The following is a 72,089-nucleotide window of genomic DNA, read 5'->3' as shown; positions in this document are numbered from 1 at the left end:
GCTGAAGGTATCTCTACTAAGAGGGGCTATGTGGTTCAGGAAGAAAGGAAATCTTAGCCCAAGGTTCGTTGGACCTTTCGAAATCATAGAGAGGATCAGGGAAGTAGCTTATCGTTTAGCCCTTCCGCTAGCCCTGTCTAAGGTGCATGACATGTTTCATGTATCTTTGTTGAGAAAATACATGCATAATCCCTCGCATGTAGTCAGCTATGAGCAACTGAGCGTTGATCCTCAACTTGCCTATGAGGAGAAGCTTGTGATGATTCTAGACCGGAAGGAAAAAGTGTTGAGGAACAAGACCGCGCCGTTGGTAAAAGTGCAATGGAGTAACCATGGCATATAATAGGCAACCTGGGAAACAAAAGAAAAGATGAGGGAGCTGTATCCTCATTTGTTATATGTTTCGAGGACAAAACCTTTATAAATTGTAGGTATTGTAACGCCCTACGTTTTTAAACGACTCGGATCGGGATTGTTTTCCCCGAGTTAAGAATATTATTTTAAATAATATTTTATTTTGTTTGGAATTTATTTCCATTAGTTATCGCTAGCCAAATTATGAAGTCTGTGATTAAATGTCAAGATAATACTTTCGGTCTTGGACCGACACAAAAACCCTAATCGGGAAAAAATCTTGAAAAATAAAATGAAAAACTATGGCAAACATATTTTGGGCATAAAATACATTCATAAAAATTAAAGTTTTGTCAAAAAATAATAAACCTATGAGGAAATGGAAATTTTAGGGCATTTTGTGTCAAATGCTTAATTTTACCGAATTGGGGAATTTTATTTTATAAATGGATCTTAGGTTAAATTGTATTGTGTGATTAATTAAATTAAATGTGAGAGACATTTAATTTAATCATTATATGTTAATTTTTGTTTTTAAAACTTTATATGAGTGATAAAGGTTATAGAAAGTCATTTTGGATTTCTTTTCTTAGTAAATATTTATTAACCTTTATAAAAAAATAATAATTACATAAATAGAAAAAACAATGGCCGGCCTTGTGAAGATATTTAATTGTGTGGATCAAATTGTTTTAGTTTTAATCCCAATTAAATTAGGGTTGATGACACCAAGTGATAAAGGTAAAACACTCGAGTGTATAGATATATTTTTTGATTGATACGCTCATCCAAACCCTCACCCAACCGACCATATACTCTTCTCTCACTCTCATGTGTTCAAAAAAATTCTCTCTCAAGTTTTCTCACCACTTTCAACTACCAAGAACACTAAGAAATCTTGGAAGCTTAAGCTTTGGTCTAGGAAGAGTTTTCCCTAAGGTAAAAGTTTCAAAAACTTGACTTTTGTAAAGTTTTTAACCATAGATCTTTCAATAACTAACTATATATGTTGTTGGGGGAGTTGGTTAAGGTTTTAAAAGAGTTTTGAAGGATCTAAAGCTAGTAGAAACATCAAAACATAAAGCAAGAACAACAAGAGGTAAAAAGTTCACTTTTTATGGTTGTTGCTGTATGGTTTTTATTTTTTAAGCATTATTTTATGTATTTAATTCTTAAAGTTCCTTATTGATTATGTAATAAGGCTATAGTAGTTGCTTGATAATTTTTATGATGCTTGTATGTTGATTTTTTAAAATAGGGACCAAAATCCCTAAGGGTTTTGTTGAAAACCCTAAAACAAAAAAATATAAGTTTTGAGCCGTGACTTCCAAGGGGTCAAGCATCCATTTTATAGTGATTTTTAAAAAATAAATTATACTATGATATTGTTGAGAAGGAGTACATAAATTTGAGCTTTTGAAACACTCAAAAACGTTTAGAAATGAGTGAGTTATGCTATTTCAAAGTTTAGGTAAAAAACTGTTTTTTTTCTTCGTATTCTTAATTTCGGGACCAAGTTTGGACAGCCACTGTATAGGGCAAATGAGCCCAGTTTTTTCTAAACATTTGTGGACATGTTCTTGGTGTAATCTAGTATTCCACTGTAAAATTTGGTAACAAAATACTAAACTGTTTGAGAGTTATTAAGTGCCAACGTTTTGAAAAAATAAGGACTTGAAAATAAAGTCATTTTTACCTCAATGTTTGGAAAATATTTTCACCAATAAAAAATGCTCGTTTTGACCTAAGATTTTATAAAGACCTAAATGGCATACAAAATATAGAATTGAGAAATTTTTGTAGCAATTAGGTAAGTAAATTTCAGGTTATGACCTAACAAAGTATATAGTTAAAAATGTGAAAAATGAGGTTTTCACACTTAATGTAAAAATAGGATTTTGAGAACGTAAGATAAAAGTACATTTGTGCATATTGCAAGATAAAAACTTGGTAAGTCTTGAAAACAACTTTGACCTAAAATACCACTTTGAGTTTAGTGAGAATCATTTTTATTAAAGAATTTTTATTCTCTCTAAAAATAGAAGATTTAATTTATTAAGAAGTTGATAAATTAAAAGAAGGTTTACAAACCCTATATTTTGAGGAAAATAATTAAGTAAATTATTTTTCTAGTAACTAAACTTGATTAATTAACTTCAAAGAATTAACTAGTCAAGATAAGAATATATTAAAGGTTTTCCTAATTAAGTTAAAATTAGGCTATTTTTTTAAAACAGTTTTTAGATATTAAAACCTTAAGAAAAATAAAAGGGAAATTAAGAGATTATCTTCTTGAAAAATAATTAAGGAATTTAATTAGTATTTTCTAGATATAATACTGGCTAAAATCTTTTATATATTTAGCCGACTGTTGAAAGTACGGGTTAATAGTGGTACTCTTAAAGAAAAATATTTTTAGCAGATTGTGGGAAAATACTATTGCGATACCCGAGCCTAGGCATCGAGATCATAGGATAGGTCTCCTCGAGACTTAGGGTTTAGTCTTTAAATATTTTTGTATGAATTCTTGAATGGGTTTAAAACCAAATAAGGATCTTTAATCCTTAAAAATGATTTTCAAAATGACCATAGTGCCTAAAATAATAATAATAATGAATTATGAGTGTCATAATTAATCCGAGTATACTGTATGGATAACTATAGTATTGGCGAAGCGTAACTAGACTGTACGTTGGAGGGTGAAATCCTCCTAAAAGCTAAGGACTCTAGGTAAGTCAACTTCTATTATGTGGCTACAACATGAAACGACTATTGTATTATATGTTAGTATAGAGACACATGCACATATATATACACTGTCGTAGAAATTTTGTATAGAGACATTAGTCTAGTAGGTGCTGATTAAGAAAATATGAATGATAGATATCTGTCATATTCGAGACGGCTGATCCCCGTCACATTGCTTGTTTGATTTTATTATGTCCGGTTCACTACTGCGACGATTGGCCAAGAGGTGAGGATAGTTGGTTTAAACCTAGGGGCACCAAAATGAATGGGACCTAGGGGCCCTCATGCTTACTTAATCATTGAACAGTTAGAACCCGACCAAGTGCTCTGATAAGTTGTTCATGGATAGTAGCCGTGAATATTGGCCATTCAGTGAGAGTGCCTAGAGTTACTAGGGAATGCCAAGTTTGAGTGAGGCTGAACACCCTAGGGGCAACTTTTCACCAGCAACACTAATTAACATAGAAGTCTCTGTAAACCCATGTAATGTCAATTGCACTCTTGAATTATAGCAATGCCCTAGGTAACTTGATGGTTACCCTTGTGAGGGATTTACTCTTGGATAAGTACCGATGCCCTAGGTAACTCGATAGTTACCCTAGATGGGGATATTTATTGCCTAGATCTTAGTATTGAGACTCAGTTCTCCCCTACTGATTAGCAAAATTGTTGGAGGGCGTGATACGCTCGAAATGTTGGAATTGTCAAGCGTTGGTCTCAAATTATATTGTGATATATTATATGTGCTTGCTCTGGGATTTTACTGAGTGCAGGGATTTATCTGTTTATATGAAATAGTTTGTCATTGGTTATTAGGCATAACCATAAATTTGCCAGGATGCTTTTGCGTTCTTGAAATTTATTGCTTAGGGTCCGGATGGATCTGGAACCATAATTTTCTGAGCTATTGTTATCAATGGACAGTAACTTCGTCAGTGACCACCTGTCTTCTCTGCATGCTTTTGTTTTAAAGTTGAACTTTCTAAGCTTTTTTGCTTACCTAGTTTTTTCTTGTTGTAGGAAAGAAAAAGGACAAAGCAGAGCAGTGAGTGCTGGAGTCTACTTTGAGGATGTACATGTGGACCGACCTTTTGGGAAGCTGTTTTGTTTTTGGAAATGTTTTATTTTCATAAACTAGGCTCAGTTTTCTCTTCATAAACTATGTTTGTATTAAATATTAAGTATGGCCATAAGACTTTTAAAAAGTTTTTTATATGGGTTTTTGAGACATTTTGTTACATGAAAACATTCGCATTATCAAGTCTTGAAAATATGGGACGTTGCAAATTGTTGGTCGGTAAAAACTACTATGGGGTGAGCTTGAAAGTAGGGTCGTAGTTTTCTTGATGCCAGCATCAAACAGTAAGCCAATTTATCAACAGTTGGATAGCGTAACTCTGCTCCCACTAGCCTTTTACTTGTGTAGTATATCGCCTTTTGAAAGTTTTCTCCCTCCCTGATTAAAACGACACTAGCAGCATACTCTGTTATTGCTAGGTAGATGTACAAAGTTTCTCCTTTGACCGTCATGGACAGAATGGGCGGTCGCGACATATGGTCCTTGAGTGCCTAAAAAGTTTGTATATTCTTCTGTCCATTCGAACATTTTGTTTCCTCTAATTAGATTAAAAAACAGGACGCATTTGTCCGTAGACTTAGATATAAATCTACTCAGAGTCGCTATCCTTCCTGTTAGGCTTTGTACATCTTTAATTTTGGTTAGTGATTGCATCTCGATCACTGCTCAAATCTTTTTGTGATTGGCTTCGATTCCTCGCGACTTTACTATGAATCCCAAAAATTTTCCTGATCTAACTCCAAAGGAACACTTAAGGGGGTTAAGCTTCATCTGATATTTATTCAAGACGTTGAAGCATTCCTATAGGTCCTTGATGTGCTCACCAACTTTTTTCGACTTAACTAGCATATCATCAATGTAAACCTCCATGTTATTGCTGATATGGGTTTTGAACATGTGGTTTACTAGTCGTCCATAAGTCGCACTAGCATTTTTCAAACCAAAGGGCATTACTTTGTAACAGCAAAGCCCTGCATCTATTCGAAAGATGGTGTATTCTATATCAGGTGGATGCATATTGATTTGATTGTAGCTAGAATATGCATCCATGAATGATAAAATTTCATGCCCTGATGTGGCATTGACCAGCCAGTCGATCCTTGGAAGTGGGAAACAATCTTTTGGGTAGGCTTTATTAAGGTCTATGAAATCTACGCATGTCTTCCATTTACCATTCAGTTTATGGACTAATACAGGATTAGAGACCCAAGATGGATAAAACGCTACCATGATGAATCCATTTTCCTTTAGATTCTCGACTTCTTCTTTTAAGGCTTTAGACCTATCTTTGTCGAGCAACCTTCTTTTTTGTTGTATGGTGGGTGGTTTTTGTCTATGTTCAGGACATGGCTGATATCTTCCGAGTCGATTCAAACCATGTCTTTATGCGACTAGGAAAAGACCTCCTAGTGCTTCCTAAAAAACTCCACCAACTTTTCTTTGATTGTTGTCTCTAAGTTTTTACCAACTTTAACAACTCTGGTCAGATCTTTTTTTTCTAGCTGACCTCCTCGAGGTCCTCCACGGGTCCAATACATTCCTCAAAATCCCCAAAGCGAGGATCTAAGTCCCTGTCCTCACTTTGGGCAACGCCCTATTTGGTGACTTATTCACCTCATTGGGCTTGTGACTCGTTTACCAATAGCAACCTTTTTTCTTCTTTGCTCCTCGAACATCACTTTATTGATTATGTGATTGAGGAGTTGTATCGTTCTCTGGCCTCTCGCTGGTTTCCCAACACGCACCCAACTCCTGCATCGGTTGGAAACTTCATGACTAGATGCCTGATTGAAGTCATTGCTCGTAGATCTACCAGGATGGGTCTTCCAATCATGGCGTTATCGCTGATGGACAATCGGCTACTATAAAAGAAATGAGTAATGTTTAGTACGCGGGTGTCGTTCCTACCGTGATCGAAAGTCTAATTGAACCTGTTGGTGCTAATCCCTCACCAGAGAAATTATAGATGGTCTGGTTGCATGGTTCTAAATCTTGATCGATAAGTTCATTCTCTCCAGTGAAGATTTATACAGGATGTTTACCAAGCTTTCGTATCTACAAACACTCGTTTCCCCATCATGTTGGCAATTTGAATGTCCATGACAAAGGATATGAGTTGGGGAATTAGACATGTTGTGCGTCCAGCTCAGAGAAATTTATGCTATCTTCCTCTGTTTGAGCTTTCTTGGGAGTTTGCTCCTCTACTTTTAGCATTTCTATGTAATGCTCATGGCGAAGGGTTCTGGCGTTTCTTTCCCTTGCCTTTCCATTATCACTAGACATATGTGGACCCCCACAGATAGTCAGCAAAGTACCAGCGAATGGGGCTGGTTGCAGCGAATGTGAACGTTGGCGTGCCGACTCGTTGCCTCAGTTAGCCCCTTGCTGGGAGTTTTCCCATACTCGTACATTTCTTCTCAGATTCTTTTGTCGTATATGGAACTAGATCTCATCTTTCAGCTGGTTACACTCATTGGTGTCATGGCCATAGTGGTTGTGGAATCGACAAAACTTGGTTGTGTCCCGCTTGGATATGCTTTTCTGATCGGGATCGGTCGCCTAAAAGAGACTGTGGTGTGGCTGGCAAAATACATTTATGCTCTACTATTGAACAAGGCCGTGCAGTTAGTGAACCTTGAGTCGTATCTTTTCTATTTAGGGCGCTTGTTATTAGAAATCATCTTCTCAATATTTTCCCTTTCCCCTCCATTCTTATTATTACCTTTGTCGTTATTACCGTTGGGTTTGCCAGACCCACTAGCAGCTTTGGTCAACTCTTCCTTCTTGCCTTGGTCAGCCTTAGGAGGCTTTCCTTCATTGGTGATAGCCTCCTTCAGCTTGATATATTTTTCTGTTCGATCCAAATTTTTTTGAGTACTTTTGACCCAATTTTTCCATAGGATGCTCGAAAGGGGAGATTGGCATTGTACTCCAGCTGTGATGGCCATCACCTTTCCATCATCCCCAACAGTCTTTACCCGAGCAGCTGCTCGCATAAACCTCTGTATGTATTCCTTGAGAGGCTCTCCATCCTTTTGTCTGATATCGACCAACTGATTGGCCTTTGTCGGATGTATCCGACCAGCATAGAACTGTCTGTAGAATTATTTTACAAAAATCTCCCATGAAATTATGCTGGCTGGTGGAAATTTGAAGTACCACTCCTGGCAGCATCAGATAAAGTACCAGGAAAGATCCCGCATCGAGCATCTTCAGACACTTTCTGTATGTCCATTTGTATCTCAAACTTGTTCACATGAGATATTGGTTATTCTCTTCCAGTGATGTTGAGTAATACTAGTAATGACCCAACTAATTCTAAGACTTTGGACCATTAAAACTACTACACATTGACACTATTTTCGAGAAAACATACATAAGAAACATTTACAACTTTATTAAAAACTCTAAAGTAAATGTTGAAATACATAAATGAATGGTATGGGATCCCATTGTTGGAAAATAAAAAATAACTTTAAACTTTTAAATGAAATTGCTTACAAACGAAGTGCGGAAAATACATAGAAACATAATAAAAAAACAGAAAATAACATCGTCCTCGAATTGTTCACGTAGTCCACCGAATCCATTCTTCCTCAATACACAGGCCAAACTACCATGAATCCTTCCACCACCATATCTATTTTCCTGCATACACAAAAATAAAGGAATGAGCCTAATGCCCAACAAGGAAAATCAACTAATAAAATAAAGCATATACATAAAATATATCATAAACATATACTACAACTATATCATATACTACAATGGCCATTATATTGCTTGGGGCCTGTTAACTAAACAAGTCATATGCCCAATAGATTGATGGGGCTTGCTAGCCAAGCAAGTCATATGCCCATAATTTACTGGGGCTTGTTAGCTATACAAGTCATATGCCTAAGGTCTATAAACATACTATACATAATGTAAACATAAGATCATAAGATATTATAACATATCATATAAACATATAAAATTCTATCCTATTTTTCCTTACCAAAATCGGGATATGAGAACAAGGACAGGATTTGGAGCACTCCTAAAACAAATAATAAAAATGTGAGTATTTCGAAAGAAAGAGATGATCAAGAAATGAACTAAACCACCAAGATGAAACTTACCGAAAAGAAACCTTAAGTTCAAAGAACTTAAATACCTAACCAAGAGTTGAAAATAATGAGTTAGGATCTGAATGAAAACTAAAGAAAACTAGAAAAAAAAACTAAAGAATTAAACTGAAATGAACTTAAGATTAGGAATACCTTTGAATGTACTAGAACCGAACTACACCTTGATATAGAAAAACACACTATTTATCCAACTTCCCAAGTGTTTATAAAGCTTATAACCCAACCCAAGTGTTTATCCCTCTATAGTAAACCTAGCAGCTTGAAGGCTCTGAACATAGCTTGAAGAATGAGAGAAATGGCTGGGTACTTGGTCCTATTTATAGAGTTCAAGGAGTGAACTACCTCCTTTTAGCTTGAATAAAAATTATGAATATAAATTGAAAAATATTTGAATATTCGTTCAACAGAGGCTTAAGACTTGGTCAAAACGTTCAGAGGATGGTCAAGAGGTTAAGTGTTGAATTGAGCTCGGTTTCAAAAACATTTGAAAACAAGCCCTAGGGCCAATATATCGCCCATTGTAGGCAATATATTGCCTAGGCTTATGCCTTGATTGTTTGTCGATGCGTTTGTGCGAAGTTCACGTGTTTTTCGTATTCCCCGTGTGGCGATATATCGCCCCTATAGGTGCGATATATCGGCATATGCTGAAATATTATACATGTAATTGCACTTTTTTAGCTTAATTTGAATTGGGTAAACAACTTTGACTGAGTCGTAATACGTTCTTAAAGCTGCTAGGTCCTAAAGTTTTTAAATATTTCTCTTATAAAACTATTCATCAAAAATACTTAATTCCTTAATAAACATGCACACGACAAGTATCGTGATCGTATTAGTTCTATCTAAACCTTATAGTATAATTAAATAACATCTTTATAATCAACTATATTAATCAAACCTTATGTTATAATTAATATTCTTAAACTATAGGTTAAACTTATAAAATCTATAAGTGTTGCTACAAGGGTTCAACTAAGTCCCAGCTTGAACAAAAATCCAGAGAAATAAACATACATAACTACTACTAGCTATTGCTACTGCTACTACTATCTAACTAGCTAAGTAAAATTCTGGGACTCTACAATTCTCCCTTACTAAAAAGAATTTCGTCCCCGAAATTTACTTACAAAAAAATTCCGGATACCGGGCTTGCATGTCCTCCTCCAACTCCCACGTTGCCTCTCGTTCAGAACTATTACTCCATAGGACTTTGACTATGGGAATACTCTTGGACCGTCACTGCGTCATCCCTCTATCTAGGATGCTAACCGGTTGTTCCTCGTAACTCAAGTCTTTCTGGAGTGCTATCGTATCGTACTTGAGGATGTGAGATGAGCCTGACACATACTTACGCAACATCGAGATGTGGAACACATTGTGGCTATCTGCTAGAGCTGGCGGTAGGGCTAATCTATATGCAACTGCTCCCACTTTGTCCAATATCTCAAAAGGACCTATAAAATGAGGACTAAGCTTGCCTTTCTTCCCAAACCACTTCACACATTTTATAGGAGATATCTTTAGGAAGACATGATCTCCAGCTTTGAATTCCACATCCCGCCGCTTGGCATCCGCATAAATTTTCCGACGGCTTTGAGCAGCGAGCATATGCTTTCTAATCAGTGCTACTGCTTCCTGAGCTTTTCTAACAGCTTCGGTATGAAGATGCTGCCTTTCTCCTACCTCGTCCCAATGTAACGGTGATCGACACCTTCTTCCATAAAGTAACTCATAAGGTGCCATCCCGATCTTTGACTAGTAGCTATTGTTGTAGGAGAATTCGATCAACCGTAAGTACTTATTCCACGATCCTCCGAAATCAAGTACACAAGCACGCAACATATCTTCTAAAATATGTATGGTACCCTCAGACTGACCGTCAGTCTGAGGATGAAATGTTGTACTAAGATTTAACTTAGTACCCATGGCTTGCTATAAACTTCCCCAAAATCTCGATGTAAACACTGATCATCTATTGGACACTATTGTCTTAGGAATTCCATGCAACCACACTATTTCTTGGACATAGATGTCTGTGTATTGATCTGTTGTGTATCAAGTCTTAACAGGTAGGAAATGAGCTGACTTGGTTAGTCTATCTATTACTACCCAAGCTGAATCATGCTGCTTATTTGTTCGTGGCAAACCCGTCACGAAATCCATGGCTATATCGTCACATTTCCATTCTAGTATGCTAAGTGGTTGCAATAAGCCTGCAGGCCGCTGATGTTCTGCTTTCACTTGCTGGCATACTAAACATTTAGACACATATTCCACTATATCCTTCTTCATTCCTGGCCACCAATATATTGCCTTGATGTCGTGAGTCATTTCGGTTGACCTTGGGTGAACTGAGTATGGGGTACTGTGTGCTTCTTCTAAGAGCTTTATCTTAACCCCTTAATCATTCGGCACGCATACCCGATCCTTATATCTCAATAACCCTTGGCCTGATATTGAGAAATCTGTGGCCTTACCTTCTCTAACTGCATCCATATGTGCTACTAATGTGTCATCATGCTTTTGCCCAATCCGTATTTGTTCTAACAGACTTGACTGGATAGACAAGTTAGCTAGCTTACCGATGACTACTTCTATTTCGGCATTGATTAGCTCCTGCTGTAGCGGTTTTTCTATTCCTACTTGTGTTGCTAAACTTCCATAACTATTCATACTTAGCGCATCGGCAACTATGTTTGCCTTTCTTGGGTGGTATAGGATTTCACAGTCATAATCCTTCACTAGTTCTAACCACCTGCACTGCCTCATGTTGAGCTCCTTCTGACTGAAGAAATACTTTAAGCTTTTGTGGTCTGTATAAATCTCACACCATTCTCCATAAAGATAATGGCGCCAGATTTTTAACGCAAATACCACCGTTGCCAACTCCATATCATGAGTTGGATAGTGTTGCTCATACTCCTTCAGCTGCCTAGAGGCGTAGGCTATCACCTTGTCCATTTGCATCAGCACACAACCCAATCCTTGCTTCGATGCCTCACAGTAGACTATAAACTTGTTGTTGGGTGTCGGTACACAGGGTACTGGTGCTAAGCACATCTTATCCTTAAGCAACTGGAAGCTCTCTTCACACTTATAAGTTCAGTTGAACCTCTGCTACTTCCGGGTTAGGTTGGTGAGCGAAGTGGCTATCTTAGAAAAGCCTTCTACAAACCTCTGATAATAACCTGCTAATCCCAGAAAGCTTCTTACCTCTGATGCATTCTTTGGTCTTGGCCAATCCTTTACAGCCTTTACCTTAGATGGTTCTACTTCAACTCCGTCCTTGGATACAATGTGCCCGAGGAATGCTACTTGCGAAAGCCAAAACTCGCACTTCTTGAACTTGGCGTAAAGTTGATGCTCCTTTAGTCGTAATAATATCAACCTCAAATGTTCCTCGTGCTCGACTTCGTCCTTTGACTATACTAAGATGTCGTCGATGAACACTACGAAAAATTTATCCAAGTAGTCCTTAAAGACCCTATTCATTAAATCCATAAACGTGGCGGGAGCATTGGTAAGACCAAAAGACATAACTAAGAACTCGTAATGCCCATAAAGAGTTCTAAAAGCTGTCTTAGGAATATCCTCTCCCAGCACCTTGAGCTGATGGTACCCGGACTGTAAATCAATCTCTGAAAACACAGTCGCACCTCGGAGTTGATCAAACAAGTCATCAATTCAGCGTAGTGGGTACTTATTCTTAATCATCATCTTATTCAACTCGCGGTAATCTATGCACATTCGCATGCTTCCATCCTTTTTCTTCACAAATAGAATCGGTGCTCCCCATGGGGAATGGCTCGGTCTAATGAATCCCAAGTCTAGGAGTTCTTGTAGCTGCGTCTTTAACTCCTTGAGTTCGGTAGGTGCCATTCAGTATGGTGCCTTGGAGATAGGATCAGTGCTCGGTACTAATTCGATTGTGAAGTCAATTTCCCGAGTTGGCAGCAACCCTGGCAAGTCATCGGGAAATACTTCTGGGAATTCTTTTACAATGCGGACGTCTCCAACCTTGAGTGGTGTTTCCTTTACCACATCTGTGATGCTGGCTAAGAATGCTTGACATCCTTTTTCTATCATTCTTTGAGCTTTGAGAGATGATATTAGCAGTGTGTGTAGTCCTGAAACTTGTCCCATAAAGCATAGTCTCTGGCCATCAGGAGTCTCGAACGTCACTTTCTTGCGTTTGCAGTCGATGGTTGCACCATGTCCTGCTAGCTAGTCCATGCCTAGTATCATGTCGAAGTCTTCGATCACCAGTTTTATCACGTCTCCTTCTAATTCTACGTCCTCAATCTTGATCGGTACGCCTCGTACTATCCGTGATGATAGAACTACTTTGCCTGAAGGCAACTCTGTTACAAACCTAGTTCTAAATATTTCACAAGGTTTGTCTAATTTTTCTATCATTCCTAACGAGATATACGAATGAGTGGCTCCTGACTCAAATAATACATAACATACATTATTGAGGATAGAAACCTGACCTGTGACCACTTTATTTCTAGCATCAGCTTCTCCTTGGGTTAAGGCAAATACCCTGGCAAGAACCATCTTATCTTCCATTTTTCCCTTCTGGCATGAGCTGGGGACATTCTCTCTTTCGGTGTCCTTCCTGACCACAATTAAAGCATGCCTTGGTGTTCGCACGACATTCACCAGGATGTTTCTTTTGGCACTTAGCACATTGCGAGTATTCTACATAACCTGGCCTATTACTCCCATTGTTTGTCTGTGCCCTTTTATCACTATCGGACTGCTTATTGTCAGGATGCCTTCTTTTCTAACCGTTATTGTTTTTGGATTAACTGCTATTGTTGTTGTGGTTGTTCCGACCATTCTGAGGTAGACTTGGCTATTTTGGCTCAAGCTTACTGGCCTCCTCTTTACTAACATTTGCCTGAAGCCTTTCTACTTCTATTGCTGTTTCTAGAACATTGACATAGGTAGTATTTCCCGGGTTTGCTAGCTTAACCCCTAGCTCAATCTTTGGCCGAAGTCCTCTAAGGAACTTGGTCACCCTCAGAAAGTCAGTTGGAACCATTTCCGGTGCAAACTTGGCTAATCGGTCGAACTGCCGAGCATATTCTGCCACTGATAAATTCCCTTGCTTCAGACCAGCGAACTCCTCGACTCTTGAAGCGATGAATGCCGAATTATAGTACTTTTTGTGGAACAGCTTCACATATCGGGTCCAAGTCATGGTGGTGACATCGTGAGTTTGCTAAACTAAGTCCCACCATACTCTAGCATCTTTCTTGAGCAAAGACGAAATGCAGGATATGCGGTCCGCGTTGCTGAGATTCATGTTCGTCAGGATTGGCTCCACATTTCTGAGCCATTCTTCTGCCTCGAAGGGGTTTTGTGGTCTCTTCAAAGTTCGGAGCGTGTAGCTTATGAAACCTCTCATAAACTGGCTCCATGTGCTGAGTTGGGTATGGCGCATAGTTCACCACTGGCCATCCCCCATATGAACCAACTTGATGGGGTGCTTGAGCCATTTGCTGAGGTTGTGGTTGCAGCGGAGGCGGAGGCTTAGTCTGAGGCTGAGCCTGTTGTCGCTGTCGCTACAGTAATTCCTCAACTTGCTATCACAGTCTGGAAATTTCCGGAGTGTTGTCAACCGGCGACGGCGGCGGCGCATTCCGGTTAGCAGTAGCACGCACTCCCCTTCTGCGAACTGGAGGGGCTTCATGGCTCTTAGGAGCAGCATTGGAGACATTAGCATTGTTGCGAGCGGACCTTCTGAGTGACATCTTCAACAGAGTTCTAACAGTTAAGAAAAACATGTTAGAACTTTACCCTAATAGGCTCTAAGGGAAAAACTTAAACCTAAACAAACATAACTCGGACCTATTAATTATGATTTCTTATGGAAATTATATAAGCCTTCTTTATTATTAGAGTGGGTTGCTATACTTAGAAAAATAAGTCATCTTTATTATTTTCTAAGTCTGTTTCTAATCATCCTATATGACTTAATTCTCAGGCTCGAAACTCGTCGTTGTTCCAAAGTTAACCATAACGAGGGAGGGCTGGGATCAGTAAAATCGTTCCCACTACTATAGCCCCCTAACTCTCAATATGGAACCGGGTCCATTGATTTATATCCACCCTCACCGAACTTAGTCATTATTTATTAAATTTGTTATTTTTATGATTGCAAAAGAAAAATCAAACTCATACATGTCATCAAAATAACAATGATATTTATTTGGAAAAAAAAAAGTTTTCACTATTTACAATCACAAATGCAAATAAAAAAAATAAGAAACTAATCTATTCTAAAAATTGGGATCTTCTACATCTGATCCTTCATCTAACATATCATCATCTATTTCTTCATAGTCATCATTATCTTGAGCCTCAAAATGCCCTCAAGGAAGATTTGTAAAAATTCTATGTTTTTGCTCATTTGTGAATTGGAATTCCATTTTAGAAGTGAACCTAAGTATGAGAAAATAATATCTCATAACTACCGGTAATTCATCTTCATCATCTATCGTCTCCCATATATCTTCTAAAGTTTCAATCACAGTAGGATAATCTTTAAAATGTCTAATTACTAAAACATATTGCTCCGCAGCTCTCATCGTGATTTGCTTAGATTCTTGGAGGTGACCTATCTCCCTATGGAATAAGAGTAGTCTCCGAGTGATTCTTTCTAGCACTCCTACGATGTTTCTTGGTTCTCTAATTCTTTTTAAGGCCTTAATGGCTCGGATATCCTCATAAGTTAATGCTTCATTCATTCTTAACTGAAAACATAAAGGCTAAAGTCGTTAGCTATACATATAAACATAATAACTATGACATAAACACTTACTTGGCGGTTAGATTCAGAGCTTGAGCGTGTGTGTCAAGGAGAACTTCATGCGAATGAACCGTTGCTCTGATACCAACTGTAATGACCCAACTAATTCTAAGACTTTGGACCATTAAAACTACTATACATAGACACTATTTTCGAGAAAACATACATAAGAAACATTTACAACTTTATTAAAAACTCTAAAGTAAATGTTGAAATACATAAATGAACGGTATGGGATCCCATTGTTTGAAAATAAAACATAACTTTAAACTTTTAAATGAAATTGTTTACAAACCAAGTGCAGAAAATATATAGAAACATAATAAAAAAAAAAGAAAATAACGTCATCCTCGAGTCATTCACGTAGTCCACCGAATCCATTCTTCCTCAATACAAAGGCCAAACTACCACGAATCCTTTTGCCGCCATATTTATTTTCTTGCATACACAAAAATAAAGGAATGAGCCTAATGCCCAGCAAGGAAAATCTACTAATAACATAAAGCATATACCTAAACTATATCATAAACATATACTACAAATATATCATATACTACAATGGCCATTATACTACTTGGGGCTTGTTAACTAAACAAGTCATATGCCCAATAGATTAATGGGGTCGGCTAGCCAAGCAAGTCATATGCCCATAATTTACTGGGTCTTGTTAGCTAGACAACTCATATGCCAAAGGTCTATCAACATACTATACATAATGTAAACATAAGATCATAAGATAACATAACATAAGATATTATAACATATCATATAAACATATAAAATTTTATCCTATTTTTCCTTACCAAAACTGGGATATGAGAACAAGGACGGGATTTGGAACACTCCTAACACAAACAATAAAAATGTGAGTATTTCTAAAGAAAGAGATGATCAAGAAATGAACTAAACCACCAAGATGAAACATACCAAAAAGAAACCTTAAGTTCAAAGAACTTAAATACCTAACCAAGAGTTGAAAACAATGAGTTAGGATCTCAATTAAAACTAAAAAAAACTTTAAAAAAAAAATGAAATTAACTTGAGATTAGGAATACCTTTGAATGCACTAGAACCGAACTACACCTTCATATAGAAAAACACACTATTTATCTTACTTCCCAAGTGTTTATAAAACTTAAAATGATAAAGCTTATAACCCAACCTTAGTGTTTATCACTCTATTGTAAACATAGCAGCTTGAAGGCTATGAACACAGCTTGAAGAATGAGAGAAATGGCTGGGTACTAGGTCCTATTTATAGAGTTCAAGGAGTGAACTACCTCCTTTTAGCTTGAATAAAAATAATGAATATAAATTGAAAAATATTTGAATATTCATTCAACAGAGGCTTAAGACTCGGTCAAAATGTTCAGAGGATGGTCAAGAGGTTAAGTGTTGAATTGAGCTCAGTTTCAAAAACATTTGAAAACATAGCCCTAGGGCCGATATATCGCCCATTGTAGGCGATATATCACCTGGGCTTATGACCCGATTGTTCATCGATGCGTTTGTGCGAATTTCACGTGTCTTTTGTATTCCCCGTGTGGCGATATATCGCCCCTATAGGTGCGATATATCGGCATATGCTAAAATATTATACATGTAATTGCACTTTTTCAACTTAATTTGAATTGGGTAAACAACTTTAACTGAGTCATAATACGTTTTTAAAGCTGTTGGCAGGTCCTAGAGTTTTTAAATATTTCTCTTATAAAACTATTCATCAAAAATACTTAATTCCTTAATAAGCATGCACACGACAAGTGTCATGATCTTATTTGTTCTATCTAAATCTTATAGTATAATTAAATAACATCTTTATAATCAGCTACATTAATCAAACCTTATGGTATAATTAATGCTGTTAAACTATAGGTTAAACTTATAAAATCTATAAGTGTTGCTACAAGTGTTCAACTAAGTCTCGGCTTGAGCCAAAATCCACAGAAATAAAGATACTATAACTACTACTAGCTATTGCTACTATTACTACTATCTAACTTACTAAGTAAAATTCTGGGACTCTACAGTATTGGCATTTTGAATTTGTTTGGGATTTCTGCCACATCAATTCTATTGATAAATGGGGTGCCCTTTCTCCATTCATACTCAATGTGGGAAATTTTTTTTCTGACCAGCTGTTGTACAAGCTGATTCAGGGCATCTATTTGAGCCTAAACAACGTATGGTATAGCAGGGGCAGGAGCGGCTGCTGTAGGTCAGACGTGCTCATCTTGCCTTTCCCTTTGGCCATTAAGTATGTTCCTTACGTCCTCATCCCTCCGCCTAGTCGGTCAAAGACATTGGGTTGTCTGGGCTGCCCCCCAGCATTCTGGCTTGCTGTCCGGTTGTCCATTGGAGGAGGGTTTTGCTGCACATTCCTTTCCTTCTATTTTTGACCACTGTTTCTCCTATTATAACCGGAGTCCCCCTTGTTGTAATTATGGCCGTCTCTGTATTGGGACATGTGAGTACGCGACCTGCTGTATGCATTGTCCCCCTCTCTTCTCCTTATTCTGTCTCGGTAAATAGGATGAGGTCTGCGCTGGTCGTTGGGTTCACAGAGCCCAAGTCTTTTTGCCTCCTGCTCTCCAAGGGACGTTGTCCCCTTCCAGGAAGGTTTTGTTCGTCTGTTGCTTGACGTCTAGGGCTTCTAGGATGCTGCTCGTCCCTATTCTGTCTGTGCTGCTGCGTATTTCCTCGACCAGCAAAAGAGGGATGACGTTGCTCGCTATGTCTAGTAGAGTTTTGAGGCTACCTTTCTTGCTTAGCAGCTGGATGTTGTTTCGACTGCTATGAAATCCTTCGGTCTTGTGGATTTGGAGGACATTGGGGGTGATCTGATCGCGGGTTTTGAGGAAGATGAGGATTCAGTGGTAGATCTGGCTGAGAGGTTGGTGCAGGTGGAGCAAGTTGCTGTCCTCGAGCCAACTTAATGGCCACCTCTAAAGTCGTGGTCGCGTCTCTTTGTCGCCGATCCATGTCCGCTTGTCTTTCATTCAATTCTTGACATTGTTGGTCAATCTCCATTTGTTGCATCACCAATGTTTCAGCCACATTCTCTTGGTTTGCCTTGACGGTAGCTAACTCGTCTTGCAACACTCCTAGAGTTGTTCGCAAGGTTCCAACGTCCATCTCCTCTTCTTCGAATTCCACCTATGGCTCATGCTCTTCTACACATGGTGAACGAGGTGGATTTGGCACATTTTCTGATGTCTATCCAACTTGACCCTCTATCCTGGAGTTCTTAGCCGTTGTTTTCTTGGAATTCTTGAGTTCAGCTCTCAATGAAAGCTCCAAAATGTTGTCAACGACACAGAGTCACAGAAAACAACAAGAAGTAAAAAAATGAATTCAGGAATGTAAACGTCACAAGGATTTTGTAGTGGTTCGACCCAAAGGATTGATAATAACCTACATACAATTAGTGTTTTATTGATGTAAAAGAATTCCAAAACATGTGATCAGCGAACAAGGGTTCAGTGAGTTTCACAAGCCCTGAAAGTTAGATACAAGTACTACGTATAAAAGCACTATTTCTCTCTGATTACAAAATATTGCACGTGACCTAAATAATCCTATACGAGTCCTATTTATAGACTCATGAATGTACATATGGGCCTATGGGCCATGTTCAATTGACGTTACAAGAATAAAAAAAATAATAACATAAATAATGATATTTACATTCAAAATAGTAAATATCTCTGAAATATCTCACTTATAACTGTTTCTGAGCGTTTGTCTTAGTCCCACGAGCAGATCTGATCATATGCTTCTGCACCAATTCTTTTCCTGCTGCTTAGCATATTCCCTGCACTTATCGAGCAACTTTAATTTCCTCTTAACACTCTGGTGTTCATGTGTCTTTTTTACATGCCACATCATCATGCAAATATTTAGGGAAACACCACTTTATACAAAGTACCTCCACTAAGATGTGCTACTACATCAGTTATTCGGATCAAGATTACATGTATTCATAACAAGTGAACCGTACTTACAGTATTTAATCCAAAGATTCCATATAATTTTGTTTTACTACGAACTATTTAAATTCATTTCCTACAATCTTAATCCTCTCGTACCAATACAGAAATGTAGTCACAATAACGAATTTATGAATTTTCTAACATTTATATAATATTATTCTAATAATAAACAATAAATATACACTAAAATTCATTTAAATTATTTATTTTATAAAATATTGTTCATTACATATGTTTTACAGGACACTAATCCCAACATTTATGACTGACGGAGTTGAGAAGTTCAACGAGGTTCTTGATCTTGAGAAGATAATCACCAATATGGAGAGAATCGACTTAAGAATTTAGAGTCTCTAATACCATATTGAGGCTATAGAAGTAAGATGAAAAGTGTATATTCATTCGTAGAAAGATTACAGAGCTAATGGTATATATAGAGCTAAATAACTGAGCTAAACCAGCTAACTAACTGACAGAAATGTTAACAACTTTAACCAAAAACTAACAACAATAACCGCTAAACTAATCCGCTTTAACAGATGTATAGCTTACTATCTGTCGCATGTGCCGATAATTAAATTGGCTGAGCTGGTTACCAAAGGGTATAGCTAGAGAGAGTACGGAAAGCTCAAAACATATTTTGTTTGAACTTTGAAAATACAATTCTATATTGTCTGCGGTCATTCATTCTTTGCGCAACGTACAGTTACAGATATGCACTAGGTTACCTTTTTCCTACATAGATCAACTATATTACAATTAAAATAAAAGTAAATTATATTGATTATTACTGTTGGCTAATTCGTGTCATTGGAAAGCACCAAATACACCTATAAATAGCTGAACACATGAAAAAAGAGTTCGTCACCCCCAACTCTAAGGTTTTTTTTTAAGCAATTTAATACTTATTTATCTATCTTTTTTTCCCTTTTTTTATTTATAATAATACAAATTTGGCAGGAAAAAATAGAAGCTATGAAATAATTAATTCTTCCACGTTAAAACAAATATTCACTTTTTTTAAAACTATGTTCTACACAACATTTTTGGCACGGCTAATAGTTCTCTCATTTATAAGAAAGCAGCTATTGTTTGGAAGATTTAGGATGTAAATGTGAACAATTATTATTTGATCTCTATCATTGATTTATCTACACAGTTGATAGAAGTGAGGACTTCTCCTTCGTTCTCTTCCCTTTTTTCTCTTTTTTTCCCTAAAATTTTATCCTTATTCATTTGTGTTGTTTGGTTCCTTGTGTAAAATTTTTGGCCCACTTTAAAAAGCATAACTCACTTGTATAAACATTGGATACCAATCCGCAAACTTACTGCTCAGATTTATTTATTAAAAATCACTATCAAAGAGAACAAGTAAGAGTTTAGAAGATCTACAACCTACTAATTCTTTTCCTTTTATTTTTGCAGATCTAAAAATTAATAGATCAATGGGAAATTGCATCAATGGCTAGAGATAAATATTATCCATTCCTCCTAATTATTTTAATATGTACAATTTATATAATTATTCTGCCAATTGTTGATATGCCTATAATTTTCTTACATAGAAACTTTGATGGAAAAACTGAATTCAGAAAGGCATTTTCTTTTTCTTTGTTTTGAAATGGTGCTTTTCAATTCGGACAACAAGAAAGGCGTCTTTCAAAATAAAGAATTAAATTGAGGCCACATGCACAATTCCGTGGTTAAAACCAGTCAAATTAGTTCAATAAAAAAAATAGGAAGGCCAGGCGAAAAATGTTCGCCACGTTTTCATTGTCAATGTTATCACTAGTAAGTAATAGACCCTCGAGTTTCGTTTAAGTCATACAGAGCAACAGTAATTTGAAATTTGATAACAAACTAGTCAAAAATTTGACTTTTGTTTATTCATGAGGTGGATATTAATGTACGAAAAGAAAATGCTGTCTAAAGAAACTTGCGCGTGTTGAGGACTGTTATTGTTTCAACCTTAAGAAATTTGTTTATAGAATAATATAAAGGAATTATAATATTATATAGAATATAAAGAAACTTGTACGTTTTTATTTGATTCAGTAACAGTGGTAGCTTACATCCATATTTGACAAATAATTTTAGTCAAAATTATATTTCCATTTTGATATAATATATTTAAAAAAAATTAAATGAATAAATAGATTTTTGTCTCCAAATTATTACAACTGCCAAATTGTCTTCTCAAATTTTTTGGCTTGTTAAAAATTTGTTATGAATTATTCAAACTATTAGATATGAATCTTGAAGGGACACAATTCTATAATTTAATAATAATTCATAGAACACAATTATGAAGTGATGATACTTTAGCGAGTATCAAAACATTAAGTGTCAATTCCTGAGCTTGTCACACCATTTTTTGGAGAAGGTATCTATTTGTGATAGTTTTAGTAGTTAAGATGAATTTTTAACCAATGAAAAAAAGTTAGGGGACATAATTTGGTAGTGATTATAGTTTAGGGAGCTAAAATCATATTTTTAATCAATTCAAATTTGTACATTAATTTTCTTGAAATTAAAATCCAAATTTAGAAAGCTTTTTATAGAATTTTTATTAGCTAGAAACCTAAAATTTAAAGATCAATATTAATAATTTTATGTTTTTATTTATTCTTAATTTTTGAAGAGAAATTTGTGAGAATGACCTCTTTATTGAAGTGATTTTGCATTCTTGCCTAATTATGATAATTGGATTTTTGCAAAATGGCTTCTATCTAAAAATTCGACCAGCTGTCTAAATTTTCAATCGAATGTCTAAATTTTTTCTACTGATTATCTGAATTTTTCGACCAGTTGTCTAAAATTTTGACCAGCTATCTGAATTGTCAGAGATCATTATGTTTTTTGACAAGAAACCATTAATCATGAAACCTTGAACTACTCATGAAGATTTTTGAAAGAAAGATATACAAAGAGTTCCTATTTGGATTCAGCTAGCAAATCTAGATCTGAAGTATTGGGGGGATAAGACATTGTTCAAGATAGTATCTCAACTTGGGAAGCCACTGAAAGTTGATCCAGTTACAAAAATGAAGGAGAAATTGAACTTTGCTAGGATAATGATTGAAGTTTCCATTTCTCAGTCCTTTCCTAGTATCATCAGTTTTATTAATGAGCAAGATAGACAAATGGATGTGATAGTGAACTATGAATGGAAGCTGACTATATGCTTACAATGTAAAGGGTTGGGGCATGAGACAAGTATGTGGAAGAAGAATTTGGGGTCAAAGGTCTGGTTACCTAAGAATCCAAAACCAGATAGTCAATATGGTGGTGTTGATGCAGAGGGTTTCTATGTAGTTAAAGGAAAAGGGAGGAAGGGATTTGGGAAAGATAGACCTAAGGAATCTCCAACTGAAGAAATGAGTAATCCTTTTCATGTTTTGGGAGAGCCATACCAGGGGGAAATTAAGGTGGATCAAGATCCTGTTAACATCATAGGAGGGGGAGATCCTCCTTTGGTGAATGGATAAATTTTTTGCATGGAATGTGAGGGGTCTGAACCAAACTCAGAAGCAATGTGAAGTTAAAAAGCTTATTTTGACTAAGGAGATTGGTTTGGTTGGACTCCTAGAGACTAAGGTTAAGGCAAAGAAGTTAGGAGCCTTATTCCTTATTATGTTCAGTGCTTGGTGTTTTACTTCGAATAATGCTTGGTAGAATAATTTTGGCTTGGAATCTGAATATTTTTTCAGTGGATATTCGATTTTTCTCCCAACAATGTATTCGTTGTTGGGTGATGCCTCAGAATGGATTGAAACCTTTCTTTTGCACCTTTGTGTATGCTTTCAATGAAGAAGATCGTAGGATGGTTTTATGGAGTAAGATTAGATAGTTTAAAACTCAAGATCCGTGGGTGCTTCTAGGGGACTTTAATGCCACCATTCATCAGGATGAACGAGTTGGAGACAGGGTGAGATCTTTTTTTTTCAGCTGCATTCAATGACTGTTTGACAGATTGTGAGCTATTTGATTTACCTTATGTAACGACCCAAATTTGCTAATAAGGCTTAAGGGCCTTGATTAGCGTGCCTGGAGGGCATAATGGGAATTATGCGTGGATTTAATGATAAAGATGCATGATTATGATTTTAAGCATGTTATATGACTATTTGAGTATTTGAGATGCATGACCATGTGTGTTAGTATACATGTAGGCTCTGATTAGGTTAGAAGGGCATAATCGTAAATTTTGGCCATTATGGGCATAACTGCTTTGATATATGTGATAATTGTCGAGACCACATTATTATGTGGATATATCTGTGATCTGTGACTCGAGACGATCCTAGTGAGCAAAGTAGCGGAAAAGTCATTGCGGGGATTTATACCCGGCTCGGGGTGAGCTCAGGGGTATAAATGGGAATTTAGTGGATAAACTGGAGTCTATTTTGACATTGAGGAATACTATTGGTGATTAATTAGGTATCGGGAATTACGCGGGAAACATTAGAGACACTCGAGGAGTTAGCGGGAATTGGGTGAAATGACTAAAATGCCCTAAGTGGGTTAAAGGGTTTAGAATTAATAGGGAGGGCATTAGGGTCTTTTTGGCTTTTAAGGATGGGTATAACTGAGGCTTTATGTTAGTGGGATTTGTAGAATATCACAAAAGTCTGAGGAAAGAAAAGAAAGAAAAAGGAAAGGAAGGAAAAACAGAGAAGTTTACCCTAAGTCGGTTTGTGCTTTCACCACCACTGTTGTAACGCCCTGGATAGCCAAGACCGTTGCACTGTGTGTTTATAAAGTGCCAGACTTGCTAATCAAGTCATTTAAATAATATCGTGTTATTTAAACTATAAAGGAACTAGGGTTAAAAGCGTTTTGGTCTCAAAAGCCACATTTTCATTAAAAAGCATCATCTGTTACATGGGATCCCAAAAATATTAAGTTCATAGACCGTTTACAAAAGACACAAGGTTTATGTACAACAACCGGCCATACTAAGGCAAAACAAGCAGTTAGGTGATCCCTGTTCTGGTCCACTCCTCGACCGTGGCGGTCGAACCGCTGGCTATGTACATTCCACCTCGGAGCTCTCCACCTCAGGCTTGGTCCAGCTTGCTCTTGCCTTTACCTGCACCACGTAGCACCCGTGAGCCAAGGCCCAGCAAGAAAACACAACAACAACAGAGCATAAACAATTAGCAGACAAGTCAACATCTCACAGTGCATCACATAAACTCAGCCAAATCATCAGTCAGTATAATAAAGTATTCCACATACTAGGCATATCAATTCATAACATACACAGTTCACAAATGATAACTAGGGCTAGCGCCCTCAGGCTGCTCCCTCTGTTATCCCGTTGTCCTTGGCTACCAGTGGCCAATCCGCGCCCTGTGCACTAAAATCATGTACGGCACTCTTAGACCGCTTTTACATGTCCCATGGAGTAATACCAACATTGACACGATACAACTCTCGGGAGCACTTAGTCCCATCACAATCATACAACCGGGTGCAGTTTTCTTACCTTTCAATTCACTAGTTTCCGATGCCTCAAAGCCGCGAGCACGGTCCTCTACCCCGAGCCTCTCCAAAGACCTAGTCACAACACAAATGAAACATCCTTTGTCACTAATCAATCCAAAACTACTTCCCGGAACCAATCCCACACTCTCGAAATCCCCCAAATCCCTAAAACAATGCACCGAAGACATCCCCCGAACCCCCGGAGCAAAGGCTCAAAATTGCAAAATCCCATGTTCTGAAATTGGCCTAGCGCCGCGGCGCCCAACAAGTCAGAGAGCTTGCTCTGCCCAGAAACAGCCTCGCGCTGCGGCGCCCAAGAACAGGGCCGCGGCGCTCCTTCGCGAACCCAGATTTCAGGGTTTTTCCTTGCGTTTTTCCCGAACCCAAATCACTCCAAATCATCCCAAACTCATACCTAAGCCCCAAAACCAATTCAAAACCCCAAATAGACCATTCAACAACCTATAAACATTATAATCTAGCTCAATTACACAACCACTCACAGAATTCACACTTAAATTTCAGATTCAAACCCTTGAACCAAAACTTGAGAAAAGTGCAAACCAGACCTTTAGATTCTTAAACCATAACAGTTACGAAAATTAAACATGATACATTCTTACCTCAGTCAAAAACCCAGCTTGAATTCTCCTCAACTCTAGCTTCAAATCGCCTTCTCTTTTGATTATTCCAACTCTGAATTCATGCAAAACCAGCCACTAACTTGTTTCAATTCATGCTTATCCTCTAAAAACCAGACTTGAAACTTAAACAAATCATAGACAAATCCTTACCTCTGAGTAATCTTGGCCTAGGCTTGATTTGATTACTTCAAACCCCTTGATTCTCCTTCCAAGACTCAAATTCAGCTTCCTTCTTCTACTTTTCTTTTACTCTATTTCTAGGTCTCCAAAATTCAGCATAAATCAATTTCCAAAGTGTTATACGTGATTACATTTTCCTTCAGCTGAAACTCATCTAAACCACTGCCAAAAGACCACCTTATCCCTCCACTAATACCCCTTCCTAACTAAACCTCAAGGGCACACTTGTCCTTTTACTTACATTACACTTCTACCACTTCTCCAACAAAACATGTTACTCTCTATGGTTACTAACAGTTACACAAGTTACCAAATCACCAGTTACCATTATCTAGCTTTCTAGGACCGTCTCGGCACGTGCATCACATTGATATCACCACACCCACGTGGTAAAAATCACATAACATAATTATCACATAACATAATACACATAGACACATAACATGCTTTGAATCATAGTCATGCATCTTAATCATTAAAATCACACATAATTCCCATTATGCCCTCCAGGCACACTAATCAAGGCCCTTAAGCCTAATTAGTGAATTGGGTCGTTACAACTATCCCCTCCTAATGAGAATTTCGTCCTCGAAATTTACCTGAATAACTCAGGATACTGATCCCGCATAGTTGTCTCAAGCTCCCAGGTCGCCTCCTCGACCTTACTATTCCTCCACAGCACTTTAACCAGAGGAATTGTCTTATTTCGCAACACCTTATCTTTTCGATCCAAGATCTGAACTAGTTGCTCTTCATAAGCCAGATCCGCCTGTAACTCCAAATCTTCATGCCTCAATACATGAGTCACATCTGAGACATACTTCCGGAGCATGGAGACATGGAACACGTCATGAACTCCAGACAACGATGGCGGCAAAGCTAACCTGTAAGCCACCTGACCAATCCTTTCCAGGATCTCGAATGGTCCAATGAATCTAGGGCTTAGCTTGCCCTTCTTACCAAACCTCCTCACCCCTCGCAGAGGCAAAACTCGAAGAAAGACGTGGTCCCCAACCTGAAACTCCACGTCCCTACGCTTAGGATCAGTGTAGCTCTTCTGCCTACACTGAGATGCGAGCATCCTAGCCCGGATTTTCTCTATGGCCTCACTTGTCTTCTGTACCATATCTGACCCCAAATATCTCCTCTCACCCATCTCATCCCAGTGAATGGGTGATCTACACTTCCTCCCATATAACATCTCATAGGGGGCCACTCCAATCGTTGACTGATAACTATTATTGTACGAGAATTCAATTAGCGGAATGTACTTACTCCATGAACCCTCAAAATCAATCACACATGCTCTGAGCATATCCTCCAACACCTGGATCGTCCTCTCAGACTGTCCATCAGTCTGACGATGGAAGGCTATACTGAACTTCAACTGAGTCCCAGAGCTTTCTGTAAACCACCCCAAAACTTGGAAGTGAAGATAGGATCCCGGTCTGACACTATAGACTTAGGAACCCCATGGAGACGTACGATCTCTCTCACATACAGCTCAGCATACTGATCCACAGTATATGTTGACCTCATTGGAAGGAAATGGGCTAACTTGGTGTATCTATCCACTATCACCCACACCGAGTCATGAAGTCCCACTGTCCTGGGTAAACCTCCCACAAAATCCATAGTAATGTCTTCCCATTTCCATTCAGGAATACCCAAGGGCTGAAGCAACCCTACTGGTCGCTGATGCTCAGCTTTCACCTGCTGACAGGTTAAGCATCTGGCAACGTACTCTACCACATCCTTCTTCATCCCGGGCCACCAATACAAAGTTCGCAGATCCTGATACATCTTCGTGGTACCTAGATGAAGTGAGTACAGCGTTGTATGAGACTCATCTAGTATCTCTCGTCTGATCCCCTCATCAGCTGGAACACAAATCCATCCCTGATACCGAAGTAAACCAACCTTAGAAATAGAATAGTCCTTAGCTACTCCCGCTAAGACATCCTTTCTAACCCACTGTAACTGAGCGTCTACCAACTGCCTTTCTCTGATCCGCTCTAGCAGGGTCGACTGCAGGGTAATATTAGCCATCCGGCCCACCACCAACTCTGTCCCTGCTCTAACCATCTCATCAGCTAACTCCCTCGAGATCTGAACCAAACTATACAACTGACCTGGACCTCTGCGGCTCAATGCATCCGCCACCGCATTGGCTTTCCCTGGATGGTAAAGAATATCACAATCATAATCCTTTACCAGCTCTAGCCAACGCCTCTATCTCATATTCAGGTCCTTCTGTGTAAAGAAATACTTCAAGCTCTTATGGTCAGTGTACACCTCACACTTCTCCCCATAAAGATAATGCCGCCAAATCTTCAAGGAAAAACCACTGCTGCCAGCTCCAAGTCATGAGTAGGATACAGCTGCTCATACTCCTTCAGCTGTCGTGATGCATAAGCTATAACTTTCTCATTCTGCATCAACACACAGCCTAAGCTCAACCTCGATGCATCACAGTATACCACAAACTTCCCTTCCCCCGAAGGAAGACTCAACACTGGCGCTGTAATAAGTCGTCGCTTCAATTCTTGGAAACTGTCTTCACACTTGTCTGACCAGATGAACTTCAAATTCTTTCTTGTCAACTCTGTCATTGGTGCCGCTATCTTCGAAAAGCCCTCTACAAACCGTCTGTAATAGCCTGCCAACCCTAGAAAACTTCGCACCTCCGAGGCATTCCTTGGCCTCGGCCAATCTCTAACTGCCTCTATCTTAGACAGAACCACCTTAATCTCATCTGCACCTACAATGTGTCCAAGGAATGTCACTTCAGGTAACCAGAACTCACACTTCTTAAACTTAGCGTACAACTGATGTTCTCTTAACCTCTGAAGAACCTGCCGGAGATGAAACTCGTGCTCTGCCTCTGAACTGGAATATACCAAGATGTCGTCGATGAAGACTATAACAATCTGATCTAGAAAATCCTTGAACACCCTGTTCATTAAGTCCATAAAGGGTGATGGGGCATTGGTCAAACCAAAAGACATGACCAAGAACTCGTAATGCCCATACCGTGTCCGGAAGGCCGTCTTAGGTATGTCCTCATCCTTGATCCTCAGCTGGTGATAACCAGATCGAAGATCAATCTTTGAGAACACCGTTTTACCATGCAACTGATCGAACAAGTCATCAATCCTTGGTAGGGGATACTTATTCTTAATTGTTAACTTATTCAATTCTCGATAGTCAATACACATCCTCAGAGTCCCGTCCTTCTTCTTAACAAACAAAACTGGAGCACCCCACGGCGAATAGCTAGGTCTGATGAACCCCAAATCCAGAAGCTCCTGCAACTGTATCTTTAACTCTTTCAATTCCGCCGGTGCCATCCTATATGGTGCCCTCGACACTGGCTCTGTCCCTGGTGCCAACTCAATAACAAACTGAATCTCCCTACGCGGTGGCAACCCAGGAAAATCCTCAGGAAACACATCCAGGAACTCACAAACCAATCTGGTCTCCTCCGGTCCAACTGGTAAAACTCTGGTGGTATCCACCACACTAGCCAAAAAGCCTATACATCCACCCTATAACAAATCTCTGGCTCTCAATGCAGATATCTTGGGTACGCGGGGTCCATGCACCGCTCTAACAAAGACAAAGGGATCTTCGCCCTCTAGCTCGAAAGTTACCATCTTCTTCCTACAGTTAATGGTAGCTCCATACCTAACTAGCCAATCCATACCTAGAATCATATCAAGGTTCCCCATGCTCAACTCAATCAAGTCTACTGATAACTCCCTACCATCAACTATCACTGGCAACGCTCTAATCCACCTCCTAGATACTACCAATTCCCCTGTAAGCAGTATAGTTTCAAAACCTGAAGCACTATACTCACTAGGTCTACACAGTCTATCAATCACCTTATCAGATACAAACGAATGCGTAGCACCAGAATCAATCAAAACAGTAAAGGGAGTGCCAGCACTAGAAAGTTGACCTGTCACTACCGAGGGACTAGCCTCGGCCTCCACCTGCGTCAGGGTGAACACTCGAGCTGGAGTCAAGCTGTCCACCTTTCCTGTCTCTCCCTTCTTCACTGTCGGGCAATCTTTCATGAGGTGTCCCACCACCCCACACACATAGCAAGCTTTAGCCCGACACTCGCCCGAATGGCGCCTCTTGCACCTCGTGCACTCTGGGTAAGTCCTCCACGAATCACCGCCTCCCTGACGGCCACCCTGAGTACCCCAACCCCTCCTATCAGGACCAGGAGCAATCGGAGCGTCAGGAGTCTTTCTCTTCAAGTCACTGGGGCCTCCGCCCCTACCAGAACCAAAGTATGGAGGCACCGCCCTGCGGCCCTCCCTTCTCACAACACTCTCTCTCCATATCTTATTCTCCACTTCCTCAGCGGTCAGAGCCCTCTCCACAGCCTGGGCATACATCTCGGGCTATCATAGCATTCAGCCCTCTAACAAATCTGTCTTGCCTAGATGCATCAGTAGGCACAAGATCTGGTGCAAACTTCGTGAGTCTGTCAAACTTCAAGGCATATTCTGTAACTGTCATACTACCATGAACCAGCCCCACGAACTCACTCACTTTCGCTGCCTTGATGGCAACGTTATAATACTTCTGATTGAACAAATCCTTAAACCCTTCCCAAGTCAATGTAGCAACTTCTCTAGTCTGCGATGCCACCTCCCACCAGATTCGGGCATCCTCCCTCAGCATATAAGTGGCACAGGCCACCCTGTCATGTCCTTCCACTCTCATAAAATCAAGAATGGTAGTGATCAAAGTCATCCACTGCTCAGCCTTCAGTGGATCTGGTCCACCCTCAAAGATCGGGGGCTGCTGTTTCCTGAACCGCTCATACAACTGTTCCAACCTATTCCCAACATCAACTGGCTGTACCACAGGTACCATCGCCGGTGGCATAGTAGGGGAAACACTCCCAGATGGAGCCTGCTGCAGAATTCGAATCTGTTCATCTAGGCTCTGAAGCCTAGCTTGCATATCTGCCATTAACTACTGCCAGTTCTCAGGGACTGGCAGAGGGTTTTGACCCCGGTCATCATCTCTAGCCCCAGACCTGCCGGCTAGCCGTGTGGATTTCCTTGAACGCGTAACTATTCAAGTCAATCTGCAATCAACGACTTGGCAATTAGGCCATGATGACAGGGTAATAATCCTTTCACACTCCAACACAGGAACTCCACTCATTCACAAGCAATCAAAGTATAGCAATTTATCCAAATATTCATCCACATGCACAACAGTGCTGATAAGCACGCCTCAATAACATCATGCAATAGTCAAGGGCCAGGCCCTATCAGTATCTCATGCTCCCTATTCATCAAACAGATATCAACAATCATATCTCACTCAAATCATTTATGCACATAATCATGCATACACAATTACCAAACCCTGAGTTGAGCTTGTCTCTCGCGGCGAATGTACATATCCAGCCAGTCTTCAGGACCCATAAACCTAGGACGCTCTAATACCAAGTTGTAACACCTTGGATAGCCAAGACTATTACACTGTGTTTATAAAGTGCCAGACTTGCTAATCAAGTCATTTAAATAATATCGTGTTATTGAAACTATAAAGGAACTAGGGTGAAAAGCGTTTTGGTCTCAAAAGCCACATTTTCATTAAAAAGCATCATTTGTTACATGGGATCCCAAAAATATTAAGTTCAAAGACCGTTTACAAAAGACACAAGGTTTATGTACAACAACCGGCCATACTAACGCAAAACAAGCAGTTAGGTGATTCCTGTCCTGGTCCACTCCTCGACCGTGGCGGTCGAACCGCTGGCTATGTACATTCCACCTCGGAGCTCTCCACTTCAGGCTTGGTCCAGCTTGCTCTTGCCTTTACTTGCACCACGTAGCACCCGTGAGCCAAGGCCCAGCAAGAAAATACAACAACAGAGCATAAACAATTAGCAGACAAGTCAACATCTCACACTGCATCACATAAACTCAGCCAAATCATCAATCAGTATAATAAAGTATTCCACATACTAGGCATATCAATTCATAACATACACAGTTCACAAATGATAACTAGGGCTAGCGCCCTCAGGCTGCTCCCTCCGTTATCTCGTTTTCCTTGGCTACCAGTGGCCAATTCGCGCCCTGTGCGCTAAAGTCATGTACGACACTCTTAGGCCGCTTTTACATGTCCCATGGCGTAATACCAACATTGACACGATACAACTCTCGGGAGCACTTAGTCCCATCACAATCATACAACCGGGTGCAGTTTTCTTACCTTTCAATTCACTAGTTTCCGATGCCTCAAAGCCGCGAGCACGGTCCTCTACCCCGAGCCTCTCCAAAGACCTAGTCACAACACAAATGAAACATCCTTTGTCACTAATCAATCCAAAACTACTTCCCAGAACCAATCCCACACTCTCAAAATCCCCCAAATCCCTAAAACAATGCACCGAAGACATCCCCCGAACCCCCGGAGCAAAGGCTCAAAATTACAAAATCCCATGTTCTGAAATTGGCCTAGCGCCGCGGCGCCCAGCAAGTCAGAGAGCTTGCTCTGCCCAGAAACAGCCTCGCGCTGCGGTTCCCAAGAACAGGGCCGCGGCGCTCCTTCGCGAACCCAGATTTCTGGGTTTTTCCTTGCGTTTTTCCCGAACCCAAATCAGTCCAAATCATCCCAAACTCATACCTAAGCCCCAAAACCAATTCAAAACCCTAAATAGACCATTCAACAACCTATAAACATTATAATCTAGCTCAATTACACAACCACTCACAGAATTCACACTTAAATTTCAGATTCAAACCCTTGAACCAAAACTTGAGAAAAGTGCAAACCAGACCTTTAGATTCTTAAACCATAACAGTTACGAAAATTAAACATGATACACTCTTACCTCAGTCAAAAACCCAGCTTGAATTCTCCTCAACTCTAGCTTCAAATCGCCTTCTCTTTTGATTATTCCAACTCTGAATTCATGCAAAACCAGCCACTAACTTGTTTCAATTCATGCTTATCCTCTAAAAACCAGACTTGAAACATAAACAAATCATAGACAAATCCTTACCTCTGAGTAATCTTGGCCTAGGCTTGATTTGATTACTTCAAACCCCTTGATTCTCCTTCCAAGACTCAAATTCAGCTTCCTTCTTCTACTTTTCTTTTACTCTATTTCTAGGTCTCCAAAATTCAGCATAAATCAATTTCCAAAGTGTTATACGTGATTACATTTTCCTTCAGCTGAAACTCATCTAAACCACTGCCAAAAGACCACCTTATCCCTCCACTAATACCCCTTCCTAACTAAACCTCAAGGGCACACTTGTCCTTTTACTTACATTACAATTCTACCACTTCTCCAACAAAACCTGTTACTCTTTATGGTTACTAACAGTTACACAAGTTACCAAATCACCAGTTACCATTATCTAGCTTTCTAGGACCGTTTCGGCACGTGCATCACATTGATATCACCACACCCACGTGGTACAAATCACATAACATAATTATCACATAACATAATACACATAGACACATAACATGCTTTGAATCATAGTCATGCATCTTAATCATTAAAATCACACATAATTCCCATTATGCCCTCCAGGCACACTAATCAAGGCCCTTAAGCCTAATTAGTGAATTGGGTCGTTACAACTATTCTTCATTCTTTTTGGAGTAAAGCTCAGAGGGGTGCTAGGTCAATTAAGCTACAAGATTTCTGAGTTGAGCTTGAGGATTTTGCAAGGGTTTAGCAAGGTTAGGCCATCACTTGAGGTAAGGTTCTGTAAATTCTCTAGTTGTTGGTTTTGGTTTTTGAACTGTGGTGTGTAAGCTGGGTTTGATGGGGACTTTGGGAAATTCAGGACAAAGGTTAAGGAGGAGCAAGCCAGAGGAGTCTAGAGGGAGCTTGTGGTCGAAATCCTATCAAAGTTATAAAGTCTAAACTCTAACTTTGTTGTTCAGCTGGTTTTTACTGAGTTTTGGAGCTTAGAAGTGGCTATGGTGAATTCTGAGTTTATGGATGCATGTGCTTGGGTTTTAGATGTTTGGGGTGCTTGGGATGAGTGGAGTGTGGTCATGAGGTTATTTTTGAGTTTGGGTAAGAGTCGGAAGAGGTTTGGTTGAGGTTGGTTCGAGAAAAATCGCAGAAGAGAAAAACTGAGGCTGGTCTATCTGTGACTAGCGCTATAGCGCTAGCCTTTGGGCGCTGTAGCGCTAGGCCATTATGCTGAAGGGTTTTTGGCTTCTGTTTGTAGTGTTGTAGCGCCCTCCCAAGAGAGCTGTAGCGCTACCTTGCCTTCTGAAGGGGATTTTTGGGTTGTTTGCAAGGGTTTTTGACCTAGGGTTTGGGGTTTGATTCCACCACCTTGTTTGGTGGAACTAGGACATCCCGGGGGCTCAGGATTGGCCCCGAGGCTAGGTTTTGAACTTTGGGATTGATAATGACCTTGGCCATGATTGTGATTAGGTGAGCGCTAGGGCTCGAGGGGGATCATGCTCGCGGAGTCGAGGGATCAAAGCTAGTAAATTGAAAGGTAAGAAAACTGCACCCAATCATATGTTTGTGATGAGACTAAGTGCTCCCGAGAATTGTATCGTATTAGTGATGTTATTACGCCATGGGACATGTAAAGCAGCCTAAAAGTGTCGTACATAGTATCTACGCATAGGGCGCGACTTGGCCACTGGTAGCCAAGAATATTCACTGAGCTCGGCTTAATCAGGCCGGAGTCAGTGGGATAACGGAGGGAGTAGCCCGAGAGCACTAGCCCTAGTTATCATTTGTGCTGTGATATGTGAATTGAATTGATAAGCTTAGTATGGTGAGTACTTGATCATGCTGAATGTTTACATGTTTGAGAACTTATGATGCAATGTGAGATATTGACTTGTCCGCTAATTGCTTATGCTCTGTTGTTGTTGTGCTTTCTTGCTGGGCCTTGGCTCACGGGTGCTACGTGGTGCAGGTAAAGGCAAGGGCAAGTTGGACCAAGCCTGAGGTGGAGAGCTCCGGGGTGAAATGTACATAACCAGCTGTTCAATCATCATGGTCGAGGAGTGGACCAGGACATGGATTACCTAACTTCTTGCTTTGCCTTAGTATGGTTGGTTTTTATACTGGAGTCTTGTAACTTTTGTAAACGATCTTTAAAACTTGTATTTTTGGGATCCCGTGTAAACAAATAGCGTTCCTTAATGAAAATGTGGCTTTTGAGACCAAAACACTTTCAACCCTAGTTCCTTTATAGTTCAGTATCACGATTTTAATTAAATGACTTGATTAGCAATTCTGGCACTTTGTAAACACACAGTGTAACGGTCTTGGCTATCCAGGGAATTACACCTTATCATGGATGTTTTTACACGTGGAGTAATAAGCAGGAACCACCAGCCCGGATTGTTGCGAAATTAGATAGAGTTCTTGGGAATCACGCTTGGATTGATGGTTTCACTAATGCTGTTGTTTGCTTTATGCCAGAGGGTCTATTTGATCATTCTCCAGCAATTTTATCACTAAGTATGAGCTTAAATTTGGGGAAAAAACTGTTTTGCTGCTTTAAAATGTGGCAACAGTTTTCAAGATATCAACAATGTGTTAGTGAGGCTTGGCAACATCAGGTGAATGGCTCTCCTATGTATAGAGTGGTTTGTAAACTTAAGAGAGTTAAGGCTGAATTGAAAAATCTGAATAAATGTGTTATACGGGATATTGGTGCTGCTTTTTCTTAGTCAGAACATGATCTCTATAATATACAGCAGCAACTGCATATTGACTCTCAAAATGGTCAGTTGATCAAGGAGGAGGCGTTTCGCAGGAAAACTCATGAGAGACTTTGAGATGCTTATTCTGAATTTCTAAGGAAAAAGGCAAAAATGGATTGGTTACATCTTGGTGATGCTAAAACTCAAGTTTTCCATAGGAGTATTCGGATGAGAAGACTGAGAAATTCTATCTTGGCTGTTCATGATGAATAGGGGCAGTGGCAGGACTCTCAACATGAAGTTCAAAAAGCTTTTCTTGAGTATTTTCAGCATCTTTTGGGCCACAAAAAGCTTGGAAGGAAGCGAGTAAAGAGCTGTGTTATTCAAGAAGGGACGATTCTCACATCTACTAGTATTCATTCTCTTGTACAGCCGTATGGGAGGCATGAAATTAATGAGGTCGATTTTTAAATTCCTGGAGACAAAACATCGGGACCTGATGGTTTTAGTAGTTTTTTCTTCCAGCAACATTGAGAATTAATTGGTGAGGTGGTTAGTGAAGCAATTTTATCTTTTCTTGAAACTGGGAAGTTATTAAAGGAGATTAATACCACTACCATTACTCTAATTCCTAAAATTCATTGCCCTGAGAATGTTAGTGATTTTCGCCCAATTCTTGCTGCAATGTGATATATAAGGTGGCTACTAAGCTTATATGTAGTAGGCTAAGGAAGGTATTTCCGAGTTTGGTTGCTTGGAATCATGGTGGTTTTATTCATGGTAGATCTATCGCCCATAATGTGATGATATGTCAAGATTTAGTTCGACACTATGGGAGGAAAGGAGCCAAGACAAATTGCCTTATGAAAATGGATCTTCGGAAAGTTTATGATATGATGGATTGGGATTTCCTTGAAGAATTGCTGGTAGCCTTCAAATTTTGGGATTTTATTTAGCTGATTATGGTTTGTGTGAGAACTCCGAAGTTTTCTATTAGGCTAAATGGGTCTTTACATGGGTTCTTCAATTCAAAAAGGGTGCTGAGACAGGGAGATCCAATGTCTCCTTTGATGTTTGTTTTGGCCATGGAGTACTTATCGAGAATCTTGAAAAAAATTGCAAGGGATAAGGAGTTTCGGTTTCATGAGAGATGTGAGAATCTACAACTCAATCATCTTTGTTTTGCTGATGATGTGCTTCTATTTTCTCATGGTGACTTTAAATCGGCTTATAAATTGCATCAAGGATTTGAGTTATTCTCTCAAACTTCGGGTCTTCAAGCTAATTATGCTAAATCGGAGCTCATAACCAGCGGTATTCAGGAAGTGGAGGTTCAAAGAATTCTACTAATGTCCAAATTCCAGCGAGGTAACCTTCCTTTTCGGTATCTTGGTGTTCCCGTTAGTGCAAATCATTTTTCCTACAGTGATTGTGAGTCTAATTGCTAAAATGGTTGATAAAATTAAAAGCCAGAGCTGGAAAACCCTATCCTTTGCTGGTAGACTCACTCTCATTAACTCAGTTTTAATATCCTTACATACTTATTGGGATCACATAGTTGTTCTTCCTAGGAGAGTTATGTGTAGAATTAATGAGATTTGTAGAGGGTTTTTATGGAAGGGTGTTGTTGAGTTTGGATGGCTGGGGAATGCTGCATGGGAAGATGTTTGTCAAAGCAAGTATAAAGGAGGCTTGGGTATTCGAAATTTTGATCTGTGGAATTTAGTAGCCTTAGGAAAATATGTTTCGGATATTGCAGCGAAAAAGGAAAATCTGTGGGTTAAATGGATTCACTCGGTTTATCTTAAGGGAGAATATTGGTGGGATTATGAGGCCTCCTTGCAAGCTAGCTGGTACTAGAAGAAGATTGTAGCTGTGAAAAATAGATTGAAGGGAATTTTTTCTTATCATTCTTTTATCTTAAAGAAGTATAACCTTAAAGAAGTTTATGATAAACTGAAGGGAGGTTTAGTGAGTGGGAACTTGGCTTGGACTAGGTATATTTGGTCTGCTTATTTGGTGCCAAGCATGCTTTTATAACTTGGTTAGCTTACATGAATAAACTGAAAACAAAAGCTAGACTTCATCATATTGGAGTTGCTAGTGATTCAATCTGTTTAATATGTGGTAATGCTCAGGAAGATGGGGTTCATCTATTTTTCTCCTGTTGTTATAGCAGGAGATGTATCACTGAGATTAAACTTTGGCTGGGTTGGTTTTCTAAATCTGAAAGCTTGAATGGTCTTCTGCGTTGGCTAAGTAGAGGGAAGGGCATATCTTGATTTCGGAGGGGGATTTTTGCTGCTAGCGTAGCTACAACTGCTACCATATATGGAGAGTGCGTAATTCGGCTCTTTGGGATGGAAAAGTTATCAACCTTGATTGTATAGTCAGTTGTATCAAAAGGGATATTAAAGCTAGAGGACAAATTGTACTACAGAATAGAATTAACATGTTGGATAGGAATTGGTTTGGGGAATTAACTGTATAGTTTTTTGTTTTTAGTCTGATTGGTGCCCCTGTTGGGTTGCAGTTGATGTACACGTTCATATTGCTAATGTAGTTGGTGTTTGATTAATGAAATTTCTTACTTACCCAAAAAAAAAAACTAGGCTAGAGTACAAAATGACTTAATAAAATATGTCATTTTACCAAGTGACCCGATTTTTTATTGAATAAAATAATAATAAAATGATATTTTTTATAAAAAAAAATTATAAATAAATTATTTATTTAAAGACATTAAAACAAAAAAAATATAAATTATTAATATTTAAATTTTTTTTATTTATCAAAATTATTTAAAATTTTAAAATTACATTATTAATTTTTTTAATATTTCATATAACCAAAATAAGGATATTTATAACATTAAAAATAAATTTTACTAAAATTATGTTTAAGAAATAATTTGGCAATGAATTTTCAAATACATGATAACAATTTTATATTTATTTAAAGTAATAATAAAGTAATAAATTCATATAATTTTCAAATATATTTATATATATTTATAGAGAAATTGGTGAGAGTAAATTCTTTTTTAAGTGATTTTGCACTCTGATATAGTTTTGATAATATTTTGCAAAATGATCTCAGTCTAAAAATTTGACCAGCTCTCTAAATTTTTCGATCGACTGTCTGAATTTTTTGAACAGTTGTCTAAATTTTTCGACCAGCAAACTGAATTGATTGATGCCATTTTGCAAAGAATTATCAAAACTAGACTAGAATGCAAAATGACTTAAACTAGACTCGTGCGTGACGTCACCTCTGACATGCACAGTAGGGGATTTTTGACTTTCGTTATGAGAAAACGTGCCCACCTACTCACTAAAGTATGAGACATGTGTCTGCCTGTCATAGGCGCCTGTTCGGGTTTTTATGTACTTGACAGTTGTCTTGTCATCTTTTTGCCGCCATTCGGTTTATTTAATTCTGGCCTCGGATCTCTTTCTGCTTTAATTGTGTGGCTCAGATTTGTCTCCGAAGTTTACAAATAAATAGAATAGTAGAATCTGAGCATATCCACCTTTGCATTCGAAACCTTCTTTTTTCCTTTGTTCTTCTCAAAACATTCAAACTTTCTGAAATCCCTTGCTTCCTAGAGATCCCAGGTCCTCACGCTTGGATTTTTCAAGAACTTTCTGTTCTTACTTCACTCATCGATCAAGAAACCAATTCGTAAGTATGTTCATCCCTGGTTTAAATTAAATTTGTTTTTTTCATTTTCAACAAGTTTTATGAAATTTTTCCTTTTGCCTTATTTTGGTTCTGTATGAGTTTAGTGTGGGTTTTTGTTAGGTAAAATACAATAGCACTAGGTCTGACTAGAAATGATGCATACAAAATGGATGATTGTCTGGGTTTAAAGGATGAATATTTGAATTTCTGGGTTTGAAGAGTCAAGGGTTTCATGTTCAATTTTGTGTAGCTTAAAGGTTACGGTATTGGGGCGGTTTTGCATTAAACTATCCTTCTCACACGCGATTCCCGAAATTTTAGCACCTTCCCGAGATTCGGACGCGTGAACTAGAGATGCGCATGAGAACTTGCACGAGGACACCACACCCGTTCTTGACTCATAAGATGTCTTAGGACAAGTAATGAAGCCTTAGAACTTTAGGTCTCCATTTTTTCTGCTATTTAGAGTTAGGTTATATTCCCAAGTCGCCTCTAATGGATCATTTTGTAATTAGGAGAGATAAAATATTTATCATCACCCCTATGAAAAAGAATGTGACATGATCCTCTTCTCGAGGTAAGGAGAAGCAAGTCGCCCCGGAGACCCCCATTCCCTACTTTGGTCTAGTGGTGAAGAGGGAGGTTGAGGTAAGACCTGATAGCTTTTATGAGGCAGAGCTGATCGAATCTCAAATAACAACATAGGACAAGGCCAACAAGACTATGCTGAGTCATGGGATAGAGATGACCCCCGAATTTATGGTCGACCTCCTTTGGAAGGCGTACGGAGTTTCACCCCATTGGAAGATGACTTCGGGGCCTGGAGTGATGAGCACCTAAAGGCAGATGCCTTCCTCCCACTGGACCAATACTTTGTAGATTTCCTGAACTACGTCGAGCTTGCTCCATTCCAGCTCCCCCAGAATTCATATTCCTCAAGAATGAGTGGAAGGTCCCCACTCCAAATGACATTATGCATTTTTTTATGCTTGAAAGCCAAACCAGACACTAAAACCCGAGGTGACAGTTTCTACTACCTTACCTAGTTTCCTAAATCTAACAGCGTCATCGATCTCCCCAGCCAGCCAAATGATTATAAAGACAAATTGTTTGTGTCAAGCGAGCTCAAGAACTGCCCTCACTGATACTTCAACCGTCCTTGTAAGTTTCTCAGCTTTTTGAACTTAGTACCCGAGGTCTTTATCTTAACCAATATAAACTTATTCTGATCGATTTGTCACCGTGTGCATCTATATACAACAGAACAGAGTGGTATGAGACCCTTAGAGGTCAATACCTGACTCTGGCTAGTGCTCCTTCCATGGAGAAAGAGTTTAGGATGGTGGTGAATGACAATGCCATGGTGGCCTAAAAGTTGATCAGAAAGGATTAGACACTGGCCATCAGGGCGGGAGGTCCTCTCATGGAGCTCCCTCCTCCCTAGGATCTCCCTTCAGTCGATGAGGAGGTGGAGGAAGAAGAAGAGGTTTCACCATTAGTGTGTACAAGAAAAGCTCTTGAAGAATACAAAGATTCTGGTCAAGGCCATGCTTAATCGGGGGCAGCAGCTAGCACCTCTGGCCAAGCTAATCCATATAGAGAAATAAACTAGGTTGCTGCCAGTTTTAGGCTAGTCCGATTCAACCCGAGGCAACGCGTGAACCGACATCCGGTTGATCCGGACCTGGATGTGACCTTACTTCAGTGTGTTGACTAGTTGATCTTACCCCATGGTTATGATTATCCTAGATGTACTGTAGTGGTAGATAATACCTTGCATTTTAAGTGCACTATTTTTTAACAATAGGGTACAAACCTTTTGTCATGGCCTTCCTTATGTCATGGTATATTTACTCTTAGTATTAGGCAGGCCGGGCATGAGTCTAGTCCGGACGAAGAGCCCGAATTCTATAGGTCCCACAATGTAGTAATGCTATAATCTCCCCATCCTCCAATAATCCAAGAGTTAGAGGTTTCACCCAGCCCGGTCCATAACCTGTAATTGATCATAGTAGTTTCCTCCTCTACTTTATAGGGTAGGGTTCTTATTTTGTTACTCTTTACTTTGTGTTATCTTGACTAACCATTCCTTGGGTTTGACTCTTATGCTCGCTCTTTTGCAGACGAAGACATGAATATAAAGGAAGCCCTTAAAACTGGGCCAAATGTAAAGAGGCAGAGTGTTTTGAAGAAAACAACTCCCGGAGAAGAAGCTGCCACCAGATTTCTTTCCAAAGACAAGGGTGCCAACTCCACAAAGAAGTAGCAGTAGCCTCAACCCACAGTAATCACGACCCTACTAGCTCCTTCGCCAGCTCCTCGCAACCCCACTCCTATCCCGCAGGTTACCCAAATCGAGGCCCCGACAGTCACTATCCTAGTTCCCTCATCGAGGTGGAGAAATATCCAGAGCCTCTGCGCGACTCGTACTAGGAAATTGTGAGCCATATGATGAAGAACGAGAGTGTGGTCAGCGTCAAAGAGTTGCAGGTTATTGATTCACGACCAACAATGACTGTCCTTGACTTTGCATTGGGGATAGATCTAACGGTTAGTACTATACTTATCCTCTTCTTTTAGTCCCATGCCTTCAGAAAGTGACCCCTCTTTATTCATTGTTTGCAGTGTTGCATGGGTCAGATCCGTGGCATCGTTTGGTTCGGAGCTGAGGTTGATGAGGCTAGGGCCGCCTTGGGGGAAGCCAATGCTACGAAGGTCACCCTAAACAAGGCCAACTATGCCCTGAAGATCTTCTAAGAGAATGAGCAGATTGCCAAAGCATAAGCCTTGGAGGTAATCCGACAACGGGACCAGCTTCAGCTCAAGGTTAACGATCTTAAGCAAAATCTTGTGGAGGCTAATAGTCTTAAGTCAAGGCTTGCAAAGGTCGAAGCCAAGGCCAAGGAGGAAGTTGCTGAAGCAGAGAACTATTTAGAAGAAATGTTTCATCAGGTCTGGGTGTATAACCAAAAAGGAGGTTTCTCATTCCTAGATACAAAGTTTTGGGGGTGCTACCTCGCCAAGTTCCAAGATCGTTTATCAAAGGAGCCCGAGGATACAATCGAGGCTTCTAGAGCTGCGGCAACGGCCGACGAGGAAGAGGTATCATCCCGGGGGCAAGTTATCAGAGCTAAGAGATGAATGGGGACCTCTTTTATATTATATATTTATTTTAGATCTCGAGTGTTTTGTATGTGGGCCCTTTAGGCCCAGACAATTGCCCTTCCGCCTTTAATTTGAGGTTATTTTTACCCATAATATAATTCACATATTTTGGTATATCTCTAATATTTTTGTTTATCCCCCTTTTCTATCAAGTATTTATGTTTGTGAACCTTTGACGACCTTATACTTCCAAATAGTTATAGGAGGTAATTTTAGATCGAAATATTGTTGCCTGATGGATCACCCAGTTAATTTCTGCTCGCTGACCTGATTATTTCTAGGATTTTTGTACCTAGTTATGTTCTAGGATTTTGCTTACGCTTTGAATTTTCTTAACTTGGTTCATATTTGGAATTTCCTTGAAAACTCGAGCTTTAAGAAGTCGTAGAGGGTTATATGCCCCCAAGCGATCATAATTTATAAATATTCTAGATCGCTTTTACATAATCAACTCATGGATAATTGCTAGAATAATGTGAAAAAACCAATACCACATTTAAAATACCTAACAGCCCTTTATTATTCAATTGTGAACAAAATGAAATGGATTTTATAACTAAGCCTTACAAAAAAAAAAAAAAATTCAAATCTAACAAAGATGTCCTGTCACGGATAATACTTTTTGAGATGTAGAGTGTTCCATGTTCGGGGAACCAATTCTCCACCTAATCGAGCTAGTTTCAAGGTTCCTTCCCATAAGATCTCCAAGATCTGATAGGGTCCTTCCAAGTTTGGTCTCAATCCACCGTCTTTAGGATATTTGTTAGCCAGAAATACCCTTTAGAGCACAAAATCCCCCAGCTCGAGTCTATGCCTTTGAATTTTAAATTAAAGTATCAAGCTACCCTTTGCTGGTAATAGGCGAGCTGCAACCGAGACTCTTCTCTTTGCTCTTCAATTAGATCTAGGGATGCATTAAGAAGGTCATGATTTTGATCCTGGTTGTAGGTCCTTTGCCTATGTGACATCACTAGAGCCTTTATTGGGAGCATAGCCTTGCTCCCAAAGTTTAGAGAGAAGGGAGTATGCCTAGTAGAGGTTCGATATGAGGTCCTGTAGGCCCATAGCACTTACGGGAAATGTTCAGGCCAAAAGCCTTTAGCATCTTCTAGTCACTTCTTTAAGTTGGCCTTTAGGGTTTTGTTTACTGCCTCGACCTGCCGATTAGCCTGAGGATATGCTACAGAAGAGTAACGCATCATTACGTCGTATTTCAAGCAAAATTTTGTTAATAAGTCGCTGTCAAATTGAGTTCCGTTATCAGAAACAATCTTCTTTGGGAATCCAAAACGGCATACGATGTTTATCACGATGAAATCTAGCACTCTCTTTGATGTTATAGTAGCCAGGGGCTCAGCCTCAACCCACTTAGTAAAGTAGTCGATGGCAACAACCTTATAGCGAACTCCTTCTTTTCTAGTAGGCAACGAGCCGATTAAGTCGATCCCCCATACAACAAATGGCCACGGCGATGAAATCATGGTTAGCTCCATGGGTGCTGCTCGAGCAATAATGGAGGCCAAGTCTTTCTTGAGCGTAGGACAGAAATGGCCTCGCCTTAATACCTTTAGAGCCAAGTTTTACCCCAGCATGGTCTCCACAAAACACTTCATGTATCTCTCCAAGGATGGTTTGTTCTTCCTCGGGCAGAACACACCGCAGGAGGGGTAAAGAATGACATCTCCTATAGAGAATTCCATCGACCATAACATATCACAGAACTTGATACAACAACTTTCAAGCATTCTTTTGATCTTCTAGAAGTTTTCCAGTTGTGAGGTATTCAGCTCTAGGAGTCATCCAGGTCGGCTTTTCGTAAATCATCCCAACCTCAACTGGCTCTTCATTGATGCTTGGTTTATCCAAGAATTCTACGGGACCGCATTTAATGTCTCCACTTCTTTGGTTGAGGCAAGTCGTGCTAAAGCATCTGTATTGGTATTCTGCTAGCGGGGGACTTGTTCGATGGAGTAAAACTCAAATTTTGACAGTTCATCTTTAACCTTTGCTAGATAAACTTCCATTTTGTTTCCTTGAGCTTCTTATTCCCCTAATACTTGTTTAACCATGAGCTGATAATCGCCAAAGCATTGAATTTCTCTAGCTTTCAACTCTTTTGCTACCTGAACTCCAGCCAATAATGCCTCGTACTCCACCTTGTTTTTGGAAGGGTCAAAACCAAATCTGAGAGTCATATGGAAGCGATGTCCTTCGTGTGAAATTAAAATTATTCCAACCTCAGACCTGTTCTCATTTGATGATTTGTAAACAAAGAGTTTCCACAACTTTTGTACATGCTCTCTCATTGGTTCGTCATGGAACCATGTACATTCAGCCACGAAGTCAGCTAGCTCTTGGCCTTTGTTTGATGTTTGTGATTCGTATAATATCTTGAAATGGTTGAGTTCGATAGCCCACTTTAACAAACGTCTTGATGTCTCAGGTTTTTGTAAGACCTGCCTTAAAGGTTGATCGGTTAAGACGTGTATAGTGTGGGTTTGGAAATACGGCCTGACTTTTCTCGAGGTCAGGATCAAATAGAGCACAAGTTTTTCAATCAGAGGATATTTGGATTCAACTCCCAGAAGCCTATTTCTCACATAGTACACTGGTTTCTGTGTTCGATTTTCCTCTTGAACTAACACAACGCTGACCACATTTTCTATTATGGATAGGTATAAGTATAAACATTCCCTAGTAATTAGTTTGGACAACACGGGGGCTTAGAAAGATGAATCTTCGGATCCTGAAACGTCTGTTCGCATTCTTTTGCTATTTAAACCGTCTATTTCCCTTAAGCAAGTTGTAGAAGGGAAGACATTTGTTCGTGGACATTAATACAAATCGGTTCAAAGTAGCGACCTTTCCAGTTAAGCTTTGTACATCCTTTCGCTACCTTGGTGAAGGCTTTTCTAATAACAAACTGATCTTCTAAAGATTCGCTTTTATTCCCTTTGCATTGACCATGAATCCTAAGAACTTCCTCGATGAAACCCCAAAGGTACATTTCAGGGCGTTAAACTTCATCTTGTAATTTCTCAGCACACCAAAACATTCTTCTAGATTGGATACATGGTCATTGGTAGTCTTTGACTCGGCAGGTTTGTCATCAACATACACCTCAATGTTTTTCCCGATCTGGTTAATGAACATCTTATTGACCAGCCTTTGATATGTTGTACCAACATTCTGTAGTCTGAATGGCATGACCTTGTAACGCCCTACTAATCCAAGTTCGTTAAACCGTGTGTTTAAAACAGTGTTTAACTTGGTAAGCGAGTCATTTGGACTCAAAAGTGTAACTTAACTAAATGATTATTTAGGTACTAAAAAGTTTTCTCAATAAACTTGAACTTTTCATTTAAAAAGGTTTGACTAAATACAGGGGATCCCAAAGTTTTTAAATCCAAAATAAAAATTCATCATAATTACAGAATTAGCCGACCTAAGCGAAAAAATTGAGATAATTCCCATGTTCCTCAAAATTATCTCGACCGTGGTGGCCGAGCATGTACGCGTCGCCCCTAGAGTTTTCCAACTCATGGCTGGTCAGTTATACTTTGCCCATACCTGCACCACAAATCTCCCGTGAGCCAAGGCCCAACAAGAAAACTTAATCAAGTAAGACATATATTCAGATAAGCATTCCTATAAAATACATGCTTTATAAATCATAACCATATTTACGTGGATAATTCAACAAGTATAAGACATATGCCGAATAGATGCACACTGCATCCTTGTAATGGTCCCACCACTACGGCTTGGCCCTGCCATAACAACCTACATTACACATGTAGTGCCGATAACGACCTCAAGTCCAATAACGACCTCCTGACCGATCAATCACAAGTAGCAACCAATCATTAAAATTGTTTATAACAACAAAATTCTTATATAGAGAAAACATTTACTTTAAATAGATTCACAACACGTCATACCTGTGTTCGACAATCAAGGGCTCAAGCCCTACACTCGGTTCATTTGCCAGTTTTCTTACCTCAAGTCCTGAGCGATAAGGTAAAGCGACAATGAGCACGATCCTTTCCTCCCGAGCCTTGTGGTACCCCTAGTCACAACATATTAAGGAATATCCATCAAGAACTAAACAAATTAAGAGCTTTAAGATTGAGCCCTAGCCCATGGAACCCCAGATTCCACTAAGTCGGGTAGTGGAATTGTTCTTGAGTCCTCTGATATGGATTCCCAAAGCCCAAAACCAAGATACCCTAAAATTTGATTTAGCGCCACGACGCGCCCCTGGCAGCCCCGCAGCCACCACAATGGACCGGGAAGTGCATTTAGAGCCGTGACGCCCCATCAAAGGGACGCAACACTCAACTAGGCAGTGAGCCCCACACCCAAAATTCTTGCACAAGTGCTGCAGTGCAGCCCGCTAAGCACCACAATGCTAAGTCTGTTCGAGGCACCTCCTACCTCGCTGAGTTCATGCAGGCAGCGACGCCTCAAGAACAGCGCTGTGGTGCGACGCTGCGAATCTAGAATAAACTGCAATTTCTGGAATCGCAATCTGACCCAAATTATCCCCAACACAACATGTTAACCTATTTCAACCATCAGAACAATACCAGTAACTCATATACACAACAGCAACCACCAACCACCAACACACACCCAAACCCAAAATCCAATGATTTCTAAAAAACACAAAAAGAAAAACTCAAAAGCTTAAAGAACTAAATTTACCTCTTAGATTTAGGGCTCTCCAACTAGATTTCCCTAACTTAGAAATTCCTAATCCACACCATCAACCCTCTAAAATACACCAAAAATCACTTCTAGACTTTGAGTCCAAGAGTTCCTCTTTAAACCCTAAGAGAGAACTTCCAAGGGAGAGAAAGTAAGAGAAACGTGAATTGATGTTTTAGCTTCAGACTTGGCTAAGTCTTATCTACACTACAACAATATAAGAGTTTTATGACTTTATTTGGGAGACATTAAAAGTCTACAATCTCTCCCGATGGGGGAGATATTGTAGGTGGAGTCATTGTAAGTGCATATCCCACGTCTTCCATGGGGAGAGGTGAGAGACATCCCACATCTCCCAATGGGAGACATTGAAAAGTGTCCAAAAACGTGGACTTTTAATGTCTCTGACTAGGAGACGTGGGATGTCTCTCACATCTTCGAGTGGGAGACTTAGTCAGAGACATTAAAAGTCCATGTTTTTTGACACCTTTTAACCCTCCCATTGGGAGACGTGGGATGTCTCTCACCTCTCCTAGTGAAAGACATTGAAATGTCTCCCAGTTAAAAAAAAGCAATTAATTAAATTAAAATATAATTAATATTAATATTAATTTAATTTAATAATTAATTAAAATAAAATTGTTTTAATAATTAATATAAATTTAAATTGATTTAATAATTAAATTAAATAAATTTGATTTAATAATTAATTAAATTGAAATTGATATAATTTATAAATTTAAGTTGATGTAATTAAGAAAATGAAATTGCAAATCTTTATTAATGAAAATTTAGATTGTTTTACAAGATAAGCAATATTTGTTAGACATTTGAAAATGAACAAATATTTCACTATATATGAAGAAAGCGGTAAAAAGTAAGAAAACCAAACAACGAGGCGGTAACATTGGATTATCGGTAACTCATCTATCGCTCATTCTTATCGCAACTCATCAATTTGTGCCTCTGTATATGGCGTAGTTGTTTGCTGCAAAAACTATAAAGTAAAATATATTAATTAATTATTCGATTACATTTATATATATGGTTTCAAAAATCATTTGTAAATTTTATTAAATAATACAATTCTCATGTCATGGACTCGCATGTTCAATCAAAATTTTCAATATCCTCATTATGTAGTATCTATATTCCACATTGTTTGGTTGGTGTGGACACTAATTATTTAAAAGAATGAGTAAGTCATTATTAAATTGACACTTAGTGAAAAATGTATACATATTATTCTACTTAATAATTATAAAAGTTCAATAATTTGAACAACATTGTTTGTAATCATAGATAAAATTAGGTAGCATTTTCCCTATAATAGTGACCTAACCATCTGCATGTGAATAGTAAAATAAACAATTTAAACAACATACAATAAGTTTCTTCCTTATAGCTCCGCATCACACAACCAAATTTCTCTGAACCTACTTCACTAAAACACACAATGTTCTCAATATTCTGTTATCACCGCAACACACAATTTTAATATCAGAACCTACTTCACTATGGATGAATATTTAAGATATTCAAATTCCTCTAACATTTTGTTTAATAATATTAAAAGTAGAAGCAAGAGAATATATATGTGTCTCTTGCAATTAATATTCAAAGCTAGCAAAAGTACTTCACTTAACAATCCACTTTGCTGTTAAATCAACAACCAACAAAATTAAATTAATAATTAATAAATAAAATATCACTAAATATCTAACAATATATAATTTCTTCTTGTAATTTTAGAAACTTAATAACCTCAAATTTATGCTTGAAATACAAATATTGAGGCAAAATATACCCTAAAATCTCATTCCAAAACCACAACCTACAAAATGAAATTAATTAATATATAAAAGATTACTAAACAAATATCACTAAACATCTAATAAATAAATGATTGCTAAACAAATTAAAAAAAAATCATTGATCCATTAATTAACCTAAACAAAAAATGTGGTATATATAGAGCTTAGACTTATAAACTCTAACAACTAAGTCACTAAAAACTCAATAATCAAGAAAAACATATAAATTTTCATATATCTCTAATTTTTAAAATGATTTAATAAATTTATTTCAACATAACTATATATAATCAAAATAACTAGAATTTAAATATATATGTATATACAAATATACCTAATTTTCGAAATAAATAATAATAAAATGAAAAAAAATCATAAACATAGATACTTAATCAAATTTATACAATGTGATATGTAAAATCAAAAAAATTTCTACATTGTCAACAAAGTAATGATTTTCTTAGAAACCCACTAAAAATCTACTAATAATCAAAACTAATAAACAAAAATTTCATTAAATATAATTTTAACAATGATTTATATTTATACTTTTAAAAACTTACATCAAATTTGTGCATGAAATTGAAATTTTGAGTCAAAATCTCAAGTTCTTACCTTATGTTCTTACTCCAAGAAAATCCTACAAATTTATTGAAAAAACTCATAATCATAAAAAACTAACACAAAATCGCATATACATATCATCTTAATGCTAAACCTATAATTTTTTTTCAAAAAAATTTAACTCAAAACCTTAAAAATGGAGAGAAACCCGTACCTTTGAAGCCCTAGAAATTGCCAGAAAAAACCCCAATTCGCCTCTGTGTAAATCACATCTGAGGATAAGAAGACAAAGAGGAGAAATAGTCAGGGAGGACATCTAACGTCTCCCACGGGGAGACGTGCCACGTGTCCCATGTCTCCAAGTGGGAGACATTGAAAGTCCTGGACTTCCAACATCTCCCATTGGGAGATGTGGGAAAAGTTGCACGTATTGTAGTGGGAGACGTTAGATGTCTTCCCTGGACACGTGTTTAGCCACTAGTTTCTCAACATCTTCCTATACTTTTAATGTCTTACACTTTTAGTAATTAATAAAAAAATTCAATGTCTCCCAACATAAGACATTTAAAATCCCTCCTAATTTTTAATGTCTTACACCAATGGTGTAAGATATTGTAGGGAGTCATTGAATGTGAAAATTGTTTTAGTGCTAATACCCTAGCAAAAGACTATTATGCCCCTGCCTACTAAGTTTCTCACCAAATCCCACAAGAGCAAAAATGTCATTTGACACCACTTCCTTGCTAAACCTCAAATTACACTTAAGATTCCCAATGAGCTCCACTAATCATCCTAATACACCTATTTTCTCCAAATGCATCCCATTCCACAACAATTCTCGGTTATTCACTAAATTACCAAAATACCCTTAGGCTCACCCCAAGCTGGGTATTAATCTCTGTTGTGACTTTTCCACTAACTTTCTCAAAAGGACCCACTCATGTCGGATGTATCGAATACATCCACATAATATTGTAGTCTAAAACATATAGCACATATAATTACAATTATATCCTCAACAGATCAAAATTAGAAAAATACTCTTGTTCAACAAAATCGGGCCCTTTAGCATATTTAATACGCATAAAATATATAAACAATCATATCATAATATAACTCATATAATCCGCATAATCACAAAATTATTTAATTAATTACCACATATTTACTCCATGTGCCCTCCTGACATGCTAACCAAGGCACTAAGCCTTATTAGAAATTTTGGTACGTTAAAACCTTATAGCAATATACGTTATATTTGGTCATGAAGCTAGTGTTCTCTTGGTCCGCAGGGTTCATCGCGATCTGGTTATTTCTAGTATATGCGTCCATGAAGGAGATGAACTCATGCTCAGCCGTTGCGTCAACTAGCTAATCTATTCTCGTAGTGGGAAACAGTCTTTAGGACAGGCCTTGTTGAGGTCGGAGAAATCAATGTAGGTCCTCCAATATCTATTGGGCTTCAAGACCAAAATGAGGTTGGCTATCCAGGTTGGATATTTAGACTCTCTGATGAACCCCCACTAAAATAAGCGAGCTACCTCTTTTTCCAAAGCTTCTCCTTGCTCTTTCCCCAACAGCCTACGTTTCTTCACCTTCGCAGGCACGTTTTTTTACTAGGTTTAATGTGTGAATCATCATGCTTTGGACTGATCCCTACCATGTCCTCATGCGACCATGAAAAGACGTCAAGATTTCTTCTTAAAACTCGATCAATTCCATTTTACTTTCAGCTCCGAGATTTTTCCCATCATTTACCACTTTCGAAGATACTTCTAGGTCGAGGATGATTTACTCTAGCTCCTTTAAAGCTTGGAGCTCAGATCTATCTTAGCCTAATCTTAGATAAATTTCTTTGGGTTGGGCAAACTCATTTCCGACTTCCTGAGGTTCTTCCACCTCTCCGACAACTAACATTGCCTGAGGTTCCTCATTCTCCTCAGTTATTACCATGGCTTGCTGCTCATGTTGTGATTTTCCCATCATGGAATTGCTATAGCATTCCCTGGCAGCGAGTTGATGTTCCCTCACGGTGCATATTTCATGGCCAAATGATAAACTGAAGTTATAGCTTCAAATGACATCGGCGTAGGACTCCTCAATATTGCATTGTAAGCGGTCGGATGGTCAATTACCATGAGCTTGAGCATCTTGGCGTGTCTCCTCACCCAATATTACTACGAGATCGACTGTTCCTAAGGCTGCCATCCCTAACCTGAAAATCCATAGAGGGTCATATAGGTCGCCTTGCAATCGGCTATAGATAGTCCCATCTTTTCATGGGTGGACCTGAATAGCACATTCATGGAGCTCCCATTGTAAATCAGCATTCGGGGCACCCTCCGGTTAGGGAGTGGAATTATTATCACAGTGGATCATTATGAGGGAATTGGACATGGCTAGTGTCTTCTTTCATAAAAATGATTGGTTGTTTATCCAATCGATGTTGTTCAGATAACCTTTTCTCTTGGATGAACTCGATGCGATCATGCATTTTTAGCTCCTGAATATACCACTTTTGGGCCTTACTGCTCGTCCCTGCTAGATGAGGTCCACCTGCTATGGTGGCTATGTCCCTTCCTTCAACAGGGGGAGGGATAATCTGATTTCCCTAAACTGATTGTGTTGGATTGACTTGATTGTTCGAAACTGGTTGAGGGTTCTGCCCTTGTTTATTAGGAGCTACCCTATTCTGAGCGTATTGGCTAATGGTCCAGCATTAATGAGAGTCTCAATCTCATCTTTTAGTTGACAACAATTGTCCATGTTGTGGCAGATGTCATTGTGATCCCAGCATAACTTAGCTGGATCTCTCTTCGTTCTTTGATGCTTCCTGGGCTCGGTCTTCTTCCACGGAAGGCAAGTAGAATTAGCTCAATAAATATGCTCTCGCATATATTTTAAATCAGTATAGGCAGTGTATATGTAGGTATCTTTATCTCGGTGCTTAATTTTCTTGGAACTGTTCTAGTCGCCCTTACCATTCCCTGTTCGTTTATAACCCTATAACGACCTCCTTTTCTTAACATACATATATAGTGTAAAAACAAAGTTTAACCTAAATACGACAATACTGAAATTCTGAATTTACAAAAAACTTTATTAAACAATACATAAACTAATGTTCATAACTTCAAACCATACAATACCCCCAAACTAAATAAAAATTTATCTTACATACAAATCTTAATACTTTTATAAATAATATTTCGTGGCGTTACTACACCTTAACATAGAATTAGAGATGTATCCAACCGATAAATTTAAAAGCTTTATGTAAATTACAACGTTCATGAAATACTTTTAAAGCTTTATGTAAATTATAAAGTTCACAAAGTACTTTTTCTGAAATATAAATATAAAATCAAGTTTCTTGTTTATTTATAAAATAGCATAGCAGAACTCCACTCTCTTCAGGTCAGCCCCATATGTACAGTCATGTTGGCACCATGTATACTCATCAACGATTTATATTTGGGGCCTCTTAACTACAATACAAAACATTATCTGATGAGCTAAGGCTCAGTAAGCAGAATAGCTACCTCATATGCATTAAAATAAACGTGCAACATGTTATGTATTTTCTTTCTTTCACTTTCCTTTCTTTTGGGCCCTAGAGGATGTTGCTCCCGACATTACATAGGGAATCACATTCCCACCTGAACATTAACATGATAATAGGGAATTTCTCCCTCATAAACATTCATTATATAGGGAAGTACATCTCCCTCCTTACATTTTTGGGACGTAGGTCTCCCAAGCAGCACCTGTACTTTAATGCTTTCAATAACTTGTATGTGAACATTAAGCGTGCTTATGCATAAGAAATATAACATTCTTAAAAATAACTTATGCATAACAACATGGCAGGATAACATATAAAGCATATAAATGGACATAAGACATATAAAAGATTTGTTTTGTAGATGAGGATTCTACTTACCTTGCGTCTTGATAAAACAACTGAAATTGTTAGCTTCCTGATAAAAACACAAACTATTAACTTACATAAAATCTACATGATGTAATTTTTGTTTATAATTGTTGTTATTCTATTTTTCTTATTTTATTGTTTATTTTATGTCCAGGCGTATGGTCATACTATAATTGTCCATGGCAAAACCCCGGTCTAAAAGTCGTGGTCATGGTCATGGTCATGGTCATGGTCATGATCATGGTCATACGGAAATGTCCAGGTCATAGTATCAGTCCATAATAATAGGGAATAAGGTCATATAATAAAAGTCCATAATAGTCCAAAGTGTGACCATAGCCTATATAAGTTTAGTATTATAAAGATACATAAAAATAGTTTATATTTCAATTTTGGCATTGTAAGTTATGACATCATGGTAAAATAATCTATATATAAATTTTGGCATTTTAACGGCATGGTAACATAATCTATATATATAAATTTTGGCATTATAACGACATAGGAAAATAATCTATATATAAATTTTTGCAATATAACGGCATAGTAAAATAATCTATATATATAATAACTAACTAACTCAAATGAAAGGCTCAGGAAAGAGCTTACCTAAAAGGTTTTCGTAGGCTAGCGTTACGGACCGAACTTCGCCTAGGTCTTCGAGGTTTAGAACTTTAGATGGGTGTTAAGAAGATGTCTGGGTAGAGTGAGAGAAGGAAAATGAGGTTTTTGTGATTCAAAATGAGTTTTGGAAGAGCTATTAATAGGAAAAACTTGGGATACTATGCTAATAACATATTTAAGATATCAAGCATAGTGGAATAATAAAATATTCAAAATATTAAGCATGGTGGTTTGCTAAAGTCATCATTATATCAGTACTGCATCATCATGTGGGAACCATGGGGTGGACCTCGCTGTCGGACCCACTATGAATAGTACCCGGTGAATAGTAAAAAATGAAAATTTCCCAATCTTCTTATATTACTTAGTCCAACATTGTTTACTCACAAAATTTTCTGAAAAAGTTTCTCTAACATCCATAAATTAATTATTCTCATGTGTTAGTTATTTCAACAACCTAGAATTGTTAAAATCCCACAATAGAATACAAATATATCCCCAACGGTCAGGTTATTGTTTCCAACGGTCGGATCACTATTCACCAACGGTCATAACGGCTAGTTTTTTTCCTATAAATACTTGTTCCTTCAACCATTTACTTGCACAACTTCTTCATCTCTTAACCTTCTAGATAAAATTCATCATCAAATCATGAATTTCTCTTTATTGTTCATAACTTTAGTGATTGTTTTCTTGTATTTAGCATCATTCTATGGGTATTATACTAATGAAATGCCCATGAATATTATAGTTGCATATTCATTAGATATTCTTCCACTTTACTTAATAACTCTAGCATTCGATTAACATTGCAATGCACTCAAAAGTATGAATAAAATCATCTTCTCTTATTTTTCATAATTGTTATAATGCATTTGTAGAAAGAAGTGGGAGTTACAATCTACCCTCCTTACAAATTTTCGTCCACGAAAATCTAGAGTAAATCGGGATATTTAGCTTTCATCTCATCTTCACACTCGCACGTAGCCTCTTCTATTGTCTAGCTTCTCCACAATACCTTGACCAAAGGTATTTCTTTATTTCTTAAAACCTTATTCTTTCGATCCAAGATTTGGACAAGTTTTTCCTCATAGGTAAGGTCTTTGTCCACCTGGATAACTTCATGTTGCAACAAGTTACTGGAATTAGGAATATATTTCTTCAACATAGACACATGGAAGACATCATGCACATCCGACAACTCTGGTGATAGTGCTAATTTATAGGCCACTTTTTCAATTAGGTCTAATATTTCAAAAGGTCCAATGAACCTTGGATTCAACTTTCCTTTTTGTCCAAATCTCATAACACCTTTCATTGGTGTTATCCGTAGAAATACTTTTTCTCCGATTTGGAACTCTAATGGTCTTCTTCGTTTATCAGCATAGCACTTTTGTCGACTTTGGGCTGCTGCTATCCTCTGTTGAATTTTTTGAACGACTTCCGTTGTCGACGTCACAATATCTTGTCCAATTTGTTGCTCTATGTACTTTTTTTCACCCACCTCATGCCAATGGATAGGAGATCGAAACTTCCGCCCATATAACGCTTCATAGGGTGCCATCCCTATGGTTTCCTGATAACTGTTGTTATAGGCAAATTCAATCAGCGGAAAATTCCTGATAACAGTTTGTTGCTCTATGTACTTTCTTTCACCCACCTCATGCCAATGGATTGGAGATCGACACTTCCGCCCATATAACGCTTCATAGGGTGCCATCCTTATGGTTTCCTGATAACTGTTGTTATAGGCAAATCCAATCAGCGGTAAATATTTACTCCAAGATCCTTCAAAGTCCAGGACACATGCTCTTAGCATATCTTCAAGAGTCTGTCTAGTCCTTTCTGTTTGTGGGTGGAAAGCTGTACTAAATTTCAATCTTGTCCCCATAGCCTTGTGCAAGCTTTGCCAGAACTTTGAAGTAAATTTTGAGTCTCTATCTAACACTATGGAAATTGGAATTCCATGCAATCGTACTATCTCTTGCACATAAGCTTTCGCTAACTAGTCCCCTGTGTATGTCACCTTTACCGGAAGGAAATGAGCAGACTTTGTTAATCGATCGATGATGACCCATATCAAATCATATCCTTTGCTTGTTCGTGGAAGTCCAATGACAAAGTCCATTGGAATCTGCTCCCATTTTCATTCTGGTATTTCCAAAGGCTGCAAATCTCCTCCAGGTCGTTGATGTTCTGCCTTAATCCTTTGGCAAGTAAGGCATCGAGCTACATATTAGGCTACATCTTTCCTCATGCCAGGCCACCAAAAGTGTTCCTTCAAACATCTGTACATCTTTGTTGAGCCTAGGTGTACCGTGTATGGAGTGTTATGAGCTTCATTCATAATCTTATTTTTAATGTCCTCTCTTGCAGGTACGCAAATTCTTCCGTTAAATTTTAATATTCCTGAGTCAGAAACATTAAAATTCTTCACTTTTTCTTCTTTGACTTCTGCTTTGACCTCAGTTAGGTGAGGAACTGATTCTTGACCTTCTTTTATTTCCTCCAACAGATTAGACCCCAACGTCAGATTGGACAATCCTCCGACTACTTCTTCTATGTCCGATCTTACTACTTCCTGTTGTAGTAGTTTGGAAAAGGCTTGAAGGAACATCAAGCTTGTCGACGTCTTTTTACTTAATGCATCCACTACTTTGTTAGCTTTACCAGGGTGGTATAAAATTTCACAGTCGTAGTCTTTGACTAATTCTAACCACCTTCTTTGTCTCATATTAAGTTCCTTCTGGGTAAAGAAGTACTTCAGACTTTTGTGATCAGTAAAAATTTTACATCTTACTTCGTAGAGATAATGTCTCCAAATTTTCAAGAAAAAAACTACCGCAGCTAACTCTAGATCATGTGTGGGGTAGTTCTTCTCGTAATCCTTTAATTTTCTGGAGGCGTAAGCTACTACTCTCCCTTCTTGCATCAACACCGCTCCTAATCACATCTTTGAAGCGTCACAGAAAATTTCAAACTCATCTGTACTATTCGGGATAGTGAGGATTGGAGCATTAGTTAGTCAATTCTTTAATTCCATAAAGCTCTCCCAACAAGCTTCTATCCATATGAATCGACTATTCATTCTAGTGAGCGCCGTAAGTGGGGTTGCAATTTTGGAAAACCCTTCTATGAATCGTCGATAATATCCAGCTAAGCCAAGAAAACTTCTTACTTCTGTTGCATTCCTTGGCTGGGACCATCCTTTTACTGCTTCTACCTTAGATGGATCCACCAAAATCCCACTTTTTGACACAACATGTCCCAAAAAGTTAATTTTATCAAGCCAAAATTCACACTTCTTGAATTTGGCATATAGTTGTTCCTTTTTGGGAGTTTCCAGCGTACATCTTAGATGTTCCTCAAGTTCTTTTTCTGACTTTGAGTATATAAGGATATCATCGATAAAAACAACGACAAATTTATCCAAGAAATCCTTAAATACTCTATTCATGAGGTCCATGAAAGCTGCAGGAGCATTAGTTAGTCCAAATGGCATCACCAGGAATTCGTAATGTCCATAACGAGTTCGAAACGCCGTTTTGGGAATATCTTGTTCCTTCATCTTGAGCTAGTGGTATCCCGAACGAAGGTCTATCTTTGAAAATACTGCCGCTCCTTGTAGTTGATCGAATAAATCATCAATCCTGTGTAGCGGGTACTTATTTTTAATTGTCACTTTGTTGAGCTCCATATAATCAATGCACATTCTCATTGTGCCATCCTTCTTCTTCATGAATAGTACTGGGGCTCCCCACGGTGAATGACTGGGTCTTATAAACTTCTTTTCCAAAAGTTCCTCTAGTTGAGTCTTTAGTTCCTTCAGTTCGGCAGGTGCCATGTGGTAAGGGGCCTTTGAAATCAGAGTTGTACCAGGTAACAACTCGATCTCAAACTCAATTTCACGATTGGGAGGAATTCCAGGAAGATCTTTTGGAAATACTTCCATAAATTCGCATACCATTTGAACGTCTTCAGGTCTAGCAAGCTTCTCTTTCGAGACGTCACAAATCGTTGCCAGATATCCGGTGCATCCGTTTGCTAATAATTTCCTTACCTTTCCTGCAGAAATCATTGGTGAAGGGGTTCGTTTCACTTTCCCTTGAAAATGAACTTCGTCTTCTCCTATCGGTGCAAAAATGACTTCTTTCTTACTACAGTCGATTCTTGCGTTATATGTTGTTAGGAAATCCATTCCTAAAATGACGTCATAGTCCTTCATGTCGATAATGATCAGGTTAACATATAGTTCCCTGTCATTGATTGTAATTGGTATAGTCTTATACCAATGAGTTGAGTATAGCACTTCCCTGGAGGGCAGTGCTACACTAAAACTTATATCCATCTTAACAGGTAATCCATTCAGTCTACCAACAAAATTCACTGATGCGAATGAATGTGTAGCTCCAGAATCAACTAATACTGATGCAGGGATGTTATTGAAAAGGAGCTGACCTGAGATTACTGTGGATGGACTTGCTTCCGCTTCTTCCCGAGTCAAGGCAAAGACTCTGCCATTTGTTTTCTTTTCTTCTCCTCCTTTATATTGTTCGTTACGGTTGGAACATTCCCTTCCAAAGTGCCCCGACTTCCCACATATGTAACAAGTGTTAGTCCCAACCCGACATTCACTAGGATGATATCTGTTACATTTTCAGCATTGAGGAAATCCTGGCTTTTCTTGGGACTGCTCCTTTCCTCTATTATTGTTGTTGTTGAAACTCCACTGGTTAGGTCGCTTCTTGTCACTATTTTTCTGACTTGGACCACCTTTCATGAAATGGCTAATTTGCCGATTTCGGAAGTTCCTTGCACCCTGTCTTCTGAATTCAGCTTATTTCTCTCGTTCTTGCATCAATATCGCCCTCTCGATCTTTAAGGCTTTGTCAGCCACTTTGGAAAAAGAAGCTCCCTCCAAGTCTGCTACTTCGAGGTCTTTACGAATGTTAAGATGAATAGCATTTTTGAAATGCTTGATTTTTAATTAATCCGTACAGACCATGTGGGGTGCATATCTCGAGAGTTCATTAAATTTCCGAATAAACTCCTCCATCAGCATCTTTTTCTGCCTTAGGTAAGTGAATTCTCTTGCCTTTTCATCTTTCACGGCAGTTGTAAGGTATCTCTCTTCCAATAAGTTTCGAAATTGTTCCCAAGTCATTGTGTCTACTCCATGGATGGCCGCCATAGTATCCCACCAATAGCTAGCATCCTCCCTCAACAAGTATATTGCTAGCCGCACTTTGTCTACTTGTGGGACTCGAGCTTGTTCAAAAAGTCTTTCCATCGTGCGAATCCAATTCTCTGTTACTTTCGAATGAATGCTTCCATAGAATTCTAGGGGGTGGAATTTCATAAAGGTCTCCGGAGAGTAATTGGCTGTTGCATTTCTGACTTCTATTGGAGGAGTCGGAGGTGGTGCGTGTTGCTGTGCTCCATTTGTTGGCGGGTGGTCTGCGCTATCTTGTGGTGATTCTTCATTACCTCGTGATCGTCCTTAATTTCTTTGTTGCCTTAGGAATTGTTCTAGTAAATCTTCTAACCGTTGGTTTTTCTCCCTTTCTTCTTGAAATTTCTGCATTAGCTCAGCAACATTTGGAGCAGTTTGCTCTGCATCAGGCTCTCCAGCTGCATGCCCTTCCATTCTTCAATTCTAAAAGGTCATGAGTTGGGATGATTACCATGAATAAAACTATCTTGAAAGTAAATGACCATATCACTTATTTACACGTCAAGTAGCGCTAGATATAACTTTGCTAAGGGATTAAGTTTAAAGCCAATATATATATCGCTAAGGACTTACTTGATGAGTACCACGCTTACCATCATGCTTGTACATATGGGATTGTCTTCAAAACCGATTCGCTCTGATACCACTCTGTAACGACCTCCTTTTCTTAACATACAAATATAGTGTAAAAACAAAGTTTAACCTGAATACGACAATACTGAAATTCTGAATTTACAAAAAACTTTATTAAACAATACATAAACTAATGTTCATAACTTCAAACCATACAATACCCCCAAACTAAATAAAAATTTATCTTACATACAAATCTTAATACTTTTATAAATAATTTTTCGTGGCGTTACTACACCTTAACATAGAATTAGAGATGTATCCAACCGATAAATTTAAAAGCTTTATGTAAATTACAACGTTCATGAAATAATTTTGAAGCTTTATGTAAATTATAAAGTTCACAAAGTACTTTTTATGAAATATAAATATAAAATCAAGTTTCTTGTTTATTTATAAAATAGCATAGCAGAACTCCACTCTCTTCAGGTCAGCCCCATATGTACAGTCATGTTGGCTCCATGTATACTCATCAACGATTTATATTTGGGGCCTCTTACCTACAATACAAAACATTATTTGATGAGCTAAGGCTCAGTAAGCAGAATAGCTACCTCATATGCATTAAAATAAACGTGCAACATGTTATGTATTTTCTTTCTTTCACTTTCCTTTCGTTTGGGCCCTAGAGGATGCTGCTCCCAACATTACATAGGGAATCACATTCCCACCTGAACATAAACATGATAATATGGAATTTTTCCCTCATAAACATTCATTATATAGGGAAGTACATCTCCCTCCTTACATTTTTGGGACGTAGGTCTCCCAAGCAGCACCTGTACTTTAATGCTTTCAATAACTTGTTTGTGAACATTAAGCGTGCTTATGCATAAGAAATATAACATTCTTAAAAATAAATTATGCATAACAACATGGCAGGATAACATATAAAGCATATAAATGCATATAAGACACATAAAAGACTTGTTTTGTAGATGAGGATTCTACTTTCCTTGCGTCTTGATAAAACAACCGAAATTGTTAGCTTCCTGATAAAAACACAAACTATTAACTTACATAAAATCTACATGATGTAATTTTCTTTTATAATTGTTGTTATTCTTTTTTTCTTATTTTATTGTTTATTTTATGTCCAGGCGTATGGTCATACTATAATTGTCCATGGCGAAATCCCAGTCTAAAAGTCGTGGTCATGGTCATGGTCATACGGAAATGTGCAGGTCATAGTATCAGTCCATAATAATAGGGAATAAGGTCATATAATAAAAGTCCATAATAGTCCAAAGTGTGACCATAGCCTATATATGTTTAGTATTATAAAGATACATAAAAATAGTTTATATTTCAATTTTGGCATTGTAAGTTATGACGTCATGGTAAAATAATCTATATATAAATTTTGGCATTTTAACAGCATGGTAACATAATCTATATATATAAATTTTGGCATTATAACGACATAGTAAAATTATCTATATATAAATTTTGGCATTATAACGACATAGTAAAATAATCTATATATAAATTTTTGCATTATAACGGCATAGTAAAATAATCTATATATAAATTTTGGCATTATAACGACATAGTAAAATAATCTATATATATATAATAACTAACTAACTGAAATGAAAGGCTTGGGAAAGAGCTTACCTAAATGGTTTTCGTTGGCTAGCGTTACGGACATAACTTCGCCTAGATCTTCGAGGTTTAGAAGTTTAGAAGGGTGTTAAGAAGATTTTTGGGTAGAGTGAGAGAAGGAAAATGAAGTTTTTGTGATTCAAAATGAGTTTTGGAAGAGCTATTTATAGGAAAAACTTGGGATACTATGCTAATAAAATATTTAAAATATCAAGCATAGTGGAATAATAAAATATTCAAAATATTAAGCATGGTGGTTTGCTAAAGTCATCATTGTATCACTACTGCATCATCATGTGGGAACCATGGGGTGGACCCCGCTGTGGGACCCATGTGGACCCTACTGTGGGACCCACTATGAATAGTACCCGGTGAATAGTAAAAAATGAAAATTTCCTAATCTTCTTATATTACTTAGTCTAACATTTTTTACTCAAATTTTTCTGAAAAAGTTTCTCTAACATCCATAAATTAATTATTCTCATGTGTTAGTTACTTCAACAACCTAGAATTGTTAAAATCCCACAATAGAATACAACTATATCCCCAACTGTCAGGTTATTGTTTCCAACGGTGGGATCACTATTCACCAACGGTCATGACGGCTAGTTTTTGTCCTATAAATACTTGTTCCTTCAACCATTTACTTGCACAACTTCTTCATCTCTTTACATTCTAGATAAAATTCATCATCAAATCATGAATTTCTCTTTATTGTTCATAACTTTAGTGACTGTTTTCTTGTATTTAGCATCATTCTATGGGTATTATACTAATGAAATGCCCATGAATATTATAGTTGCATATTCATTAGTTATTCTTCCACTAATAGCTTTAGCATTCGATTAACATTGCAATGCACTCAAAAGTATGAATAAAAACATCTTCTCTTATTTTTCATAATTGGTATAATGCATTTGTAGAAAGAAGTGGGAGTTACAAACCCCCTGCCTAGTTATTCTGGGTAACAGGCTAAGCCATAGCTGCAACATCCATCACCACTCCAGCAGGCATAACGAGGGTCTAGCTTGTTCCTGTGACAATAGATATTGCCTCTTCTAGGTTTATCCACTCTTGAGCTAGAGCCAGGAATTCATCTACACTTTTCACTCCTTTTATTTGGAGCCCTTTCAATAAATTTCCTCCTTCAGTGATTCCTGTTCTCATGGCCATGAGCTTGGCACTGTCATTAGCGTCTCTAGCTCATGCCACTACATTAGTAAATCAATTATGGTAGGCCTTCAGGGATTCATTGGGTTGTTGCTTGATGTTGGCAAGTGAGTCGGTCTCTAGTCGAACTCTTTAGCTGCTTGGAGCTGTCTATTGAACTCAGAGGGTAACTTTTTTTAGGAGGTTATTGAGTGTTTCTTGTACTTGTTGAACCACAACATGGCTGATCCGGTTAATGCAGCTGGGAATAGAACACATGGTAGGTCAAGGCTCACATTGTGGGCCATCATCAGAGTGTTGAAGATCTTAATGTGGTTGGATAGATCAGTGGTTTCGTTATATGTGGGCATAGTTGGCATCTTAAAACAAACGAGATACGAAGCTACTGTAATATGAGGAAGAAATGGCTCGGGCTTCTTATCAGAATCACAATCATCTATGTTTTTTTCCAAATAAGAGCCTCTTAATTTTCTTCTCCATTAGGGTCAACCGTTCGAGGGTTGGATCCTTCGTCTTTAGGTCATTTTAGAGCTGGTTACTATCTCCAATCCTATTGTTCGTGTTCAGTGGGTTGTTGTCCCTGCAAGCTTGAGCTCGGTTAGGCGGGACGTTCCCATTGTCACGTATGAAGATGGAACTCCCTCATTCTTAGTATTTCTCAGATCATCATAATGAGATGACTATCCTCTTTGTGTTTTTAGATGATCTCACAGGTCTGTCGGTGGACTGGAGCGCAAGCTTTGAGATGATCTCAACTGATTTCTTACGTCACTTTCATGTCTATGGGAATTCGCGTTTGCGTTACGGGCATTCCTGGACCCATAGCTCGTGGTTGGGGTCGAGGAGCTGGATTATTGGCGCGAGATCGCGGGACATAAATGTCTTATGAGGGGGCAGGATTTCTCCTGCTGTTTCCTTGAGTTGGAGCATTCCTATTGGCATGGTGGTGTTGGATATTGAATGGGTGAAGGAGGATGCATTATTGGTGAGGCACTCCACTTCCCATCTGGATGGACCAGATTAGCACGCTTGTTATCTACTCCAACTTCCTAACTTGGCAAAAACACAATGCTATTTCATGGTACCTGAGTGGCTGGCTGAGGTGCTGGTGGATTCACAAGGATCTCCCTCCTTCTCGATGTGGTCTCAGCTAGGGGTGCACATTTAACCCGCAAAACCCGAAAACCCGCAAAACCCGAACCCGGAGAACCCGTTTTTTCGAAAAAACCGACAAAATCTGGTTTAACCCGACCCGAACCCAAAAAAATCGGGTCGGATTCGGGTTTATAAAATATGTGCAGTCGGGTTCGGGTGTAACCTGAAACCTGACTGAATTTTTTAAAAAAATAAAATATAAAATAAATAAATAAAATCTGAAAAAAAAAATTAAGCCCTAAACTTTAGAACCCGACCCCTTTTTTTTTTGTTCTTCTTCTCCTTCGTTTCATTCAAGCGGCAGCCCAGCCTCCCTCCCTCTTGGTTCAAGCTTCAGCACAATCAAGCACGGCAGCCTCCCTCTTGGTTCAAGCTTCAGCACGGTAGCAAGCAGGAGAGAAGAAGAGAAGCCGAGTGCCACTGCCTGCCGACACCCAACCCATCGAGACGAGAGCTTGGAGCCTCCCTCACCCTCAGTTCTCACGCGGCGGCACCACCAGATCTCACGGCCACCACCAGTGGCGCGACACGCCTCGCCTCGCAAGCAGCTGTCCGGTAAGCACAGCTATATATATTTACATTTAGTATATATATGTATATATATAATATATATATGTTAGGATAGGCAGGTTTCGGGTCACAATTTCATTAGACCATTAAGTTAGAATTTTATTAGGATGCATGAGATATGATGATAGGTCCTGGCCCTTGATAGCTACATATATATGATAGGGCATGCGTATTAGCATTGCTACTGTATGTGATAATTGTTAAAATGGATGTTTGCAATGTAATTATATCATGTTGCTTGAGTATTGGCAATAGACCATGGTGTGATTTCAACCCTGTTATCATTGCCTCATCAGCTGAGTCATTGATTACAGATAAACTTGGAGAGTTATGCCTCCAAGGCAATTAGTTCGACTAGCCGGCACCTAGATCGAGGCTAGAGATGATGACCAAGGCCAAAACCCTCTGCCAGTCTATGAGAACTAGCAGCAGTTTCTTGCTGACATGCAAGCTAGATTTCAAAGTCAAGAGGAAGAGATTCATCTTCTAAAGCAGTAGGTTCCGACAGGGAATGCTGCACCTGACTTGCCACCAGTTGTGGCACTAGTAGTACAACAGCCTAAGATTGGGAACATGTGGGAGTCACTATACGAAAGGTTTAGGAAGCAACATCCTCTAGTCTTTGAGGGAGGACCAGATCCACTCAAGGTTGGGCAATGGATGAGTCTGATCACCTCCATCCTAGACTTCATGAAGGTGGAAGGTAATGATAGGGTGGCTTGCATCACTTACATGTTTCGAGATGATGCTCACATTTGGTGGGAGGTGGCGTCCCAGACTAAAGATGTTTCTACCATGAGTTGGGATGCGTTTAGAGATTTGTTCAACCAAAAATACTACAATATTGTCGTCAGGGCAGCAAAGGCGAATGAGTTCACTGGTCTGGTACAGGGCACCATGATAGTTACTGAGTATGCCATAAAATTTGTCAAACTATCAAAGTTTGCACCTGATCTACGGCCTACACATGCAGCCGAAGATGTGCAGATCATATCAGCACTTGGGGAGACTAGTTTTTCCTAGGTTGTTGAGATGGCCCTCACAACTGAGAAGGCAGAGAACAAGATATGGAGGGAGACCGCTGTAAGACGGGATGTTCGGAGGGCAGTGCCTCCACTTACAAGATTTGGTAGGGGTTGAGGCCCCAGTTATCAGAAGAGGAAGACCCTTGATACCTCGACCACTACTGGTCATGATAGGAGGAGCCGGGGTATCCAAGGCGGCCGCCAGGGCAGTGGTGAGACATGGAGAAGCTACCTAGAGTTTGCTAGATCTAGGAAGTGCCATCTGGGCGAATGTTGGGCAAAATCCTGTTACTTGTGTTGGGTGATTGGGAACCTTAAGAAAGATTGCTCGACTCTGAAGAAAGAAGAACCATGGAAGGCGCACAGCTTGACTCCAGTTCGAGTGTTCGCCTTCACTCAGGCAGAGGCTAAGGCTAGTCCCTCGGTGGTGACAGGTCAGCTTTCTAGGGTTGACACTTCATATACTGTATTTATTGACTCTGGTGCTACACATTCATTTGTTTCTAGCAAAGTGATTGATAGATTGTGTAGGCCTAATGAGTATTATACTACGAGGTTTGGGACAATATTGCCTACATTGGAACTGGTAGTTTCTAAGAGATGGATTATAGCACTGCTAGTGATGGTTGATAGCAGCGAATAATCAGTAGACTTGATTGAGTTGGGTATGGATGACTTCAACATGATTTTGGGGATGGACTGGTTAGTCAGGTATGGGGCGACTATAGGCTGCAAGAAGAAGATGGTGCTATTTGAGCCTGAGGGTGAGGACCCTTTCATTTTTGTTGGTACTATGCATGGACCTCGCATTCCTATGATATCAGCATTGAGGGCTAGAGACCTATTACAAAGAGGTTGTATAGGTTTTCTAGCCAGTGTGGTGGAAACCACTAGGGTCATGCTAGTGGGACAAGGGGAGACTGGACTGGTGTATGTGTTCTTGGATGTGTTCCTTGAGGACATACTGGGACAACCACCGCAACGACAGATCGAGTTTGTCATTGAGTTAGCACTAGGTACAGAACCGGTGTCGAGGGCACCATACAAAATGGCTTCGGCAGAGTTGAAGGTACGGTTACAGGAGTTATTATACCTGGGATTTATCATACCTAACTTCTCGCAATGGGGTGCTCCGATTTTGTTTGTGAAGAAGAATTATGGGACCCTGAGGATGTGCATAGACTATAGGGAATTGAACAAGTTGACTATCAAGAACAAGTACCCACTGTTGAGGATAGAGGACATGTTAAATCAGTTGCAAGATAAGACAATATTCTTGAAGATTGATCTTCGATCTGGTTATCACCAGCTGAGGATCAAGGACGAGGATATCCCGAAGATGACCTTCCGCACGTGGTATGGGCATTATGAGTTCTTGGTCATGTTGATTTGATTGACCAATGCCCCAGCAGCATTGTTGGATCTGATGAGAAGGGTGTTCAAGGATTACTTAGATTAGTTCGTGATTATCTTCATCGATGACATCCTGGTTTACTCTCATTCAGAGGCAGAGCATGAGCAACATCTTCGATTTGTATTGTAGAGGTTAAGGGAGCATCAGATGAATGCTGAATTTAAGAAGTGCCAGTTATGGCTTTCGGAGGTGATATTCCTTGGACATATTTTCAGTGAAGACGAGATTAAGAAAGATCCGACAAAGGTAGAAGCAGTTAAGGATTGGTCGAGGCCAAGGAATGCCTTGGAGGTTAGGAGTTTCCTTGCATTAGTGAGATATTATAGGCGGTTCGTGGAAGTGTTTTTGAAGATTGCCACATCATTGACTGAGTTGAAGCTGAAGAATTTGAAGTTCGTATGGTCAGAAAAATTTGAGGGTAGTTTCCAGGAATTGAAGCTACGATTGATTACCGTTCCAATGCTGAGTCTTCCTTCAAATGGGGCCAAATTCGTGGTGTACTGAGACGCATTGAGATTGGGGTTGGGATGTGTGTTGATGCAGAGTGGGAAAGTTATTGCCTATGCATCGCGATAGTTGAAGGAATATGAGCAATGGAACCCTAGCCATGATTTGGAACTGGTAGCGGTGGTAGTCGCACTAAAAGTGTGGCGACACTATTTGTATGGAGAGAAGTGCGAGATATACACCGATCATAAGAGTTTGAAGTATTTATTCGTTCGAAAGGACCTATATATAAGACAGAGACGTTGGATAGAGTTGGTAAAGGATTATGACTATGAAATCCTTTAGCACCTAGAGAAAGACAATGTAGTGGCAGACGCTTTGAGCCGGAGGGGCCCAGGACAGTTGCTTAGCTCGAAGCAAATATCGAATGGTTTGGAAGAAGAAATGACCAGAGTAGGGATAGAATTGCTAGTGGGCTAGTTGGCCAATATTATGTTGTAGTCGACCGTCTTGGAGAGGATAAGAGAGGGCTAAATGAGTGATACATGGTTATCGGAGATTAGAGGGGATGTTCTAGCTGGAGTAGCTAAGGATTATTCCATTTCGAAGACGAGTTTGCTGAGGTATAAGGATCGTATATGTGTTCCGATGGATACATGTATCGAACGGGAGATTCTCGATGAATCTAACACTACACCATATTCATTACATCCATCACCATAGAGATGTATTAGGATCTATGTTCATTGTACTGGTGGCCTGGGATGAAGAAGAACGTGTTCGATTACGTAGCAAAGTTTTTAACCTGTCTGCAGGTGAAGGCTGAACACTAGCGGCCAGCGGGGTTGTTACAACCTTTAGGTATTTTCGAGTAAAAGTGAGAAGATGTTACCATGGACTTTGTAGGAGGCTTGCCTAGGACGGTGGGGCAACATGACCCAAAATGGGTGATAGTAGACAGATACACCAAGTCAGATCACTTTATGCCAGTGAGAACAACCTATACTATGGACCAGTATACAGAGCTGTATGTGAGGGAGATCGTACGTCTCCATGGGGTTCCAAAGTCTATAGTATGTGTGGGGACTCAGTTGAAGTTCAGTACAACCATCATCCTCAGACACACAGGCAGTCTGAGAGGAAAATTCAGATATTGGAGGAATGCTTATAGCATGTGTGCTAGACTTCGAGGGATCTTGGAGTAAGTACCTCTCGTTGATTGAATTCTCGTACAACAATAGTTACAAGTCTGCAATTGGAGTAGCTCCATATGAGATGTTGTGTGGAAGGTAGTGTAGATCGACCATTCTTTGGGATGAGAAGGGGGAAAGGAAATATTTGGGACCAGAGATGGTTCAAAAGACTAATGAAGCTATTGAGAAGATCCGAGCTCGAATGCTCACTTCGCAGAGCAGATAGAAAAGCTACGCTGACCCTATGCATAGGGACGTGGAGTTCTAGGTATGAGACCATGTATTTCTGTAAGTTTCCTCATTGTGGGGAGTAAAGAAATTAGGGAAGAAAGGCAAGCTAAGCCCTAGATTCGTAGGACCTTTTGAGATCTTGGAGAGGATCGGGAAGGTAACCTACAGATTGGCTCTTCCCCTCTCATTATCAGGTGTTCATGATGTGTTTCACATCTCTATGCTTCAGAAGTACATGTCAGAGACAACCCATGTATTGGGATATAAGGATCTAGCGCTACAGATGGACTTGTCTTATGAGGAGCGACCAGTTCAGATCCTAGACATAAAGTACAAGATTTTAAGAACACAAGATGATTCCTCTAGTCAAATTCTTATGCAGACATAGCAAGGTCAAAGAAGCGACCTCAGAGCTAGAGTCGATTATGAGAGATCAACATCCCGAGTTATTTAGGTAAATTTCGATGATGAAATTTTCAGTAGGAGGGGATAGTTGTAACGTCCCAAAAATGCTAATTAGGCTTAGTGCCTTGGTTAGTGTGCTAGGAGAGCATAATTGGATATATATATGTATGAAATTGATTTATTAAATGTGTGACTACGTGGTATACATGATTTATATGGTAATATGAAATATATGCATGTTTATGTGTATTAAATATACATGTAGGCCCGTTTTTGTTAATAAGGGCATATTTGTAATTTTGACCGTTGGCGGTATCAATGTGATTATATGAGTTAAATGGTTGAGACCACATTATTATGTGGATGTATTTGCAGTATTCGGCTCGAGGTGAACCTAGTGAGTGGATGAGCGAAATAGTCACAACAGGGTCTAATACCCAGCTCAGGGTGAGCCTAGGGGTATTTCGGGGACTTGGTGCGTATTTGAGATTTCTTGGTTAATGGAAAATTATTTTGAGATTAATTGGGAACATTGGGATTAATTGGGAATTTATAGGACCATTTGATGGTTAGCGGAAATTGCAGTAAATGACGGGTTTGCCCTTAAAGGCAATAAAAGGCTGAGATAACATTAGGGGAATTTTTCTCTTTGTGTTAGGGGTATACTAAGAAATACATTAGGAACTAACAAGAACATCTCTCAGTCTTCTCTCTCTGCCCTCTCTCACGTTTGTTCTCCCTCTCCCTTTCTTGGTGATAGTTTGGAAGATTGTAGGAAAGGGCAACTATTTTTTGAAGTTTGGGGCTGAGAATTTAGGAATCAAGCTACGAGCACAATTGTAGTTAGCTCAAGGTCAGAATTGCAGTTGAAATAAGGATTGTGTTATGATTTTTTATAGTACCTTTGCTATTAAAGAGATTTTTTATAGTACTTTCTTGAGTTATGAACTTAATGACTAATTTTGAGATTTGAGGTAGTTTTGAGCTAGTTTTATGTTATAAATGTTGTATGTGTTGCAGTGAACCTATTGGGGTTTTGATTTTTGGAAAAAGGGAGATTTTTGGTAGGAAATTATAAGGATTTTTGGATTGAAAATGTTGGGAATTTCTAGGCTTTTGGGCTCGAGCCACGACCCTGTTTTTCAAGCACCTTGGCCCATATGAACCAGGAGGCTTGGGATCCTCTAAAACTGTCCAGGCCTCGCGGCTCAAATGGGGTGCCCCGCAACCCGTGTCCCCCTGAAGAGGGCCCTAGTAAAATGAAGTCTATTGCAATAGACGGTGATGGTCGTTTGAAAGTTAAGTTTATCTCAAAGGGACGACCAATAGGTGCAACATCAATATCTTCGTCTTCATTTTTGGGTGCACTTGTTCGAGAACTTTACCAGTAACGATAAAAGATTGGAGGAAGATTCCTCTAGGAATGAAAGAGGTCTTATGGAAATCTATTCAGGTATATATTTTAATCATTATAAATATATTATTTCAATTTATGAACATGAAATTTGTTGAAATTCATTTACATTAATACTAACCTATTATTATTTTTACTTGGCAAGATATAAGGTTAACAATGATTGGCAAAAGAGCTATATATTCAAAAGTATGGTAGATCTTTGGAGAGATTCAAAATCAAGGCTAGTTACTAAAATAATAAAGGCACCAAATGAAGAAGCAAGATTGAAACTAAAGCCTGATAATATTAAATCCATGAATGAGTGGAAAAGTTTTGTTAAGGAAAAAAAATAGTCCTGAGTTTAAGGTATTTTATTCTTAACATCTTATAACCAAATATATTTATGATTAAAATTTATAGTTTAATGTCTCTATTAACTTTATATTCTTAGGTTACAAGTGAGAAATACAGAAAAATACGGACAAAGCAACTACCCCACACTTGTAGTCGTAAAGGTTATGCAAGATTGATTGATGAATTGGTAAAGCCAAACATATTTACAGTTGTTTTATTATAGAATTTGGTTTAGATATTTTTTTAACTTATTTTCTTATTTTGATAGATGAACCATAGTGAAACCAAAACACCGCCTTCTAGAGTTGATGTTTGGACCAAAGCACATAAGAAGAAAAATGGCGAACCAGTAAATTCAGAAGTGGCTGAAGCTTTTGTATACACCTTGCCCTTTCAAAATCATGTGACTTTAGTTTTAACCTACTCATTTGTTTGAATACATTTATTGATACTATTTATTTTTGAAGGATTTGGTTGAAGAATATATGAAAGACCCTGCTATGTCTTCAACTACAAGTGTTAATGAAGACATCCTCACAAAAGTCCTTGGTCCTGAAAAAAATACATACATGAGAGCTTTAGGAAGAGGAGTTACTCAGTCAAAGTTGCAAATTGTGTCAGAAAGAGATGACCATCTGATGATGATAGAAGGTCAATGCAAAGATTTGAAAGACAAAATGCAACACATGGAGCAACTCATTGTTTCTTTAATGAAAAATCAAGTAAGTATTTTGATGCTAAAACTATATTTTCATGTGGCTGAATTGCAATAATAACTAAGATTCATGTTTAATTTTTTGGTTAGTCTTTACTTTTGTATTTTTTTAATTTTGATGTTGAATTCATGTCTTTCTATCTTACTTCTAAATAGAATATATCTACTCAGAGTGAGGAGCAATCAAATGCCAATGTTCAATCAAATTCTTATGTTCATTCCACTCAAGTAATTATGATACTAATTATATGAAACTGATAAAATCTAAAACATATAATATTCAATATAAAATCATTTACTGCTGCTCAATTTGTTTTATTGATATATTGTTAGAGTGTCAAGAACCACACATTTGGCTCCAAATGCAAAATATTAGATTGGATTGGATCTGGAGAAATTGTTGCAGAAGGTTATTTTATTTCAAGTGACCTAAAGGATGAGGTTCACCATGTTCCTCTTGGGCCTAGTGCTATGAAAGTGGGGATAGATCTTGTGAGAAAGAATGATGCATTTCTGTGGAGGCCTTCAACAGTTATGTCTACTATAGAAGATTCTATAGGTAGTATAATTGAATGGCCAGCTGATAAAGTTATAATTAGGTAATTAACTTTTTTTTTATGTACTCTTTTAGTTTACTATAACTTTAAGTTGAAGCATTAATTATTTAAATTTTGTTGTAGCTAAGCAAATGGACTCACAACAAAGACAAGTGCATAAAGGATGATGAATTGAAGGATGGAGCAACTTTCACGCATGGTTTACTTCTGTGTATCTTGTAATGTTTCTATTTTTCATTTTTGAAGTAAAAATTGTTCAAGATTATAAAACTTTATTATGTTATGCTTTCAAACTTAAGTTAGAACTAAGATCTCATGAAGTAGACACATTCATGGTTTGAATTAGTTATTGTTTAATGTAATAC

General features: G+C 38.6%; 1 protein-coding gene across 1 annotated transcript; it reads left to right on the top strand.

Moving 5' to 3' along the window:
* The first annotated feature begins 36,088 nt into the window (after positions 1–36,088).
* On the top strand, positions 36,089–37,700 carry LOC133785478 (uncharacterized). The gene is made up of 4 exons (XM_062224709.1): positions 36,089–36,557; positions 36,685–36,979; positions 37,265–37,337; positions 37,632–37,700. Exons 1-4 carry the CDS (start codon positions 36,089–36,091, stop codon positions 37,698–37,700), a joined length of 906 nt encoding a protein of 301 aa, XP_062080693.1.
* The last annotated feature ends 34,389 nt before the right edge of the window (positions 37,701–72,089 follow it).

This window comes from Humulus lupulus, chromosome 6, assembly GCF_963169125.1.
Source record: "Humulus lupulus chromosome 6, drHumLupu1.1, whole genome shotgun sequence".
Classification (NCBI taxonomy): domain Eukaryota; kingdom Viridiplantae; phylum Streptophyta; class Magnoliopsida; order Rosales; family Cannabaceae; genus Humulus; species Humulus lupulus.
Note: the sequence above shows the minus strand (reverse complement) of the source record. Positions and strands in the feature narration are given on the sequence as shown.

Bases quoted from the DNA above. Each gene is read 5' to 3' on its own strand.
- LOC133785478 (XM_062224709.1), top strand. From the start codon at position 36,089: ATGGTTTGTGTGAGAACTCCGAAGTTTTCTATTAGGCTAAATGGGTCT. The intron at 36,980-37,264 runs GTACTAGAAGAA...GGTAATGCTCAG, and splicing joins GCCTCCTTGCAAGCTAGCTG to GAAGATGGGGTTCATCTATT. The intron at 37,338-37,631 runs GTTGGTTTTCTA...TTTTGTTTTTAG, and splicing joins TGAGATTAAACTTTGGCTGG to TCTGATTGGTGCCCCTGTTG.